The following is a 72,089-nucleotide window of genomic DNA, read 5'->3' on the forward strand; positions in this document are numbered from 1 at the left end:
CTCCTATTCTTAGGGGTAGATGTCGTCAATCTAAATCTGGACGATAGTCCGGGGTATAATCGGGATCATCGTCTGTATCATCTGCTAAGCTGTCTTCACTGTCTGCAGGTGGTACAACGGCCAGATCCCGACATATTCTTCTCACTCGTTTCATCTAAGAGAAGAACAATTTATATTAGCTTTAAAATTGATGAAAATAGTTCATAAAATAGTGTAAATTACATTTATTGAAAATTAAGTGATTGCTCCTTTACAGCCTGTAGTGCCATACTTGGCAAGAACTCCACATGGCAGTTTTATATTTTAGTGTCAGCTGGCCCATTGGTGGCACAAACACATTTTCACTCATAAAACAGTTATAATACAGTAATATGATTACTTAAACATATTATATTATAGGTTATGAAAAAAATTTTATGGTTTGAATTCTTATGGATATAACTTACCTTTTTACATAGGTTAAAAAAACACAGGAATCTTGATAGCTTGAAAAATTGCAGGGTAACTGAGATGACAACACTCACTGAACTGAAGTAGTTAAAAGATTTGCCACCAGAGTGCTCAAGCCTTATGTGAAATGTGCCACAGATGGGCCAGTGGGTTCTAATGTATGAAATCATTTAACATGTATGAGTTAAAAAATAATAAGTGGTATGTGCCATAAATGGCACACTGGTCGTTAAGAGGTTAACTAGAATTAGATAACCTGTCTGATCACTTCAACTACCAAAAGCACACTGAAATACAAAATAATCCCAACTGTCAAAATAGGTTTTAGGAAACTATCATTAGTGATGCCAACTAACAACAAGTCAAGGGACATAATTACCATACTTTAGTAAAGATGTAAACTTTAGAAAAAGGCTTCAGACATCTTAGGCACAGTGTATCTTCATCTTGATCATCGTCGTCTTCACCGTAATTGTCATTTTGCTTTGGCTTCTTCTTGCGTTTTGACTTAAGTTGCTCTGTTGGCTTAACCATTGCTTTCTTCTTTTTGAAAAAGAGCTTTTTTAGCCTGCGATTTAATTTTTCTTCCCAAGGCTTTCGCCTTGTTTTCTTTTGCACGTTGTTACTTTTCCTCGAGGGCTTTTTTATAGGTGTGTCTGTTATTATGGCAGAAACTCTTTTCCTTTTCCCAGCTGCGACACTTCTTCTAGGCGCCGCCTTTTCTAAAGGTCTGACCTCTTCTGGAGTTGGAAATGGTGTTACATTTGTTGATGCCTGCAAAATTTCCTCTGATGATAACCCTTCTGTGGATGTTAAAGGAATAGCCAGAACATTTTGAGATGTGATTGGCGTAGCGTTTATGTCAGCTCGAGTTGATGGACTGCTTTCAGTGTTTGGGTCTGACCTATCCGAAGTGTAGGAAGGCATAAAATCACTTTCAGTAAAAAAATTGCTGTTAAAAGGATTGATCCCTGTGACCTTAAATCCACTGATTATGTTCTTGGGAGTAGCAGCATTTGGAAGTACTGTTCTTACTATAGCCGGTACTGTCGTAAATAGTCATAGGCCGTTTATTATTGGTAACCCAAGCATCACATGCTGAGTTCACAAACTTCTTAAGAGGGTCATAAACACTTCTGTCTAAAGGCTGTAGCTTATGGCTGCAATGCGCCGGAAAATATAGAAAAGTGATGTCATTATCTTTACAATAATCAAGAATTTCACAGTCCAGATGTGAACTGTGGTTATCGATCAAAACCAAGCAAGGGCGTTCTTTTGAGCAGCGAACGTGTAGGACAAAATATTTCATATATTTTGTAAAATTTGTCTCCGTAATCCATCCCGAAAGATGATCTGCTCCATCATACCCAATCGGGCAGTCACGGATAAAATGAGGCTTGAAGTTTACCCTCGGGAAGATGAAGAATGGAGGTACGCTATTACCCAATGCACTAACTGCTATAGCCATCGTCACAAGTGACCCTCTCTCAGCCGATGTCACTCGACCTATAGAACAAAAAATAAATATTCTATGAAAAACTTGACATTTAGGCATAACATTTATTTCAAATTTTACTTCCTTTTTGCACAAAAATCACACACTTATTCTGCAGTTTTTCTTTCGTTCATAAAATGTATCTCCTTTTCTTTTATGTAACTCTAGATCACGTTGAACTTCACACAATTTTTTATTAAGGTCAGCAACGTTAGGGCAATCACTTTTCATTAGTTCTTTTTTTACTATCTCTATCTCGGCATTTAACCCATCACAACGACTACAAGTATCCGAACGGGGATAACCAAAAGAAAAATTGTAGTTTGTCTCAAAAATCTTGCGATAAGTATCATAAGAGGCTGGGAAATTCGGATACTTTTCCTTGTACATTTCATGAAGCTTAGTAATGTTTAATTCATCAGGCAAATAGATCTTGTCAATCTTTTTGAGAGAATAATGAGCCTTTCTCCCCCTCAGAGACTGAATGTGTTCATGGATCTTATTGGTAACTTCCTCCAACAAGGTGTGAGGCCTATTCAAGTGTTTACCTCGTTTATCTGGTAATACTTTCCCGAATTCGGTCAGTTGTCGCTGTATCGTCTGTAAGCGCCTTCGAGTGATACCATGCATAGCAAGAAACCCTTTGTAGCACACAGGAACCTCGATCATTTCATTATCACGTGTCACACGTATTTTATAACGATATGCGTAAGAGTGAATTTTACTGTTTTTTGCGTCTGGCCTGTTTCTTCTTTGCTTCACTAAATTGCAAGAAATTAAACCGCTTAAATGAATGTTTTGGTTATCTCGATTTTCTAGGCCATTAAAGTGCAATATAATCTTCTTACGTTCGTCTTCAGTTGTATTACTAAAGCAACAAAATACCTTACAATTACAGTTTTCACCTGTTTCATGGGCATGGTTCCTTTTTTTCTTTTTTTTTGCAGCATCGCTCACTCTTTCTAGACTCTGCCTTGTTTTAGCTTTTGTTTTGTCCGGAACAGCACCTTCTTCATCCATTATGAGTTAACTATAAACAACTCAGCACACCACTCAGTTTTAAACTGGCACTCACACGCACATTAAACAACTGCCTCCCACAATGAAAACCAAGCAAAAATACAGCTAAACACACTATAATGGCAAGCACCGGCTACTGGAGTTTCCTGTCACAACAGGATCGTCTGCAGAACAATAAACAGCTGATAGAGGATGCGGAGTGGGGAGCAGTGAGGTGACGTTCATCGTTACTAGCGCCTGAGGCGACCACGTTTATCATTATTCCCGCTTGCATGGATATTTCAACTGCTAATATCTTTGCACCCTCACTGTTTTTAGCGCCAAAGTCTCGTTAACAACATTCTATTGCCTTTAACCTAAAACTTCCCGTGTCTAACTCAAAATGTAAAAAAACTGCACCTTCATCGGTCTTCCCCCCGACTCCTCATATACACTAGTGATTAGTGATATATGTATTTCTAGTTTATGTATTATAGTTTTAATAATTTACATAGTTAGACTTAAGAACTATGTCTAAATGTGATTTGTTCTTATCTCTAATTTAATTTACATGTCTGATTTTGGATCACTTAAGTTGAATTAATCCAAAATTGTACTGTAATTATAAGTTTAAGTTCTTTTAACATTTTTATCTGGTGGTAATTTTTTTTGTACCTGTACTTCTGTTTTGATTTGATTTTAGATTATGTTTTTTTCGGCCAACACTTGTTTTCGTGGCACCGGTACCAAACATACACGATGTTAAAAGTTCATCCGTCTGGTTTTTTGTGTACCTGTAAATTGAGAAATAGTTTGCACTTTGGATCTTACTTCCTCAATTTTCTTATTTAATAAATATTGTAAATGTTCTTTATCCTGTACAGTAAGTTGTGGGCGGACCTCTAATTCTGGCACTGAAGATGTTTGACGACTGTTGTGTGTTAGGTTTTGTGTAGAAGCTACAATATTAGTAGGCCTATTATTTTAGTTTTTATATTAAGGTGTCTATATGTATTATTTTTATTTATATTGTGAGAGTGAGCTCTATGTAGGCCAACTGAGTTGGATGAAATATTCATTATACTAAGGTTACTTTTACTACCTTGGCTATTTTGGTCTGGATAGTATTCATCGCTTAGAGTTGAAAACCTGTTGTTTGTTTCTAGGTTCTTATATGAGGAAAGTTCCGGGAAGTTTGAATCATATGTGCCATCTCTGGTAGCTTCTGAATAAGAATAGTAATTTAGATTGCGACCTTTATTTTTTTATAGGACATAGGGAAATATTTACTGGCTGTAAAATAATCTCCCTTCATGTTACTCATCCTGTCCTTTATATTTCTTTGGCGGGTATATTCTGGGCATGTTCTAGAGTTACTATTATGTGTTCCTGAACAATGAATACATTTTGCTGGCATATTACATTCATCCGAGTGATAGGCTTCCCCACAGGTTCTGCATAACCTATTGTTGTTACAATGGGTACTTGCAACATGGCCATATGCAAAGCATCGAAAGCATTGTTTTACAGGTATTATAAATGTATCTACTTTGATTCTAACATAATTTAATTTAACATATTCAGGTAGACTATCTGAATCGAATGTTAGTTTTACGAATTGTGTGGATGTGAGTTCATTATTCACTCGTCTTTTAATTCTTTGGGCTTGAATTATTCTACATGGGTTTTCAGTATCTGAGAGAATTTCTTCATCAGATACCTCACGTTCTACAAAAATTACACCTACAGAGTAAATTCTTACAGAGGGTACAAATACATTATACTGTGAAAGATATTGGGAATCGACTAGATTATTTGCTGCCTCGTATGTTTTACATTTAACTGATAGATTTTTACCAGCCCGATCAATATATTCAATGTCCGAGTAATGTGTCTTAATTATTTTACCTATACAAAATGGGTTTAATTTACGTTTCTGTTTGTCGCTTTATTATAATTTCAAAGGGACCTTTGTTATCATGTTTGTAGTACCTTTTAATAAACATTCTTTTTGTATCATGTGTATTTTGATATTCCTTGCTATTCTCATTAGGTTGTATGTGATCTGTATCTCGTTTTCGTTTATTTTCATTTATTTCAGTATAAGTGTTCATTACTATAATTATGCTCTAAAATGGTTTCTACGGCTTTTTGAGTTTCTATTTCATAATCAGCCACAAGGGCATCAACGGCCAGACCCTCCGACATATCGGGCCCGGCCTGAACAGGTTTGTGTTGAAGACTATTTACTGGGTATTTGTGTTATAAAATGAAATAAAATGATACTGAAAAGAAACTAAAATTATTTTGCTACTTTAGGGTAGAAACAGAGTCGGGAAGATTTTTACATCTTATCTTACCTTACCCAGACAAATAGTGTACATAAAACACAAATAGTATAATACAAAGTTTTATCACAGGAACATTGCAACCACAATGTAACGCTACTCGAACCGGAATGTATTGCCAGCCATATTGGTTCTGGAGAGGGAGGGGAACAGTGCTGCCAACCTGCTGTTTGATTTCTAGTACTATCTAGCGGCAATTGTATGAAATAACTCGACTGGGCCATCCTGCCCCTATGGCCAACGTGCCCCGGTCTCCCCTATCAGTTATATTCCACAATGACTTTTGGTTTATTTTTTATTCTTTCAAAACCAAATTTTGTGCGCCTGGTCTGGACATCTATGGCTTGTGAATTGGACGAGACAAGTATTACTGGTCGTGACTGTGATGATTTTTCACGATAACCTAAAGTCAAAACCTAGTCACTTGTATAGTATTTCTTTTCTCCAACAGCAAAATTTTCTTTTGACATCATTGGGTAAGTTCTTCCGGTTTCTTCTTATGGTACCAGTGAGGAAGGTTTGTTTTCTGTACAGGTCTTGTATAAGTCCAAAGCTGGTGTAAAAGTTGCCAACCAATAAATGGAAGCCTTTATCCTAATAGTTTCCATTTGCATAAGTTTCATGACAACATTGTACCGATTATAACAGTAGAGTAACTAGTGGGGGGCATATTTTGTAATTTGTTTACTGCAATTACCCTTGGAAAACAGGCTCCGTGTCACAATGTACAAAATTGATTAATTTTGTATTCGCTCACCATCCGTACTCTCGAATCACGTGACCGCGGCGCGTGGCTTGAGAGAGACCGGGGGTGACGTCTTGGTTTTATCAGTTAAATCAAAGTTTAGTACATACGTAACCTGTTTGTCGGGTTTCTGCTTGCTCGGTAAGGAAGTAGACTGTGACTAGCGACCAGTTGAGAGTTAATCTACGAACCGAAGACTTGTGCCCTATACGACTACACTCACATATCTTGACTGTACTGAAGCTTACCGAGTAAGTAAACTGCTGCATATCCTAATTAATTTGTACGTTGAGTCTCACCCTTTTGAATTTTCTAGGTGCCCCGGTTATTTGATGTGAACTAGCTTAAAAATGTAATAGTTTGCCCTTTTATAAAAATCTGCTCTATATCGCGTAATATTGTCGTAGCTATTTGGCAATCTGATGTTGTCTGTCATAGGTACTTTCAAGAAACCTTTTGTTGTAGGAGTATAAAGTTAAAATATACTCAATAAAGTAAAGTGAAAACGAATCGATATATGGTAATATATAAATATATCGAAGCACCAAACAAGTAAGTGAGGAGAGTAGAAATTTATTAGAAGTATCTAAATTTGAGTGAAAGGATATATATTTTAGTTTATTTGAATTTAATAATTTTTTTTTTAAAGATCTTTTAATTCCATTTTTATTTTGAGCATTAAAAAACTTGGAAGTGTTTTTATTATGATAAAAACCTCTTATTTCCAGAAGAAGTTTCGTTTTCTTTCTTTTAGCCAGTAAAAGTCCACCACGTAATTCATTTTATACCGACCTTTCGGTATAACATAGTAGCCTAAGCCGTACTTTTTAATTTCTTCTCGATCATCAGAAAATGAAGCCCCTTTATAACATGTAAACCCCAAACAATCATTTTTAATGGAGTCACAAATTACCCACAGTTTGACACCCCATTTGTGATGGTGTTTGTTTGGTAGGTACTGTAGTAATCTAGTGTAGTTTTTTGTCCCAACCAAACTTTCATCAATTGATAATTGTTTGTTTGGTAGGTACTGTAGTAATCTAGTGTAGTTTTTTGTCCCAACCAAACTTTCATCAATTGATAATTGTTTGTTAGGAATATAGTGATGCCGTGAAACATTGTTGGCATGAGTTATAGCTGGTTGGAATTTTGCTGTGGGGTCATAATCAGGATCAGTGTTTTTCGCCAATTTACTGTTGTCTGTCAAATGAAAAAACATATGAATGCATTCAAACCGGTTCCTACTAAACATTTGACCAAACCAGGGTGTATTTTGGGTCATATCAGTACTCCAGTAAGATTTCAGTGTTGGTTTGTTGATCAGTCCTATGTTTAGAAAAAATTCAATAAATGGCTTGGTTTCACCAACATTAACATTCGTACAGTTTCTTATTTTATTGGTAACACTTATTTCATTGTCATTTGTGTACTGCTGGGCATATCTGTTTTTTTCTTTCATGATAGTTTGCAAAAAGGCTGTGGTAAAGAATAAGCAAAAATAATCAATAGGCCTAGCATTTGGAGGCGGACAATGTTTGGGACCTGGGAGTTCACTGAAAGAAAATAGGTGACTGGGTGGAGAATCTGAGTTTTCATATATTTCTTTCCAAACTAAGTCATTATTATCATTGCCATCACCAAAATCGGACATTTCAGCCTCTGGGTTTATTAGAACAGGCATTGTTACAACTCTAGGCCTACCTCGGCCTCGTCCTCTAACCTTATCTACCATAGGCCTACCTTTGGATTTTCGTCTAGGTGGCTCGTTATCGTCTCTTTCCGATGACGATGAACTAAAAATTCTTGATGGTGAAAACCTTCTACCTTGTGAAGTGGAGGGTTGATCGGGAATGACATCACGATCGGCATCACTATCATGAACAAACTCGTCACTTTCACTACTCACGACAAAGTCAGAAGAATCTGTCAAATTTTCTAGTCTTTCACTTAGATCGGCATCACTACGTAATGCGTCTTCAATAATATCCTCGTTCAAATGTATATTATTCATTTTGAAGCACGATAATCGTCTAAACACAATGAACAAAACGTAAACAAACTCGGCAGGCTGCGTCACTCAGCTGGCGATCGCGTGTTGATCGCGGCCGATAGCTAGCGCTACCAACTGCGCAATTCATCATTCTCCACTACTCTGTGGATTGAACTTTAGCTAAATTTAAAGGCGATTGTGAATGTAGAATAGATGTGGAGTCAATATTTGGTTGAATCAAAGTTATTAATTATTTTCTTATACCCATAAAACCAAACTACTGATAAATCGTTAGTTGGTCTTTTTAGCCTAAAAACGGACTTCCTTGTTCAGAAGATGGTTAACTATTTCTTTTTCCTTCTCTTCAGTAAATATGGGCCGAAAGTGACCAAGAACCTTTTTTGTGTTTACTGCATGAACATTTTTCTCGAGTGCACGCCGTTTTAAAGTATTTTGAGGTACTTGGAACCTTTAAGCTGCGGTTTTCCAATGCAACCCGTCCTTCTTCACCGCATCAATGGCCTTTTGCATAGCTTCAGAGTTCCAAGACTGCTGAGCTGTGTTCCTTTTATACTTGGATGCCATACTGTTCGTCTTCTGCAAAAAAACCACGGAATTAGAATAACTGTAGAAATCTCAGAAATCATGTTTTATGCAACATACATTGCGGGCAAAGTGGCTACGACTGTGGCCACTTTGCCCTCTAGCACGCCATTTTCTAAATATAATATTTTACATACAACCCGTTGTCGTATCTACCGTTGAGACATATGAATTCAAAGCTAGAAACATGTTATTTTGCACGATTGATGTGCAATTTACTTCACCTAGGCCTATAATAAACTTAAGCGAAACATTTGTTGATGCACTTACCTAACTTCAGAGGGTCGAAAAGTGGAAATTTGCGATATCTCGGTGAGTTTGCATCTGAGTGGCACCAAACTACAACACAATAACAACGGCTGCCGGGCGAGTAGTTGAGACTATTGCCGCGAGGCTACAGCAATATACAGAACTTCACTTCAAGTGGCAACTTGGCCCGCTGTGGCTACTATGCCCACCCTTTCCCTACTTGAGATGTTAATACAAGATTTAAAAAGTGAATTAGAAAGAAATATTGTAAAGCTAAAAAAAGATTTTGATGCTGGAGCGAAAAAAACATTTTAACAATTTAATATCTCATATCGAAAAGCTGATAAGATAAGTGACGCAATCAAAGTAGAGGAAAATTTCTTAAATTCTGCCAATAAAAAAGAATTTGTTAAAGAGTTGTTAAAGAACAAATTTTGTAACCTCTAAAATTATCATAAAACATGGATATTGTTGATAGAAATAGTCAAAATTTTAAAAATGCCTTAAATTTTCAAGGAAGAAGAATTAGCAGTGTTAGTAAAGGAATTTATCTGTTTGATATTATTGTAACAGAGCAATTAAATGATATTATTAATACATTTGATGAATCAAACAAAAATTATGAGAATCAACAGGAAAATGTTAAAGATTTTACAAAATAAATATGTGAAAGCTAGAATTGAAAGTTCTATAGAAAATTGTAATGAGATTAGTGAAATATTAACAAAGTGTGAGGAAAAACATTATGCATATAAAAATGTTTTGATGATCGTATTCAATTCAATAAAAAAAGTATTGGCAAATTAATGACTGAAATATATGAATCAAAGGGTAATATCTATTTAAACAAGATATTAATAAAACTTTTGAAAATAGGGTAAGTGTGCCTTATTTGGGGAGGTTTTTTTTTAAATCGCAAGTCAAAAAAATAAAGACACATTCGTTTCTATAATGGTTTGTTTTACACATTGGATTATTACCCATCAGTCTTTCCTCATCCAAATCAAATATAATTATATTTAAGTGGCTACAGTAAAAAAACGAAAAGTATACAATTTCCCTAAATTGGGCGCACATGTTCCTAATTTGGGGAGGTATTATTTTACCATATAAATAAATGGAAATGTAGGGAATTTTAAAGGAAAAATAACAAAATGTATGTTATATATTTAATGTAAACTTTAGTGTTATTTGGTACAAACAAAAATAGTTTTTTGTCTATTATCTTATGCAAAAGAACTAATTTTGTAATAATTAAGCAAATCATACCACTAATTAAACTACGGTTCAAAAATGTAAAATGAATTGAAAATATTTTGACAAATTTTGAGATTTATACAAGAACAAAAAAATAAGTAGTCTATTAAAAACTTGACATTTAGGCATAACATTTATTTCAAATTTTACTTCCTTTTTGCACAAAAATCACACACGAACACTGCGTTTCCTATGTTAGCACAGTTAAAATGTGACCACCGTGAACACGCTTTGCAGCGGATCGAATCTTCTCCGTTTCTGTCCTCTGAAAACAAACCAGTGCAGTATAAACATTCTGCATCGCCCTCTTCGTAATCATCATCCGCAGAATCGTCAGCAAAAACAATCTGCTCCTCTTCGTTAGATTCGCTTGAAGAATCCCACAGCTTGCGAAAAACTTTCTTCTTCATAGGCCTATCTCCCTTAGGTCTAATAGCACTTTTTCACCGGTTCCCTTGTGAATTTTTTATTGTCTTCTAACGTTATCACACTTACTTCTTCACTTTTCTGATTGGATGTTTCTTCTTGTCATTTTATCTTTGTTTCATTCTTCGCTAATCCAAATTTTTTCTGATTTTTAGTTTCTGTTTGGATTCTTTTTCCAACTTCTTCCTGTTCTTGTTTTCAACACATTTTGTATGTCGAGTGCTGGTTATTATTTCTGCTACCTGACTGCGAGAATGTTTTTTTAGGTCTTGCTCACTCATTTTTGGAATTGGAGAAATGTCTGACGCCCTGACCATTGCGATAGGCGAATGTTCACTTTGCATATTTACATATTCCCTTTGTATTGTAATACACTTGTAGAACTATTGCTGCATGAAGGCAAAAGTGGATCAATCGAGTGGACTTCAATAGATCTATTAAGATCCTGATTCGGAACTTGATTGGTGGTGTTTGTACTTGCCGATTCAAGTGCGCCTACAAAATGCGGAAAGTCTTGTTCTCCAAAAATGTGCTTGTTCATTGGGTAAAGACCGCTGTTTTTGAAACTATTAGCAGCATTCTGAGCAGTCGCAGCTTTTAAATATGCGTTACCAAAAAGTTCCCCTACTTGATAAATAGTTACCACCCTTCCAACATTTCCCGTAAGTCAGGTTTCAATTTCTTTGGCATAGAATGTTTTTAGGGGTTTCATGAAAGCAACGTCTAGTGGTTGCATTCTATGAGAGCTATGTGCGGGAAGGCTCACAATTGTGACGTTTTGTTCTATGGCTGCAGTGATGACATCCAGGTTTCTGGTGTGATTAGTGTGACCATCAAGCACCAGTAAAACTGGATCGCCTGCAGTCGGTTTCACGTGGCTGATAAAATGTTACATCCAACGTGTGAATATTTCAGATTGAATCCACCCTGAAGGATGACAATCGTACACTGACCCAGGTGGAGTTCCATTCATAAGCGCAAGCTTCATATTTTTTCTTGGGAAAATAGTTAAAGGTGGGATGTAGTGTCCTGTTGGACTCATACATGTCACAACCGTTATGAGTGCGCCTCTCTCAGCAGATTGAAGGGAAGCTACTCGTCTTTTCCCTTTTAATGCAACTACTTTCGTATGTTTGCTTTGCACTATAGTTATACCCGTCTCGTCACAATTATTATACAAGCGAGCCGGATTGTTATTGATTTTTTCAAAACTAAGCTCAAACAAGTCAAAGAATCGTTTAACATCATTCGGGTTAAAACCCTTTGCTCTTGCCAAGGAAACTTCTTGCGGTTGCCTAAAGGTACGTTTCCATTAACACAAGTTGTTGAAACATGTTACGCAACTTGTGGCACATAAAATTTGACCGGCTAAATTCCCTGAAACATCTGCAACATTTTGTAAGCGTAGAGTTCAACAGTACAGCGTTGAGAATTAAAGATACAGTATAGTGTTTTCTAAGTTCTTAACTACTAATTTCGCGAGTGAAATGAGCAATGCTTCTACCTCAGCTTTCGTAGTCATGGCAGGCGCTTACTTCCAACTTATAAAAAGAAAGCGTAAACGTCCAAGATGGTGGATTCGAAGCTTTTTAGCAAATAGAGAAACGGAAGGAGCATATAACTCTTTGATGAGAGACTTACGTATGCAAAGCGGTTTTTATAATTTTTTGAGAATGAAAGCTTCTGATTTTGAAAATTTACTTAATCTTGTTGCACCGAAAATCATGAAAAGTTTTAAATATCGAAAACCTATTACTCCTGGAGAAATGTTAGCTACAACCCTCCGGTTTTTAGCTACAGGTGATAGCTACAGTTCCCTGATGTACCTACACAGGATATCCAAATCAGCCATTTCAAGATTTATACCTGAAGTTTGTAAATCCATTGTTTCGGCTTTAAGGGATTGTAAGACATACGTAATTATTAGTAATATAAAATTCATAGAATCAATGTACAGATAGTTGCTGGAAAGGAAGTCTCGTATTGCAATTCGAGACAAACATCCTCCGGATGTAAGTGGATACGCACATCCGCCTAGACGCCGATGGTGAACAAACAGGAAATACTTGCTTAAGCAGCGGAAATGCTTATTTGTAAAAACCGTGCGACAATGTAAGGGACAGCCATGCTGATATGAAAAATTGTTACTCACCAATTATGATGGAGAGATTTGGCAGAGGCGTGGTCAATGAGCTGGCGGGAGAAGAACATCAAAACTGAAGAACAAGGAGGAGAGGTGGAAGTGGAGGCCGGGAATTCGAAAAGTGAAGTTCGGGAGTTTTTGTGTTCGTGTGCGGAAAAATATCTCTAGGCGTAATAAGTGTGATGTGAAATAAAATGTAAGTAATTTTAAGAACTTAGTATATTTTAGGGTTCATTAATAATTTTCAATTCCATATCTATTTAAATGTTCACAATTTCGAAAATGTAAATTCATGTAAATGTTTAGCTATTTTAAAGAAAGTTTCTCATGTTAGTCCATGAACTCATTATTATTGCAACACTACAAAATTACTGGTAAATGTTATAATGAATTAAATTTAAAATAAATTGTAATGAATAATTTAATATCAAACATGTTTTCAAAGTATTAAGGTATTAAGGTTTGTGCTTAATATGTCGATTGACGCAATCAATTAATCAATTTAATGAAATGTTGTCACAAATAAATGTGTTGGTTCATTTGAGGGTATTTGTACTGCCAATCTAACCTATTATTAAATCCTCTCACAGCAACCCTTGCTCAAAAAATGTCACAACCTTAATCTTAAACTAAACCAACCCTACAAAACCTTACATGGTGGAGGCGCTAAACTCGGTTGGCATTCAAATTCCTCACATGGGCAAGCACATAGTTTCATAGGCTAGGTATAAATTAGAACTAAATAATATTCATAAGAAAGTATTTAACGAAAATAGCCTACTTCAGTGCCAAACAACTCATTTACCTGAAAGATAAATTAAATTTCCAATAACTCAAAAATATTTTCAAACCCGTAATTAGAGTAACGCCAAGTAAACTAACGAGGTACGTCAATGGACATGTATAATTACATAGAAACCATACTACATGAAGATTTAATACCATTAGACACATATAGGACTTCCAAAAGTGACATAATAAAAATATTAAATGAAAATGGAATACTATCTAGAGACACAGACACTGTAGCAGACCTCAGACCTATCCTAGCGGCACTTAAGAACTTAACACGTATAAGCGCAAGTCACCCTAATATTAAAACCATATTTAATAATTTAACTACACGAAAAACTCACCTAAGTGAAGAGGACAGGGAAAACTATAAGGATCTAGCTACAATCGAGGATTTTCTAGTGCAGAGAACAAATTTATACGACATAGTACATAACCCTGAGGCGGACATCAAGACACAAGCACCCCCAACCTTAGCACAACATTACGAGCCACTCACACTACCTGACAGAACGAACACAGTAACCATGGGGGAAAACATACCGTTAATATCTGCTGGGACTTACACAGGTCTCCAGAGCGAAAATCCACAAGATTTTTTAGACAAATTCCTAGTGGCAGCAACTTCAAACAGATGGACAGACAACACTAAAGTTAATTTATTCCCAGCGCATTTATCAGGCACAGCACTAACTTGGTTCAAACACTACAGGCAAAAACAACGAGGGGAAGCCATACAATGGGATCAACTTGCTAAAAGTTTCATAGAGGCTTTCACTCCATTAGCACAAACCCAGAGTCTACAAATGATTTTAGAACACAAAATACAGGGAGAGAACGAGCCAACACTAAACTATTTTTTAGATATATTAACAACATGCCGAAGATATGACCCTACAATACAGGACAAGCAAATTATACATTTTATCATACAGGGACTAAAACCAGAAATCTGTGAACGAGTTATAGGACTGAAAAACGACACCTTAAGTGATCTAGAGACTAATTTAAAAATTACAGAACAGCTAGTTCTAACACAAATGAAAAACAAAGAAAGATACAATAGGGTTGCAGCAAACAGACCCTATAGTACACCCTTATATGAACAAAACATCATCCATAAACTACAAGCAGAAGTTAACACCCTAACCAATTTAGTAGCTACCCTAACTACAAACCAAATTTCAAATCATAACCACAGGTACGAAAGGTCTCCATCCCCGTATGAAAACTCAAAATATAAGCCAAGATATGATAGAACACCTAGTCCTCACCAGAATAGACATATGGAAAGCCCAAACTACCCCAAACAAACCCAAAGGCCACCTATGATTAAACACGTTACTTTCAGTGATAGGAGAAGACAAAACCATTCCCAAATACAACCTGCTAGACAAAATAGGTATTGCACTATTTGCCGTAAAGACAACCATAATACTGAACAATGTTGGTTCAAGCAACGTTCATTAACTTCTCAACCCCAAAGTAACCGCTTAGCACCTAAAACCAACAATACACAAGAGCTGTTCTGCAGGTACTGCAAGCGAACAAACCACAATATCGAATCATGTTACAAGTCTAATTATTATAAACAGAATCAACAAAAAAACGGGAAATAGGGGGAGGTTATACTAACCCTTACCGAACTTCCCCCTTATCAAAAGCGAAAACAAATAACACTATAGATTTTAACCAAAGGAATCGACAAACTTACAAATGTATAAAGTCTATGACATTTACTCAAACTAACCCCAAAGTAATACCACTATCAACCCCTGGAAAGACCAGTTCAGAAGTGATATTTAAAGCCATAGATTATAATCAAGAATTCCCACCCTTAAAGAAGATGGAAGAAATTGAACAACCTATTATGCAAAAGCCTATACACACCATAAAACTTCAATCTGTCTTCAATCCAACACCAACCCTAAGCGAACCAAACCCCTCGGGGACAACAAATATAAATAAACCCAGTTTTACAAGAAACCTTGCAGTCTCAGAAAATTTCACAGGACAGATCAAACCTAGCGTATTAAAGGTAGTAGCGCACGTAAAACAGGACCCAGATTGTAGTATGGGGGAGGTAAACACACATACTGGATTGGAAGAAACCATTGAGATAGACACTATACAGATTTTAAATCACATAGAGCAACAGAAGAAACAGAATATGATAGATTGTACTAACTTGCAAGAAATAACGCAAGACAGGATACACAGACCGAGGAAAAATAAAACATTATTATTAGAGGATATTTATGAACTCATATTTAATTGCGAAAATAAAACCAAGAAGAAGATACCTGTCCTAACAATAGACGTAGCCTTGACCACAAACCCTCGACATCCAGTACCCTGCATTATAGATACAGGATGTAACATAAACATTATTAGAGCAGACCTAGTTTGTGAAACAAAATTAAATACTAGCAACATACCCTCGTTGATATCGGCTAACGGTATACCATTAACAGTTTTGGGTTCAACAAAGATCGCCATAAAAATTGGCAAAGTAATACTTGAAGACACGTTTTATGTGACACCTGATCTAAACAGCCCTATATTGGTAGGAAACATATTCCTATTTCAGAACTGCGTGGAGTTAAACTATAAAAATAAAACAATAAAAATTACCAAATATCAGATTGAACATATAATACCTATGAATGAACAGTGGCAGTTAGACATCAAGAATTTTAAAAACACACAGGAATTAGAAGTACAGCAAGTAACAGAGGTAACAGCCCCACAAGACATAATTATAGCACCACATCAGCACATTAGGATTAGATCTTTAAAAGGTATAGAGTCTCGAACAGCCATCGAAACAGATAGGAATCTAAGAATAAAAAAGAAATGTCATGCATATCTTACAGAAGGGGAAGATGGTACAGATACAATTGTAAATATTTATAACGCATCGAATTTCCCAAAAAGGATACCCGCACATACTACGATAGGACATATACATTACCCAACTCTCGAAGCACAGCCTACCCTGGAACACCATACCACTACAACTGACACAGGAAAAAGAATATTGACAGATAAGGACGGCATAGTATTTGATATCTCACCACATTTAACCCTCCAAGAACACAAACAAGTCCTTGACGTTTTACAAAAATACAGACACATATTTACAACAAAGGTAATAGATTTAACTCCTGCAAACATACCTCCTGTTCAACTCGAATTAAAACCAAATACGAAACCTGTAAACTCACCACCGTATAGGCAGAGTAAAACAGAAAGGGAAAAATTAAACAAATTATTGGACGATTTAGTACAAGCAAAAATATTAGAGGAATGTCAGGATTACACAGAATATGCAAGCCCAGTATTTTTAGTGAAAAATAAAGATGGAAGCGACAGAATGGTAGCTGATCTCAGGAAGGTTAATGCACAGTTGAAAACAGATGCCCACCCCATTCCTTCAGTAAACCTGGTTTTAAGCTCTTTGAACAAAGCGCACACATTTACAAAATTAGACCTTAAAAATGCATTTTATTCCATGGAGGTTAGGAAAGAAGATAGGCACATCCTAGCCATAAAAACACCTGATAGACTTCTACAGTTTTGCCGACTGCCGATGGGACTTTCAACTTCAACCACATTATTTAGTAAAGCCTTGAATGCGATATTAAACCGTCACCTTTATAATAAAGTCATCTGTTACGTGGATGACCTAATTTGTTATGGTGACTCATTTGAAAATGACTTACATAATCTAGAAACTATATTAGAAGAACTAGAAAAAGCTAATTTGAAACTAAATACAAAAAAGTGTAAATTTCTCTACAAAAGGGTAAACATTTTAGGACACGAGGTATCTGGAGAAGGCATTTTACCCCAAAAACAGTCAGTAGAAGCTATCACCGAATTTAAAAGACCTACTTGTGTAAGGCAAGTGAGACAATTTTTAGGATGCTCAGGATTCTTCCGCAGATTCATCCAAAATTATGCCAAAATAGCACAACCCCTTACTGAGATAATAAAAGATTCAAATAAAAACATGGCATTTAAATGGACGGATCTATGTGAACAGGCTTTTATAAAAATCAAACAAATTTTGACAAACCCACCATTACTATCACATTGGAAGGACAACAGGGAAGCACACATTTATGTAGATAGCAGTTTGATTGGATGCGGAGCAGCGTTAGTACAGTTAGATGAAGAAAATAATAGAATGTACCCAATTTATTACATGTCAAAAAAATATTCAAATACCCAAATGCGTTACAGTAATGCTGAACGTGAAATGCTAGCACTAACCTATGCTGTGAACTACTTCAGAGAATTCACGCTTGGTAGATAAACAACAGTTTATACGGACTGTGCCGCATTACAGTTTTATAAAAATTTTAAGCACACTTCCACTAGATTAAACAGATTAGCACTGTCATTAACAGACTACGACATTGTAGTAAAACATAAACGTGGCGCTACAAACGTGTTAGCAGACGCCTTAAGCAGAAATCCTTTAGAACAACCTTTGGATGAAGAATTTACGGACGTGTGTTTAACTGTCAATACTTTAATACAGACAAATCTACCCCTACTACAAGCTCAAGACAGTTATTTGAAACAAATACGCCTTGCGATGACCTCACCTGAGGCGGTAAATAAAAAAATCAGACGGGCTTCAAGACATTACGAAGAAATAGATGGATTGTTATATTTCAAAACTTTTAACGGACGAGAAACTAGAAACTTATTGGCTATACCCCAAAAACAAACACAAGAAATATTAAAAATATTCCATGACAACCCCTACACGGGTGGACACTTATCACATTACAAAACAGCTTCAAAAATAAAATTACGATATCACTGGCCGAATATGTACCGTGATATCCTCCAATATACAAAAACTTGTGAAGAATGTCAACTACGTAGGCCAAAAACGAACAAAAATTACGGCCTACTACAACCTATTGCACCCTCCATAAAACCCTTTGACAGAATAACAATAGACTTTGTAGGTAATATTACACAAAGTAATGGTTACAAATATATCCTAGTTGCAACCGATGCCTGCACTAGAATGGCATTTGCAACCCCTTGTAGAAATGCAGATGCGAACACGGTAGCGCAAAAAATTATTAAATCTATTCTGCACATTTGGACTTCCTAGAATTATTAATCATGACAGAGGAACACACTTTATGAATTCTGTAATTTCACAGTTACTAAATGCACTCGGGATTGAACAAAGGCCAGGCGCTGCTTATATGTCACAAGTACAAGGTGCGGTTGAAAAATACAACCACACGCTAATAAAGGCAATATCTCATTACGTTGTGGAAAAACCCCAAACTTGGTCAAAATATGTACAAATAGTTACATTTGCCTACAACACGTCTGTAAACATTTCAACAGGCTACACACCGCACTACCTCATGTTTGGTTACGAAGCTAACTTACCGTCTGATTGTATATATTTACAGGTTAATCCCGAAAAAATGGTGTTGGAAAGTATAGAAATTGAAAGCATGAAAGCAACGTCTAGTGGTTGCATTCTATGAGAGCTATGTGCGGGAAGGCTCACAATTGTGACGTTTTGTTCTATGGCTGCAGTGATGACATCCAGGTTTCTGGTGTGATTAGTGTGACCATCAAGCACCAGTAAAACTGGATCGCCTGCAGTCGGTTTCACGTGGCTGATAAAATGTTACATCCAACGTGTGAATATTTCAGATTGAATCCACCCTGAAGGATGACAATCGTACACTGACCCAGGTGGAGTTCCATTCATAAGCGCAAGCTTCATATTTTTTCTTGGGAAAATAGTTAAAGGTGGGATGTAGTGTCCTGTTGGACTCATACATGTCACAACCGTTATGAGTGCGCCTCTCTCAGCAGATTGAAGGGAAGCTACTCGTCTTTTCCCTTTTAATGCAACTACTTTCGTATGTTTGCTTTGCACTATAGTTATACCCGTCTCGTCACAATTATTATACAAGCGAGCCGGATTGTTATTGATTTTTTCAAAACTAAGCTCAAACAAGTCAAAGAATCGTTTAACATCATTCGGGTTAAAACCCTTTGCTCTTGCCAAGGAAACTTCTTGCGGTTGCCTAAAGGTACGTTTCCATTAACACAAGTTGTTGAAACATGTTACGCAACTTGTGGCACATAAAATTTGACCGGCTAAATTCCCTGAAACATCTGCAACATTTTGTAAGCGTAGAGTTCAACAGTACAGCGTTGAGAATTAAAGATACAGTATAGTGTTTTCTAAGTTCTTAACTACTAATTTCGCGAGTGAAATGAGCAATGCTTCTACCTCAGCTTTCGTAGTCATGGCAGGCGCTTACTTCCAACTTATAAAAAGAAAGCGTAAACGTCCAAGATGGTGGATTCGAAGCTTTTTAGCAAATAGAGAAACGGAAGGAGCATATAACTCTTTGATGAGAGACTTACGTATGCAAAGCGGTTTTTATAATTTTTTGAGAATGAAAGCTTCTGATTTTGAAAATTTACTTAATCTTGTTGCACCGAAAATCATGAAAAGTTTTAAATATCGAAAACCTATTACTCCTGGAGAAATGTTAGCTACAACCCTCCGGTTTTTAGCTACAGGTGATAGCTACAGTTCCCTGATGTACCTACACAGGATATCCAAATCAGCCATTTCAAGATTTATACCTGAAGTTTGTAAATCCATTGTTTCGGCTTTAAGGGATTGTAAGACATACGTAATTATTAGTAATATAAAATTCATAGAATCAATGTACAGATAGTTGCTGGAAAGGAAGTCTCGTATTGCAATTCGAGACAAACATCCTCCGGATGTAAGTGGATACGCACATCCGCCTAGACGCCGATGGTGAACAAACAGGAAATACTTGCTTAAGCAGCGGAAATGCTTATTTGTAAAAACCGTGCGACAATGTAAGGGACAGCCATGCTGATATGAAAAATTGTTACTCACCAATTATGATGGAGAGATTTGGCAGAGGCGTGGTCAATGAGCTGGCGGGAGAAGAACATCAAAACTGAAGAACAAGGAGGAGAGGTGGAAGTGGAGGCCGGGAATTCGAAAAGTGAAGTTCGGGAGTTTTTGTGTTCGTGTGCGGAAAAATATCTCTAGGCGTAATAAGTGTGATGTGAAATAAAATGTAAGTAATTTTAAGAACTTAGTATATTTTAGGGTTCATTAATAATTTTCAATTCCATATCTATTTAAATGTTCACAATTTCGAAAATGTAAATTCATGTAAATGTTTAGCTATTTTAAAGAAAGTTTCTCATGTTAGTCCATGAACTCATTATTATTGCAACACTACAAAATTACTGGTAAATGTTATAATGAATTAAATTTAAAATAAATTGTAATGAATAATTTAATATCAAACATGTTTTCAAAGTATTAAGGTATTAAGGTTTGTGCTTAATATGTCGATTGACGCAATCAATTAATCAATTTAATGAAATGTTGTCACAAATAAATGTGTTGGTTCATTTGAGGGTATTTGTACTGCCAATCTAACCTATTATTAAATCCTCTCACAGCAACCCTTGCTCAAAAAATGTCACAACCTTAATCTTAAACTAAACCAACCCTACAAAACCTTACAGGATTGTATCAAGGTAAGAATAATTGGCAGACAAAATTACCCATTTAACACGTAACTTTTTAGCTATAGTAGTAAAGTACATTCGTAATAAAGAAATAGTATGTATTTAAAAAATGAGTGTAATAATATTATTGCACATAGAGAAAACATAGTAAATAAAGATCGTTTGAGAGCATTTTTACTAAAAAAACTATATCAGTACGACAGCACATGTTACTTCCTCTGATAACGACTAATTGGAATCGGAATACGATTTTACATTGCCAGAACTTAAAACATTATTAGTCTATATATATACATGAAATTATATTTATGTGTAACAAAATTTAAGTATGTGTAACATTACATAAGAAAGTATTCTTTAGTACATTTTAAGACACTTTTAACGTTAACTTGTTTAATGTAAATCGAGTACTGTAAAGTCGTGTTCTTGATCTAGCGAGGGTGATTGGTTGGGATTTGTTTGAGGAGAATTGTATGATCCCTGGGGACTGCACTGTTGAGAGCTGGATGGCGAATTTCTGGCATAAGGGGGGTTATACATATGAGGAGGAGGATGTTGGATGGGGTGCACGTGGTTGCTGAATCCATGATTAATTATTGGAGGAAAAGGACCTGCTAATACTCCACATTCAGCTTGGTATAAAATGTTCGAAATGCTGTCACGAACCCAAGCCTTTACTTTCTTGTCCTCAATTTTTTTCAGAGACTCGCCTACATAATCACCAAAACAGGTGTCACTGTCCCTATTTTTATTTATAGATGATGTAAATACATATGCGTGATTGAACTTTTGTTCCAGTTTTGAATATTTGGAAGCTTTCACAGGACGTGCGCTTTCGCGTTTCCTACTGCTTGGTTCTGGTTTCTGAGATACATTTGAGGATTTTTCTGGTACTCCTGCTGAAGATTCTAACACTATAATAGTCGCTGAATTATCTGCTTCCCTATCATTAATGGTGTCTTCTACAGGTGGTTCGTCAAGGACATCCAATTGGAATTTTTGACTTGAATTTCTTATGTTCCAAAGAACTGTCTCTTGCTTTTACAATTCAATTAACTTTGCCACTTTGCACTTTGTGAAGGAAACAGGATTTTTCCGGACATTTGCCATCGTTCAGTGAAACAAGAAAACAGTAACACTACGTTTCGAGATCTGCAATCTGATCTCTTCTTCAGGTAAAGAACTAACCTAATACATAATTACAAACTAGGTTAAAATAAACAAATCTTACTAAAGCGTTGTGGCACGCCTAAGTCAGGAATCACAACCTACATGTTGTTTGTCAACTTCACTAACTCTAAAGACATGCACTTAACACAAAACTATACCAAACACTAATCATTAAAACTAAACTACGGAATACAGGTCACAATACGTCTTCACTCGTCCACTAACCACCTACGACTGACCAGAGGGACTAGCCAATGGTAATCGTGACTGCTGGCTAAAACAAGATGGTGGAAATACAAGGGAAGGGGGACAGGAATGGGCCCTTTCGTTATTATTGGTTCATGCGAGATGAACTTCTTAAAATCATATTGTGACTCCGCATTGGTTTATTACAAATATCCGATCCGTTTGATACTTTTGGTTTTCTCTTTAGTTCATTTTTTAGAATTTATTTATTTATTTATTTATTTATTTATTTCAACGGTTCCACCATTTTTACAAAAGTAATTCAACAAATCAAGTACTTAGCAATCAAGATGACAAATCATAATCAATATACACAGTCTTATGTAAGCTCTAACTTGAACAACATAGGCAATAACAGAGTGATATACTATAAATATAAATAACAAAAACAACAATAAATAACAAGGAATAATAACAATACAGTAACAGCAACGATAAATAAATAGTTGACCAATGCTATAACATTAATAAAATTTAGAAACTCAACAATATACTATCAATAATTAATACAATCGTAGCTGTTAGTTACTGTAAGTGGATCTGTTTAAGCATGTGTTAGGTGTTTACATTTAATAATTTGTTTTTCAGGGTGTATTTTGAATCGTGAAAAAAGTCGACGTGCGCTGCCTCGCTACCCAGTTTTAGAAGTCTGCATATTCCATGGTTTGATGCATAATATGTGGGCCTAAATCTTCTGCAGAAAAGTGTCTTAGAGCGGGTACCTCTTGGTATAGAGAAGTCTATATCCGACACTAGATGAGGGCAGTCGAGGAAGCCGTTCACCAGCCTGTACAGGAATAAAATATCAATATATTTTCTTCTTTCCTGGAGAGGTTGCAGTCCATATAGCATCTCAATCTCAGCGACGGGGGTTGCAAGATAATTATATCCCAGTTTGACTCCAAGAAGTCTTAAGCAACGCACCTGTACTCTGTTCAGCAGCACAATGTGGCCTGCTTGATATGGAGACCAAACAACGGAACAGTACTCCAACAAAGGACGCACAAGAGTCTTATAGAGGATAGCCAATGTAGAGGGGGATCTGAAGTCTTTGCAAGTTCGGGCAATAAACCCAAGCATAGAAGAGGCCTTATTTGTAACATGCATTATGTGTTCGTAAGGGCTTAGGGAGGGTGTCATAATAACTCCGAGGTCCCTGACTCTGTCTACTATCTTAAGAGGGGATCCATTTAGAGAATAGTCAAAGGGCCTGGCTGTGTTGCTCCGAGTGTAGCTGATGACAAGACACTTGGCTATATTAAGCTCCATAGCATTTACTCTGCACCAGTTACTTATCCTGTCAAGGGAATGTTGGAGTTCCTCTTGGTCATGAGGAGATGTAACCCTGCTGAAAACCTTAATATCATCAGCAAACAGAAGAAACTTCGATGATATTGCACTAGAAATATCATTGATAAACAGGTTAAAAAGCAGTGGGCCCAGATGAGATCCCTGTGGTACACCTGAGGGGACAGAGAATGGCAAGGACGTACCTCCATCGTACTTGACTATAAGAGTACGTTCCCGCAAATAGCTACTCATCCAACGAAGCAGAGGTCCCCAAATGCCATAGCCTTCAAGCTTTGATATAAGTAGACTGTGATTAATCTTATCAAATGCTTTGCTAAAATCTAGATATATGCAATCTACCTGTGAGGAATTTGCAAAAGCTGACATTATATATTCCTGAAACATCAGTAGATTGGTTGTGGTAGAGCGGCCCTTCAAGAAGCCATGTTGCTCCAAACAGATGCGACTCTTGAGTTGAGAATATATATTGTTCAAGATGATACTTTCAAACACCTTAGCGAGAGCAGACTGTATCACAATGGGTCTATAGTCTCTTATGTTCCCTCTATCTCCAGACTTAAATATTGGGATTACATAGCTCTGCTTCAAGTTTGATGGAAAGACTCCAGAAGCAAGTAGAGGCCTGAAGAGAATTGTTAAATGAACTGCAAGTATTGGAGCACACTGTTTTAGAACTCGTGGTGGTATATCATCCGGCCCAGCACTCTTTCTGGCATCCAGTGATTCGAGGGTCTGTTGGACATCCAAGGTTGTTATTGAACAGCTGGATAATGTTTGGTTCCAACCATAATCAAATCTAGGAATAGGAACTGTAGTATCACTAAATACTGAAGAAAAATACCGAGCAAACAAATCACACTTGCTAGTAGGATCAGTAGCTTCCTTTTTGTCTAAAGTCATGTGTGTCGGAACGTTAGGAGAACTTTTAAGGCTACCAACATGAGACCAAAAGGACTTAATATCTCTAGGAATACTATTTTCAACCTTACCGATGTATTCTGAATAGCACGCGTGGGTGAGGTCTCTGCACTCCCTTCTAGTTCTCCGAAAATTATCATAATCAATGTGCGCCCTTGTATGCTTGTAGACTTTATGTAACTGTTTCTTCCTGATAACCAGCAGTTTCAATTTTTTAGAGAACCAGGAGGGGAATCTAGCTCCACCAACTCTTTTGAGTGGAGTATTGACCCTAACTAAAGAGGCCAGGTAGTCGCTGAAGTTTGTGAAAGCCCGCTCAGGATCCGCCAACTCACTTGATGCAGGGTAGCTTAGAACCTGCAGCCCATTGAAAACAGCATCGACATCACACCTTCGAAAGTTAAGCACTCGTTTCTGGCTTTCAGTCGTGGAAGGCTGCAACACTTCAAATTCAAAAGACAAAGCAGGATGGTGTCTATCTTCCTCCAACAGTACATCAGGCGCATGCACAACTTCAGATGTCTCAATTGAAGAGAGTATCAGATCAAGACATACATCTCGGTAGTTGGTTATATAATTTAACTGTCTCAGGCTATATGCACCAATAAGTTCAAGCAGACAACGGGAAGAGTTTGACACAGAAGTAATGTCGGGCCGCGTCCATTTTGTGTCAGGCTGATTAAAGTCTCCCATTATTATGACATCTGCAGGTTCACCCAGGGAATTATAGACCTCATCCATAGCATCTCTAAAATCCGAATACTTAATGGTTGGCTGATTAGGAGGTATATAGACATTTCCCAGAAGTACTGAGGAGGTGGGAAACTTACACAAGATAAATATACATTCAATGTCATTGACATTGGTGGGAATCCTGGTGCAAGAAATACAATTTCGTACGGCTATGAGAACTCCACCACCACCCGACTTGTCACTAGTAAGTGATGACCTATCACACCTGAAGATATGGAACCCCGTAAGATTAAGCTCAGCATCGTGTATATCAGGTGATAGATTGGTTTCGACCAGCGATATAATATCATAGGGTGAAGTATTTATTCCTTGCGTTAATGAGTTCATTTTACTCCTCAGACCGTTGACATTTTGAAAATAACAGGAAATAAACAATGGGGAACCGTTGTGCCTTACTAGTTTTTTAAATTCTTAACAATTTGTGGGACATTATTTATGTACTTTATAGTCAGGTTTTGTTCGCCGCGGGATTTCCTCTCCTCAAGCTCAGCTATCACAGATTTCAGATACTTTTGTTCCTGTGGAGTGCGATCCCTAGCAATTTTAACAGCTGAGAAAATCTGGTCAACCTTTGCCGCAGCTTCAGATGAGAAGTTAGTCAACACAAGGCGAGCATCATGCTCACTCTTCAAGATTACTTTGAGGGGTCTATGTTTATCATTTGTCTTTTTGCCAATGCGGTAAGTTTTAACCCCCTCGCTGCTGAAAGTAGAGTGTGAAGACTTGAGTAGCTCAGTGACGATCTCAAGGTCATGGGTAATTCTAAACTTGACATCAGGGCTATTAGATTCAGGAAGACCATATATCATCACATTTGATGCACGGCGGGCGCGCTCATTTACCTCAGCAACGACACATTCAATATCGTTAGTGTTAGTCCTGGGAATATCTTTGATTGATTTCTCAAGAAAAACAATTTTTTCCTCATTATCCGAGACACGTTTATCAAGTGAGGCAAGATTTTTATTTAGACTATCAACTTGCTCAATTATTTGATCGATCTTAGCTGGCAAAGGTGTAAGTGTATCAATTTTGCCTGCCAAGCTCGTGATCTTTTCATTCAACAGTGATAGTTGGCGTAGTAGAATGTTTAGAGGCTGTTTAGAACCATTGATGCAATCATCACGCCCACAGGACCACTTCTGATTATCATTTTTAGCTAATTTATTGTACTCAGTTTGAGATATACCTGCGCAAGACGCATGAAACCATCTATTGCAAGGTCCATCACATTGTATACCTTTGTCAGCATCAGTCACAAGGATAACGCAAACTGGGCATACCTCTGGGCAAGACATGTTGTTGTGATGGAGTGTATGGTAAAGTGTAATGTACAGATCAAATGCTGTATGTAATACAACAATAAACAAGTAAGATAAAGACAACAGGATAATACTTAAAAATTTAACTAGGATATTTACAGATATATGTATATATTACAGATACATTACAACACTACAGACATAGAACATAAATAACATAATTAGTATAATAAGTCACGATATAGGACAGTTTATATAGTGCAGGAGTCAATCCAACGCAAAGCCTTATTCCTCCCTGTAGACTCAACAGGTCGAAGTATCCTCTATGTCTTTGGTTGAGGTTGAGACTCTATGGTGACAGCAGACAGCATAGACAATCGGACAGTAGGAATGATGGACATGGAGCAATGAAAAGATCGCTGGATAAGGCCTATCTTGGCTCAAATGTTCAGAGGTTAGTGAAGACAGAATAGGTGAAATCCCCTTTTAAAATCCCAAGATTATTTACATTTATCAGACACAGAGACTTACAGTCATTAGCAGATAATAATTAATACAGTTTATAGGCAAAATAATCACTGTTCTAGCACGAAACATGAGAAACAACTTGGTAGCGATTTAAACGTATTCTTCACAGTTCCGCCATTTCATAATAATATATGCCATTTCATAATTGGCAACCAAAGCGGCCTAATCTCGACTGATGGTTGACTGATTGGTTGGTCTGCCAATTTAATGTATGTTGCCTCAATTAATTTCCTTTTGAAGAAATGTGGTTCCCGATGTATTATGTGGGCTTCATCCCAATTAATATGATGGTCTTCGGACCAACAATGGTGTGCAATTTTTTACTTTTCTGTGAAACCCTTTCTCGTGTTTTCTTTGTGTTCTTTTATCCTTACGTTTAGTGGTCTTTTTGTCTCGCCTATGTATTCCCTATTGCAGCTACATTTTATACTGTAAACACAGTTTTTGGAATCCTGTGTGCCATTTTTTTGTTTTGTTTTTACGAGACTTTGTCTAAGAGTGTTGTGTGTGTTTAAACGCGGTTCTAATGTTGTACTTTCTACCTACTCTTCTAATTTTCTCCGATAATCCCGGCACATAAGGGATTAACATAAACGCAAATTTATCAAAATTCTGTTTTTCTGACTCAGGAATGATTCTTCTGGTTCGTTTGCACTTATTAATTACTAGTTGAGGGTATCCATTTCTTCTGAGATCCGATTCAATTTTCTTAAATTCTTCTTTTAGTCCATCTTTATCTGAGCACAAGCTCTTTGCCCTATTATTTGCACTTTGGGCACTCCATCGCAATAAATATTATAATTAATTATTCTATTTATAATTACAATATAATAGATTCTACTGTAAGTAAAAAAATGTAAAGGTCTACGACTTGAACAAGGAGCACGTGTCGGTTAACGTTGAGGTTAGGTTGACAGCGAGTAAACAGTACTGCGCATGCGCAAGTCCCGGCACATTGTTGCAGCCTATTTCCAATAGTTCGTGATACAAGTTGCGCAACATGTTTTGTTTCACGGTGGCCTGAAACAATTTTGTCCCCGGCACATGTTGCAGACTGCTTCCATTTAAACAAGTTTCGGAGGCACATGTTGCGATACAAATTTGTTTAAATGGAAACAGGGCTTTACGGACAACTGTGGATTTCTTTTGAAAAAATTCTTTAACCACTTCCATCCAGCTTGTTCATTCTTCTTTGAAAACGAAGTATTAATGTTGTTTCTTACGGCTAGTTGGTATGCCATTGACATAACATCCTTAACGCTAGAATCGTCCATAGAATCGTCCCTCTATAATTTTACAATATTCGACAAGATCTGTCTCTAGTACTTCAGAAAGGGCTTGTTGTCTTCCAATAGGCTTGACTTTTTGTTTGTGTTAAAGACTGCGTTGGACTCTGGGAGACAGCGAACCGCCCGAGTCGTCGTGAGGAGGTTGTGTTGTGTCGCCTCCGGCTAGGCCACACGCTTCTCATACATGGCTTCCTCATGAGTAGAGATGATCCTCGGGTCTGCGACACATGTGACACTGTCATTACAGTTGAACATATGCTTGTTGACTGCCCTCGCTACTCGGTACATAGGCGCAACTCGAATCTGCCGGCTTCGTTGAATGATAATCTCTTCGACGACGAGACGGCAACTCAAAGACTTCTATGTTTTCTGAATACAACGTCGTTGATTAACAAAATATAGTATTGTGTTAAGTTTATCTATTCCGATTATCGATTGTTGTTAGTATTTATTAATTTTATGATTTAATTTTTATTTATCATTATCATGACAGCCGCCAAATTAGCCCCTTTACAGCCAACTTTGTTGGAGTCAAATTTGTTAAGTTTTTACAGTTTATTTAATTAATGTTATGTACCTTGTCCTTATTTATGTTCTATATCTTTATAGCCTCTATATGGGTAAAGACCTCCCTACAGTCTTTCCCTTGTTACATGTATTTTTATCTAGTTCTAAGGTTATTTTAAATTATTTACTCACTTACTTGCCTTGATTCCTGATAGAATGTAATCTATGTTTGCCTAATTGACACCACCAAATACGAGCAGGTGCCAACTTTCTCTTGAGGTCGATGATAACCGTTTTTTCGGCCCTAAAAAAAATTAAATGAATGAACGAAAAAAAGACATTTCAGGAATACATGGAGAGAGAAGGCAAGAAAGTATCGTCATGAATGGAAACACAAGGAAGAAATGACTCAGCGTCTGGAGGAAAATACTCCCCCTAACTCACCATCCCTTCTAAATAATTCTCCAATAGTAGAAGAGGACCATGACAGAAGCAGAATCAAAAGGGGTAAGAAAATGGCAAGAAGAAATCGAAACAAACTGAAAAACAGAATGAAAGATTTTGAGGAAAAAACCAAAGACTGAAAACTAGACTAGAAAAATTTAAAAACCAATTAAGCAGACTTCAGAAAAGTGGAGAAAATAATTTAAATTAAACCCCAAGAAAGACCGTCAAGAAACTTATTAATGAAGATAGAGATGGCAGTACCACATTCAGAAAACTACTATTTGCTGAAGCTGTAAGTAAGCAAATCAAAGAAAACTATAAGAAACAAAGTTCACCTCGAGTTAAAAGAGCAATGACTCAGGCTTTAGCCGGAAAAATTGTAAAAACATATCGATTAGTCAACGAGCTGAAGAAACTAACTTAAAAAAAATGTTTGATAGGCCTAGTGGTTATCATGAAAAACTTAAAATTATTTCAAAAAAGAACTATGCTTCACCAAAAGCTAGGAAAACTGTTCAGTCGTTTTTAGAGACAGATAAAGCAAATCGTCTATGTTCTGGAAAAAAAGAGACAATTACAAAAAAAAAGTAAAAAAGCAAATGCGCTTCTTGAACGATAGCCTTCATAACTTATATGAAGAATTCAAGAATGTGTACCCTCAGCACAAAAGTTTGAGTTACCAAACATTCTTCCGCTTTCGTCCCTTCTGGATTTTACACCCAAAAGCATCTGACAGGGAAACATGCTTATGCAAAGTGCATGAAAATATGCTAATTTTGGTGAGAAAATTGCACAACCTCAGTATATTAAATGAGAGTCGTACAACAGGTGTTCTCAAAAATATTTGCTGTGACCCTAAAAATCAACTTTGTTTGAGTAGAAACTGTAAACATTGTATGTTGAAACAGATTCATGTTAATGAATTTACAGATGAGCCTGTGCTATTTCAGAAATGGATACGAAAATTAGTACCTGTGCAGATTAAAGGAGTGATAAAGATGTGTCCGAAAACTGTGTAAACTGAGATTGAAAGCACTAAGAAAAAGCTTGTAGAAACTTTTTTTAATGATCTTGAAGTGTTTTAAACCATGTCTGTAACATAGTACATCAGCATGAGGAAGTGTCAAAAATTAAGAAAAACCTTGCAAAAAGTGATGTTCTAATACACATGGATTACTCTGAAAATTATGTTTGTAAATATAACAGAGAAATCCAATCAGCTCATTTTGGAGGCTCAAAACCCCGAAGTTTCAATACATACTGTTGTTGTATATTTTAATAAAGAAACCAAAGAAAATCCCAGTTCATACGGAACTTTCAGTGAATGCACTAGGCATGATGCAGCTGCAATTACTGCACATTTACTGTCTCTAAAAGAGGAAATTATGTCTTTGATTCTCAATTTGAAGAAAGTTCATTTCCTTAGTGACGGGCCAAGCACACAATATAAAAATAAAAAAATGTTTCAATTAATGGGTGTATATTTATCCTCACAATTTGAAGCTGACGAAATGCATTGGGATTTTAGTGAAAGTTCTCATGGGAAAGGTGCTCCAGACGGAGTTCGAGAGTACTTAAAAGAACAGCTGACAACTTAGTCGCTCATCAAGTTGATATCGCAGATTGTGATACTCTTGTACAAGTTCTTCAAGAACACTGTAAGAGTGTAAAAATTAAATTAGTTTCTGAAGCTTCAGTTAATGAAACTGACAAGTACATACCTGAGAACATTGTACCATTCAAAGGAACAATGAAAATACATGAAGTGGTTTTCATAAAAGGTACACCAACCCTTGAGTTTAGACGTATCACGTGTACTGATTGTGGAGCAGAAACTTGTAACCACTTCCATTTGGGTTCATTTCAGCTTGCAGACTCCAACAGTATCCTTTTTAATACTGTTATATTTACTTTTGCACTTATATTAAATTTAATACGATATTGGTAAGTTGAATTATTTTTAAGTACTTCTCAAAGTTACCTTATGAGATTTAGAAAGAGGGATCAATGAATTTAAAGTTCTATAGTCTTAACATTTCTAAAACTCTATAACAATTTTATAAGGGAATTTACATAAATATTTGTATGTTTTACACTTTTCTATATTGTTTTGTGGCTCTTTAGTTTTAATAAAAATGTGTTCCTTAACCATATTACTTCAGGTAAACGAACAGTTTCCAAAACGTTGTTTTACAAGGATGTGTATACTGACAGTGAACAAGAAGATGCACCAAACCAAGAAGAAAAGGAGACCAAGTTAAATCCAAACATATCCATGAAACCTAAAATTAATGACTATGTAGTTGTGTGTTTTCCCGGAAAGAAATTTGTTAGGCATTATGTTGGGTTGATTATAGCAGAAGAAGGGATTGGAGAATATACAGTTAAATATTTAAGAAAATCAACTGGGATGAATAAATTTATTTTTCCAAGTATTGAGGATATATCTGTGGTTGATGTTTCTGACATTACAAAAGTTCTTCAGCAACCTGTTTTGGACTCAAGGAATCGCTACGTTTTTTATTGCAAGGACGTGGAAGTTTTACTAGACCAAGTAAGTTAGATGCTAGAGTTTTTCATTCACCAAACATTTGATTGACTAACATTTCATTAAATGTCATTTATATGAGGAAGCACTTAAAATATTATTCAAATACCTACTAAAATAACAAATAATGATGTAACATAGGTAGTTTAAAATATATGTATGTTCCGTTCTTTCTCAAGGTAATAAAAATACATTCTTATTGGATCCTACATTTTCTCAATAAGCTCACAGATAAAATTAATTCCCCTCCGTTGACATTCCCGTCCCCTCCGTGGACACCTTCAACATAAAAATAACTTTAAAAATATATACACATATTTAAAAACTTTACCTTTGGTTTGTAAGTGTTACTATTATGCAATGACAGAGAGTTTAAAAATATACTAATTTTCACACTTTGATATATTCACAAAAGACATTTAGAAATAAATGTAGTTTACAAAAAACATTATTAATCATTTCAATGTAGTTTTTTAATTACCGATTAACATAAAAATATTAGTAAAGAATTCATTTTTCTCAAATGTATATTATATTTTATTTCATATTACCCCTCAGGTAATATGAAATTGTTTTAAATAAATCTAAAATATACAAAAGTTTGCTTATACATCTGAATTATATATTACAAAAAAATATTTGGGTAAAAGAAGTTTATTGGTACTTTTGAATGATATATCTATAAAAACTACAAAATCTGAAAAAAATATTGTATAACACTATTATGTATACCATTGTGACATTTTGGAATCTATTAGATAAACAAATATTTTTTTCTAAGAGAAAAATATGATATTTATTGAAGTTTACATTGTATAAGATATTTTTCCATGGCAACTAACTTTTTTCATAATTTTACAAAAGAATTGGTCATTTGAGAAACCCTTTAAGTCAAAAAAACCTACTTTTGGTAAATGTAAAAAATCACTCTCAGATTGGTAATTTTGCACCAAATAATAAAAAAACCACAATCTAATTATAGAATTCACTATTAGAATTGTGAATTTACAAATTTTACCTGTTATAAGTATTTAAGTTCATAGAAATATTAAAAATAATTTTTTGACTTATGGGCTTTTAAAAGAAAATGGAGCAAAAACAATGACTTATAGGGTTTTAAAGGAAAATAGAGACACTTGATTTTGATATGGAGGAAAATAAAGTCAGTTAAACAGCTAAAAATGTTTATTATAATTTTACATTAGTAAATCTAACATATAATTATGTTTCATGTTAATATATAAAACAAAGTTCTGGAGTTTTAAGCAATATTTTCTCAATCTATCTCAACATCTCCTTTATTGACAGTTTTCCATGAGAATATTTTGTCGTAGAACATCTTTATTTGTTCATCGTCAGGTAAATAAGGCTTTAATTTTTCAAGGTCATCCATTTTTTTCTTGTTTATTGGTACACAATCCTCTTGATAAGCTTTTTGTGTAGGCAGGTTCAACCTATTACGGTTTGTGTTTTTTATATCAAAAGTGTGTTCAGTTACACCATCAATGAAGTCTTTTGCTTTTACTATACCAGGATTTTCATGTGAATGGGAAAACTGCATGAAATTTGAGATTTTAAAAGAAACCTTTTTTTCTTTGGGCACATCTTTGCCTCGTGTTTCCTGAGAAATTACATTCTTTTTAAAAAATGCAGGCCACCAATCCTTGAAATTTAAAATGTCTTCTGACTCAGGTAGGACCACATAGAACTCATTTTTTAATGAGGCACTTAGGAACATTTCAGCATATTCCTTAACAGTGTACACTCTGTCGCACCTTCTCACTTTTCTTTTAATAACTGAAAAGTCCCTATCGCAGGGCAGAAAAGAATGCCCTCTAATAGGAAAATACTGCTCTACTGTCTTAAACTTTCCTGTGGAGGCCAAGGCATTTGCCAATCTGAGAACTGAGTGGTTTTTATTTTGGCCTCCACATCCGTCAGAAAAAATATGTAAGTGTTCAATCCCTTCTATTAAATGATTTTGAATGTAGCTCAACAGAAATGAACAGACTTCATTTGGGCCTTTACCACCAATTCCCTCATGATACATAAAAAATACTACACTGTTGTCTTTAAGATTATGGACACAGAAAACACTAACAGTGAGTTGTCTGAGATAAAATGTTTCTTGGACTGGGATAGTTGGTAGCTGTAAATTTTGCATATAATCAATACATATGCCACCAATATTTTCATTAGTAGCAGCCTGTTCCTGAACTTCGTTGATTTTATAGTAAAACTTTTTAGCCCTGCGCTTATGGACTATTTTTTCAGCTACATGGACTCTTTTAGCTATATCATTCAAGAATTTACTTTTAATTTTTATCTCAAGAGCCTCACAAGTACAGCAAGTGTCGACCTGTGGACGACCAAAATGCAGAGTAAAATTTTCTTTAAATATTTTAAGATAAAATTTGTACCCAATATCAATATCTGGATTCGCCTGTTTAAACAGTTTATACATCTCAAGAACATTAAGTTTTTCATTCAAGTAGCTATAATCAGTTGTACCATAGTGTGTTATTTTCACAGGAAAGGAAGCGATATGTTCTTTAACTCTATTGACAAAATTAGTTGGTTTTGCATTGCCCGGGACACTTTTGCCTCTCATATCCTGAGGATTTTTACCCTCTGTTAGTAGTTTTGTCAATCTCCTGATGCGGTCACTACTTATTCCATGTATATTAGAGAATGCAAGTTTGCATACCTGCTGCTTCCCAGATGGTGTTGATACTTCGTAAATGAATGTATTTCCTCTATCTGGCTTACGTGATATTTCACTTGATTTCCTCCGCCGTTTCTGTTTAACTTCAGTTGCTGCAATCAAAGATTGTAGATAGTTGTCTTGCTCATTTTTAGACCCCAAACTTCTAAAGGTCTCAAATATCCGTTTCCGTTCTTCATCTGCCACTTTTGTGAAGCACTTCCGCCGACACCTGAAAAAAACAACAAATTATTTCTGGGAATATATCTATTTATTTAAAGTTTTTAAAGAGTTTCTTCAATGTTATAGATTATATTGCATCAATTAGGCCATGTTGCAATTGTTTGTGTGAGTGTGTTTAAAATATTTTTCTTCACTTTAACACATCAAATTTATTGGTTTCATATAAGGATAGAAACTTAGTCTATACCAAAGTGTATTGTGAAAAGGATTTTTTAAAGAAAGTTTTAGTTTATTAGTGTTACTCCAACAGTAATAGGTATGCGTATGGTGCGTTCATGTATGTGTGTGTGTGTGTGTGTGTGTGTGTGTGTGTGTGTGTGTGTGTGTGTGTGTGTGTGTGTGTGTATATTATATATTAAATTGTGTTTACAGGATAAGAGCTAAAAAAGTAGGCTATCACAAACACAATGATAGAAATTATTGCTATAGCACTATGACAGCTAAGGTAGAAAAACTGACGTAGTCCATAATAGGACAGTAGTAAATAATAAATGTTTTTACTTCTATCTTTTATAATCTACTATTATATGACATTTAAGAGATATGCACATAAAATATGTACAAATATGTAAGCTTAGTACTTGAACGAACATAATAAAAGTGAAAAATACTTACTTGCAATCTTCTCCTGGAGTTATTTCTGGTACTTCTTTTCCAGTCCAACTTATGTATGAGCTTCCTGAAACTCTGGCTTTTTTAATTATTTCGGCCTTGTACTCGGATTTATTGAGAACACCCTTTTTCCTTTTACGTTTCTGAATCTCTAAATTAACATCTAGCTCATTCATTCTGATAATGATTTTAAAATGTTTCAATTTCGATATTAGACGAACAAAGAAAATAGGCTACTCTTTAATATCCCACCATAACCTCAAACCTGGGCTGGAATTGTTAGTGCAATGTAAACAGCTGATCACTGATCAAGGTGTCAGCTGTTGCTGCTGTTCACTTGAGAAACACTATAAGTCACTGACTTATGGTGTTTCTCAAGTGAACTAAAACTTTGTGGCATTATAAAGTTGGTAAAAAAAGTCTGACTTATGTTGTTTCTCAGAGGAACTGTGTATTTATATCTGTTGATTGCAAAAATATAAAAAACTAAATTTAGCTAAAAATTGACTTATGGGGTTTCTCAAATGACCAATTCATTAAAAAGTCAAAATTGTGAAATAAATGCCTAACTGTTTTAGGTAACAATTTCCTTTCATCAAAAAATTATTTATATTGATAGCACATTCATTGAAAAATGTTAGAAAAATGCACAACAATATATTTTTATCATATATTTTTTGTTACAAAATAAAACAAGCCATGGTCATAGAAATAACGCTAATATCTTTAGAAAAAGTAAAAAATGTATTGTATAAAATACATGAATATGCTTTTATAATTAATACCTTTGCATAAATTTAAATCAAACACAAACTGAACAGATGGACAGTACTACTCCGAGTCAGGCGGAGAACGAGCTTTCCGGCGCCGAGATCTTTGGTGTGGCTTTGAACGTTTGTAGTGATGTGGTAGCCGGCTTTCGTTTGTCCAGTGGGAGGCGAAAGGTCTTCTTCTCTTGGGTTCGTGGCGAGGAAGGTTGTATAAACTTTTCGAAATAAAACAACGGAGTCGAACATTATTTGTGATTTATTAAAATTAGCACACCATTGGATTAGGTTAATAACAAATTAAGTTTGATTAATTCAAATTGAAAATTTAGAATTTGGCTTCCGAAAAGTTAAAATGGAGAGAGAGAGTAACGGGGGAAGAGGGGAGAGGGAGCCTAATTTAACGTCTGCCGCGTTCCGCACACATTAGCCGACCCCCGAGCATAGCTTCAACATCGCCTGATCCTCTCGTTGCCAAGGCTCCAGACCAATCAGAGCGCGTTTCGTCTTAGGATGGTACTCCGGAATGTGCTGCCGCCTAGGCGATTCATTTAGTAATTAACAAAGTACATTGTGCTTTTGGACTTGCTCGAGGCCGTGCGTTCAACACAACCATTGCTGATTTCAGCGCATTCCGCACACGTGGCTGCGACAACAACGGTGTTGTCGCACTTCATGTACCCTTAAAAGAAAACCAATATAACAGAGTAATTATTCCAGGCATCATAATTTGGAACGCTACTCCATCATTCTTGGATAAGCCTCATGAGAATTCACTTGGGGCCGGGTATCCCCAATTTTAAAAGTCACCCGTACTGGTCCCTTGTAAAGGATACTGCAAAATTTGAAATGCAATAATTATAAACTTGTAACACATCTCAAAAACCGAAAACGCATTCAATGACACTTGATTTCCTGAAATTTTGTCTTTTGTAACACTTAATGGAGCTGCTTACAAGGCTTACAGAGGAGCTGTGTCCGTTGGACCCTTATGAGAGAAAAGAGAAAAAGAAATTGTGCTCTGGCCAATGCAATCATAAAAGGGTAGCCGTTACATGGGAAAGGCAGTGGGGGGGGGGGGCGAACATTATGGTAACTTGACAACTTTTTTCTATTGATATTCATCAGAATTCAACTTCAGATCTAATAAGATTGCCTCGACTTAACCTAACCTAACTAATACTACAGCGTATAGTTGGCCTCCCCCCAATCACTTGGCTTTTTTCTGTGGTAGAAATATTGATTGACTACCCTACGTCTAACCATCAACCCCATTTCAACTTACATGTGACACATAAATTCCTTGACTAACAGTTACATTCCCAGTGAATAAATAAAATAGGAATAAACACAAGGGTTGATACCCTGCCCTACCATCTTCATACAATTAAGCAGACCTGGTAAATACATCTTTTCTGTCTTGCTAATGGAGTCCGGAAAGTCCCTTAACAAGAAACTCTCAACGGCGTTATTACTGGAATTCATTTCAATTCGCTTCATTTCAAATTTAGGAAAGTTATTCCAGCTGTTTCAAGGTATCCACAGTCCATTTGGGGAGTTGGAAGGAAGGGATATTTGGGTTTGGGGGTGCCGGCTATACCTTCGCATGGATACCAGTCTGACTCGAGCATTCTTGATCCCTCTTAGGATACGCTATTTACTTTAATAGAATGCTCAAAGAATTATAGTAAACTCTGCCATTACCAGTCTACGTTAACATACATATACAAGTTACAACCAGTGATACCAGAATACAAAAAGGATCAACGAACGTATTATGGGATCCCCAATCACTCTTCCACCATGTTCCTACGACTAAGAGTCCAGAAGCACTCGTTCAGTCTTGACACAGATTCATCTCTGATTTTCCACAGTAGCGCCCCGCATATTGAGACGCAGTCTGAGCAGCGCAGCGCAGCACAGGGCGGGGCAGTTTTTGTAAAGCACGTGTTCGCTAGAGAGCGCGCATATTGTGGCGCAGGGCAAGGCAGGGCAGTGTAGTCCCGCACGTCGACTGTCCGCACTTGTGGTCGAGACACAGAAACTGCTTCACATTGTTGACCTGCGCCGTCTTACGCCACTGTTTTGCAATGGAATGTCAAGAGGAAAAGTTAATTGAAATGGTGCGTGTTTATCCAGTTTTGTATGATACCAGTGATGGAAAATATATGAAGACTAAATACAAGCAAGAAATCTGGGGGAAAATCGCAAAAGAACTCAACATTGCAGATGGTAAGGGACTTGTTATTAGTTAACCCTAACAAAATCTATGTATCTTATTATTTTCAGGTTATCTACACCGAATTTCTGTTTTACTGTATATATCACATAAATAACTTTTCTGTACTACAGTGATATTATTAATATTTTGGGATAGGGATAAATACATTTACATAAATATTATTTAGAAATAAATACACGATTCTTGTAAAATGTTGTAAAAATTAGTTATTTTGAGATATAAAATGTCAGGAACAGAAATTATTTTACTACATTAAATTTTTTACCACAAAAATTTAGTTTTATTGTAAACATTTGTATGAAAGAATTATAATTCTGTGTACAAAAAAGGCTTTATATAAAATAAAAACTAAAACAATGGAGGATAGGCCTACTTTGTGTAGGATGTCAATTTTTTAAATGAGCCATATAACATGCCAATGACTTATATTTCTAACAGTATGGACAATCAGAAGATACAACCTCCAGTGGGTTAACTCCAGTCGTAGACCAACTACAAACATGAATGTAATATTGTCCTTCAGAGACTCGTTCATCCTGCCACTCCACACTTCCTACTGAGTTAAAGTATGCAGTGTACTTCTGTCTTACTGCAAAAGCTGCTTGTACACTTCTTGCTCGATTCCTTGATACTGGAACCAGTTGCTCTTTTGGTAATTGTCCAGTTGAAACATCTTCACTATCCACATTTACTGCAGCATTTCTGCGCAGATAATTATGTAGCAAACAAGCTGCTTTTACGACACTGACAACGCTAGAAACTTTAATCTCGAATGGTTTTTGGAATACGCGGAATCGCGATGCTAGAATTCCAAAAGCACACTCAACAGTTTGTCTGGCCCGTGAAAGCCTGTAGTTGAACACCTTATTTTCATGGTTGTCCGTAACTTGCTTCTTTGGGTAGGGTCTCATCAAGTTGCACATTAGCGGGAAGGCCTCATCCCCTACAAACACGTATGGCATACTATGTTGAAAGGAGGGAAGTTCAGAAGGGGAGGGCAGTTTAAGACTTCCTCTTACCATTTTTCTTTCCAATTCGCAACTTGAAAAAATATTACCGTCACTGAATCTCCCCATGGATCCTACATCGATGAAAGTGAATTTTGATGTAGCGTCAACAGCTGCCATTAGGACGATGGAGAAAGTGTGTTTGTAATTGTAGTATGATGATCCAGATTTGTTTGGTTTCTTTATAACAATGTGCTTCCCATCAATCGCCCCCACACAGTGAGGAAAATTCCATCTTGAATTAAAATCAGACGCAATCGACAGCCACGTCTCTGATGTAGGTTGTGGCAAATAATCCGGCTGCATAGTTGTCCATATTGCGACGGAGACCTCATTCACAATGTTAGCTACTGTTCTATCTCCCATCCGGTAACTGTAGCCGATGCTTTTGTAGCTGTCACCAGAAGCCAGATACCTACAACAAAAAAATATATATGCTACTTTCATGCAATAGATAACTTAATAGTTGCAGTAGATAGTTCTGGTTTAGCCTAGCGGAACAAACGTATGCAACAAAATTGTTTTTGGTAAATGGTCATTTTCCAGTGTGGAATCCCCTTACCTGTTTATCGTTATAAATAAAATAAGTATTAAGTTTTCTCTCTCTTTTTCAGTTGAAGAGGTAAAATCTATGTGGAAGAAATTAAGGAACAACCATAGAGATGCTCTACGCCGGCAAAAGCGTATGATGAAAAGTGGTGCAGCAGCAACAGATATTAAACCATGGAGGTTTCAAGCTCAAATGGAATTTTTGTTGCAATACATGGTTAATGAAAATCGAGAAACAAGTTTTACCAATGATGACCCCAACTCTGAACCACAACTACGAGGACAACCAGAAACACAGCAGGCAGAAGAGAACCAGGACGTCGAAAATAACATTACCGGGATAGTTGATGAAGAGTCTCAGCCAGACACAGCCGACGTTGAAAGAGTTAACTCAGTTGATTTGTCTGTAAAGGAACCTACAGATAATCTATCGCCACCACCATCAAGACCACAAAAGAAATTTAAAAAACATGAAGTTGACACCGTAATAGTAAAAGCTATTGAACAGCGTGAGCAGAGGGCAACAGAGCGGGCTAAAGAAAGAAAAAAACTGGATGAAAAAATAGCTCCTTCAGATGATTTACATCTATTTTTCATGTCGATGTATGAGCTAACAAAAAAAATGCCTCCTTCATCCCAGCATATTGTGAGAAGAAATGTCTTTCTGTCAGTAACCGACGAGGAAGCACGTTTGCTGAACATTCAACAACCTACCCATTCCCCACAACAGCCCCGGCATCAAGTTCATCAGCCTATGTATGAGGATCGTCAGTTAACGTATGACAACTGGTCACGTTCTCCAAACGTCTTGTCTCCGGAAACTTCTACCTCTTCTTCAGCTCTAGGACATCGTTCAACGTCGACCTCGCCTTACGCCCCTGAAAACCCCAGTTTGCCAACGTCTTCACTGGTCTCTTTTATCAATACCATTAACACCTAATGTTTTTAGATTATTACAGTAAGGCAATATGATTTTTCCATTTTTTCATTGTACTTACACGTTTTCATATTGGTGTTATACTTATAAATAAAAACTTACCTTAGAAATACTGCTAGTTTTTCTTCACTCCCAATTGGTTTTTGAGCATTACATCCCTCGGAAGAAATAAGAGGTTGGACCAGGCTGTGAACTTCTTGGAATTCCGCTTTGTTGAGACGAAAATAGTTCGTAAACCTTTCACTACACAACTCTTTTGTCAGAACAAATTCACCATGAGAACTTCTTTTTTTCAGGTAGTCACTGTTTCTACGCTTGTTCTTTCTTGTTCTCTGATGAAGTAGTAATAATAAATCTAGGTCGGCATCAGAATCTGAGTCAGAACTCAAATCCAAATATTTTGACAACATGCTCATCATACAAGGTTTTAAACAAGGTAATAAACTAGGTAAACAAGGTAACTGTTATTGTTATGTTAAACCATTATAATAAAACAAAACTATATCAACAAACACACAAGACACTGAACTGCTGTATGATAACTGCTTCCCAATATGCGAGGTAAACTGTGCGACGCAATTTTTCGCCGCTGCTGCCCTGTGCTGTGCTGCGCTGCCCGGGCCGTGCCACGTGTGGCAATATGCGCCCTGGTTAATGCACACACGAAAATCCCGATGAAGTCGAAAGTTTACATCTCAACTAATTTCACACTTACTTAAAGTGTCCAGGGCACAATTTTCCACTCCTCGTCCGATTACCGTACGATCAGTTTGACGTTAGTTGTGGTTTGTGGGGTTGACATACTCCCACTCTGGTCTCGATCAAACTCGCGTTGATCAGCATCTGGTCTAAGAACAGTGCGTACAGTCTCCTCGAGGGTCTGGAGAGGCGACTCAGTCTGGGCGGCCTGCGGATGCTGTGCGCTATCTCCCAGGGCGGCACGGAGCAGGTCGGCACCCTCCACCTACAGAATAACTGCAATTAAGACCACAAGAGACGTGCCACCAAACGTTGCATACTTGATAACCATGCGTCTGTGATAGTGGGACCAAAGCAATTGAACAGTACCCTCTAGGGAGTATTCTTTAACACTTAGGGTGCTTAGCTGATCATCTAGTCCCTGCAAGACTATACCGACTTGGATTGTAGAATTGAATATTCCAGAAATTAAATTATTTAAATTATCAATGAGACATCCAAGACGATATAAAATATTTTTTGATTAGTAAGCTTCAAGTGAATATTCAGTATAATTTATTACTAAATTGTTAACTATTAAATATTATCTGGTTTGTCTAAAATAAAAATCAGAGTTCTAAATCAAAATAATGGATTTATTTTACACTGGCAAATTAATAAGTTCAAAGTTTCAGAATTTTCATCACTATTTTCCACAAAGAATTGACAAACCGTTTAGTAATTTTAAAAGATCCTTTGGCAAGAAATAAAATAATAAAGTTTCCAAATAAAAATCAGATACCACTTAGGAATAACTAAAATAAAAATGTTCACTTCTAAGTTCACTCAAAATTCAAAATAAAAAATCAAACTTCTCTTTCCATTAGTTGTACTTAACTTTCAAGTCTTTGCAATTCAGATACAACTCTCTCAAACAATAATAATGTTCAATTAATTTCCAATTAATAATTGACAATAAAACTGTTCCAATTAAATATTAATAAATTTCCGAATTTCAATTAAAGTTATTAACAAAGTTCAATTTTAATTCACTTTTCTTGCAAGTTTGAACCAAATGTAACTTGTATGATTCTATTGTGTTCTATTGTTCATCGAGAATCAGTTATTCAGATTACTCTGTAGTTTCTATGAATTTAATTTTATCCTCAAAATCCCTCGCGTAAATATTTAGAAACAAGGCGCACTGTAATCAACTTAATTCACGAAAATTGCCAAAAGAAGGGCGAAAATTATTAGTTGGCGCTCATATACTTCCCCTTCCACCAATCCTGATGGACATCCGCGGTGTTCTCTCATTGGTCCAGCTGTATCAAAATAGGAGAACAATACTGCCCTGCTAAGCACAGAGGTAACTGACATTTTTTGCGAAATTGAGTTAGTAATGTTTTGTAAATCTACACAATATTTGGAATGTAATACTAAGGTATTTTAGCCATAATTAAATGAAAACATATTTAAAACTGCCTATTTTAAATGTAAGTACACTTTTCAGAGGAAATACTAAGCAAAATGGTGTGTAACTGACATTTACTAAGTTATTTGTGGGGTATGTGATGCAGATACGGCTTTTAGGCTTAGTCATTTTCACTTACGGCTAAACTCACTTAGGAATCAACACTTACCACTGTTTTGCTTAGTTTTTGCCATTACTCTTTGTATTTACTACCATAACAAACCAGGAGCAGAATGCAACTGCGCACAGCTGGTTGTTAATTCAGTTGATTTTTTAGTTGTCTTAGGCTCTCGTGTTTAGATCATTTGGTTAGTAAACAAGTGATGTGGTGTTTGAAGTTATATTTTGTTGTTTTGTTGTGATACATTCTCTTTTGTTCCGATGATGCCTTCAACAGGTGACCTTATGGTGAAATTGGTACAAAATGCCTGTAATAGTAATAATTCTAATGTAACTTTGCCCCATAGCCCTAAAGCTAAACCTACAAAAACTTCAGTACTATCAGACTGTATTAGTAATGGTAGGCCTACTTTAAATGAAACTTTGAAGACTACTGCAACTGAACCACTTGTAAATGGTTCAAATTTATGTTTACCTATCTATGAAAATGTACCGATATTATTAGTTCAAAACAATGAACACTGTATATATAACCTAGAAGGTGATGGAACCTTACTACAGTTGGTCTACGAAGACATAGGTTTAAATTCTCTTGAGGCAGATTTAAACAGTGATGTTCAATGTGATAATGTTCTGTTCAATAACAACATAATAGGCTTAGATTGCGAGACTAATCCTAGTCTGACAACCAGTAAAGAACTAGACCATATGGACGTAGATGAAGCCAAAGTAGGCCTAACACAGAACAGTAACAGTAATCAATCTGAAACCAGAGAAAGGCTTATTGAATCTAATGAAGAAGTGGTAATTTTTGAAGCAGGCCAAACTCAAAACATCGAACAAACTGGTAGTCTAAGGAAAAAAAAAATTCTTGTACGCACCCGCTGAGAGAAAAAATTGAAGAAAGGTTTAGTTAAGGGGACTTGGACAAAAAAAAATTATTTTTAACATATATTTTTTTATTTTTTTTTATTGTAGTTTGACATTTTCTGAATACAATGATATTAATATTATCACTCACAAAAATTTCTAAATGCTTCAAATAAATTTTTGAATTTGCCTCTGCAACGCCATTGACGGCTGTATCCAGTGTTGAGCTTTCTTATAGTGCTGATTTTACTGATTTATTATTTACTTACTCTTAGGTTTTGTTTCTCTATGACCTTAGCAGTTTTGACAGATGTCTGCTTGTTTTGTTATTGTAAATTGTTTGTAACCTAGCAAATTTGTTGTTCTGACAATATTTTGTTATTATTGGAAGTTGACTCAGTGTTTATAGACTTTTATTTCAAAGTGATCTTTGATAATATAATGACTAGACCTAAAGGAATCTTTAAAAAACGTACCAATAAAGGTAATAGGTTTTATAAAAGGTTACCTTCAGTTTCACCAGATGAAGACTCAACAGTTAGGCCTCGGCCTACTACTCCAAAAGTTGTAGTGCCACCCAGTTCTTCTGAGAAGAAATTAGGTAGTAGTGATGACCAAGGAAAGTCGAGTGAAGAAAAGAAGGAGAGCTCTTGGAGAGGAAGAGGAGAATGATGAACATTATGTTCCTGGAGGGTTTTAGAGCTCAAGTATTGTGAAAAAACATACTTTTTATCTAATTTTTTTGGTTTTTTGCGTTTTCCCGAAAATTTTGATTTTTCACACAAATGACCCGTTTTCTCTGAAAGTACTAAAGATAACAAGCTGAAATTTTTACAGGATGTTTAGTACTTATCTATGATGCTACTGATCTACAAAGAAACAATTATAACAAGTATTGACTTATTAGGCCTCATTTTACTGAAAAATAGTCTATATTTCAGGGTTATTTTGAACTCGCTAGATAAAAAAAATCATAACTTGGCCAAACAGAGTTATAAGTTCATAAAAATAGATCAGTAGCTTTGTATAGGACCACATAGTAAGTGATAAAAATATCAGGTTGGTATCTTTATTACTTTCTAAGATAATGGGACACAAAAGTACCTAATTTAACATGGGTTTATATGGAGCGTTCAAGTCCCCTTAAGAGTAATCATTCTATCAAAGATGCTTGCTCAGAAAAATGTAAGCTAAAGTGTATTGAAAATATACCTAAAGAAAGGCGAATTGAAATAAATGACCAATTTTGGGACATTGAACCTCATGAACAAAAGTGCTTCGTTATGGGATATATAGAAAAAACAGAAGTTAACCGCAAAACAACAATTGGGGAATCCCGACGTAGTGGTACAAACCATTATTTTCTTAAAAACATTGAAGGCCATTCAATCCGGGTTTGTAAAACATTTTTTCTGACAACCCTGGGTTACACCAAAAATAACGACAAGATCTTGCAAACAGTCTGTCGTAGTAGTATAAGTAAGAGTATTACTCCGAAAACAGATAAAAGAAAAGGACGGATTGCTCACAACAGAGCTGATCATTCAGTTATAAGAACTCATATAGAATCCTTCGAGCCTACCATAGCTCACTACAACAATTTAATATAACTCTTGTTTCTTTTGATGTGGCGTAGAGCCAGCGGGAGCGGTTTTCTAATTAGAACGGGGGACTATGTGCCAGATATCAACTTTCTACTACACAACGTTATGTGTTCTTTCATTAATAAGTCTACTACACAGTTGGGTTGTTTGTAACCGCTTAATAAGACGTCTGACAACGGGCACACGGTGAGTTTACTAAATTTACATTCCTTTGCAAAGATGTCTGGTGAATAAACCGAATGTCTGCCTGTCTTTACTAATTACAAGCTTTTGATCTGCCACTTCTCATTTCACCCACTTTGTGAGCGAAGGGTCGTAAACGGGATAAACTATCACATTAAAAATTTCAAACAACTGATTATCATTTTTCAGGGAGAGCTCAATCAATACCCTCAATTGAGAATTCGTCACATATGACTGGATTGTGTCAAATTTGAAGAAATTATAGGTTCTCTAATTTTACATCTAAAAACAATTTTACTGGGGGGTTGTATTACGTTTTCTACGGAAGTCAGGATCTTCAGAAACTGATGGGGAGGCAACAGGCTACTAGTCATTTTCACCTGGCCATCTTCTGGACAGCTTGATTAATAGCATCTTTAACTTCCGAAAGGACTGAGTTCAACTTCAAGTATTGAAAAAGGGTTCTCAGCTGGTTACCATAAATAAGTTCTCTGATATAATTACGGGCCATAGTTATATCCATCACCTTGTGACGTGGAAGAGATAATTATGTTTATTGCTCTGAAATGGCTTTAATTTTCCTATTGCATATTGTCTAAAACGGTTATTTGGTCTTTTACTGATACGGAAAAGGTCATCACTTAGATTTTCTATTTCATTTATCCTGCTATTGGTTAATTCCAAATCATTGTTCGTTGCAGTTCCAAACATAAATTTTAGTACCTGGCCTCCCATATCGATTAAGCCTCGTTTTCGCCGAGTATTAGATACTAAGGTAATCAAGTCACTGGTTTGACTGACATAGTCTGCTACCAGCTGCTGCAAACCTACATACTCGTACCTGAATCCTGCTTCCAATCCTCGTACCAGAGAGTGCATGCTTACATTCCTCGCTAAGAGGTCCTGAAAGAACTCATCATACTGACAGTTTACCTTGAATAGCAGTATACTTAGGTTCTGGTTTTCCTCTTCTACATCCGTCAAGTTGTACTGCATTACTATGGTCCAATGGCTGTCGGTGAGGAGCACATCTCCCTCCTTTTCGAAGACGACACCTCGGTGAAAACCCCAGGCGACTCCATGCGTAAATAACATGCCAATTTTGCCTATAACAGAGGCAATGGTATTTTATACAGCAAAAATAAATTTGAAACCTCGCCTAATCCCGGGCTACGTAGCGACTAAACTACCGCTTATCTATCAAAGTAGATTTTTAGGAGTATAACAAAATCTCCCCACCTTTCGGGTACGCGCGTATTTCTCTTTGGGCGTTGCAACCTATCGGTGAGTCCGGGGACTGCTGCTGGGTTCCTCGGAACACCTGCTCGATCTTCTACCTTATCACTGTCATCTTCCACCCTATCACTCGCATCTTGGGCCCAGGGCCACGTGGATACACTGCCTGTTGGGTAGGCACGGGAGCTCTCCTCATACAGGGCTTGATTCTGTTTACATTGACAGTCATCCCTTTTTTACGGATTTTCAACACCACGTTCAACGGGGACAGTACTTTAACTATTTTTTACGGCCCGTTCCTCAATTTAGACAACTTCTTAACCCGGTGACGAGCTATACTAGGACGTGTATAAAGACCATCTGCCCTTCTTCGTATTTCACTTCTCGAGTCTTCTTATTGTATTCCTTCTCGAAACGCCCGCGAGCTTCTATTTTCCGTTTCGCAGCTATTTTAAACGTCTCTCTGAGCTTACTTCGCAGGGTTTCTACATGATCATTGTAAAGATCATCGCTTTCGGTGATGGTCAGATTAGCCGCCATGGGCATTTCCATCTTCCGGCCACAAACCATTTCAAATGGAGAAAACCCTGTCGACTCATGACTCTGGGAGTTGTACGCCATCGTGACGTAGGGAAGGTACTCGTCCCAATCGGTCTGATATCGATTCACAAAATGGCTCAGCATGCGCGCAATAGTCGAATGCACTCTCTCTAAACGGCCGTTCGACTGAGGGTGGAATCCTGTAGTTTGTATCTTACGAACATGTAAGAACTTACAGAGCTGACTAATTAGGTCAGAGGTAAAGTTCGCACCCTGGTCGGTAATAAGAGCCTTTGGTATGCCAAACTTTGTTATTACACGCTGTACGAGTGCTCGCGCGACACTTTCTGCCGTTTGATCGGGCAACGGGATGAATTCGCAATACCGTGAGAAATGCTCCATTACACTTAAAATGTAAACGTGACGAGACTCACTGAGAGGTAGTGGTCCCACTAGGTCAGCTGCAATCACTTCAAAGGGTTCTCGGGGTTCGATGAAGACTTCCCTTAGGGGCGCTCTAGCTTGTCCATAATTAGTCTGCTAACTACAACTACGACACGTCCTAACGTAGTCTAGCACGTCTTTGTCCATCTTTTTCCACCAAAAGTTATGCCGTACCCGTTCCATTGTTTTTGCTACTCCTGCGTGTCCGGCGGTAGGCAAGTCATGATTTAACCGAATAACTTCCGGTACTAGAGATGCCGGTACTACAATCTTTTGCTCACCCGAACTCAGACGATACAAGATTTTCTCGGGACTCATACGAAAACTCAGCCTGTCTCGCCGTCGCGTCCTTAGTACATCAAGGTCGGCAATGGGGAGCACATCCTTTCTCATCGCGTGTACCGCTCAGCTGAGCCCATCTCCGTTGCTGTGCATTTTCCCGGCTTTGTGTTCCACGGTGAAATCTAACTCAGCTAGCTTTAACGACCACCTCATCAGTCTACTGCTAGGATCTTTAAGGAAAAGCATCCACTTTAAGGCAGCATGATTGGTAATGACCTTAAAAGGGCGGCCTAATAGGTAGCACTTGCAATACTTGGTACTCCAGACCAAGCTAAGCAATTCACGCTCATTGGTCGAGTAATTCTTTTCAGCCGGGTACAACGTCCTAAAACAGTAGGCTGTTCTTCTCCATCTATCTCTTACGATAAGACGGCTCCCAAGGCAAACATACTCGTATCTGTGACCAATACGAAAGGTTTACTAAAGTCCGGGTACACTAGCACGGGTGCCGAGATTAATTTTTGTTTCAACTGATCGAAGGTCTCCTGACATTCGGATGCCCATACAAATTCGCGTCCCTGTTTTGTCAATTCAAAAAGTGGTTGACCTATCGTGGCGTAGCCATCGATATAACGGCGATAATAACCAAACAGGCCGAGGAATGACGTTACGTATATATATATATGGATATTAACAGAGAACACTTACCATTAGTGTGTTGGCGGATATAGTTGAGCAGCAGCAACAAAAAAGTGGTGGAGCCTGGTATGTGAGTGGGGATATTTTGCCTTGAAAAGGAATTCTGTCAGGTACCCAACAAAATGGTCAGTTCGGACACCATACCGAGGGATGTTGGCCCTGACTTCCCTCCAGTGTCTCTCAATGGTGTTCGTATGTCCACGGGTGTCAGGGTATGGTTTATTGAATAGTTCATTGATAGGTGCCTAAATTCCTCGTCACAGAGACAGTTGTAGGCCCTCCAACAGTCACTAACAAAATTGTGGTACCTGGCAGAACCCATTGTTTAATTATGTCGAGCAGAGTGTCCCTATCGCGTTGTTCAAAAGGAACAAGGAAGGACTCTACTCTGCCTTTCTATTCCCCCTAAAACCCACTGACCCTGAATTCTTCTGCCGCGATTGTACTTTCTCCTTCCAAATTTAGCCTCATCAATTTCAACGACTGTCAAAGGACCGCCAATTTTCTTCGACGTAGTGAAATGTGATGAAAGTACACTTCGCGGAAAGTACAATTTGTAGAAACTCCAAACTCCAAGGAAATATAACGTTGTCTCGGAGGCTTTAGGTGCAGCAACGTGGTCACTAAACCAAAATATGTATCTAAATCTAATCGTGTTCTTTAAAAAATGAACCTGCCCGAAACGATTTTTTAAAATTGCAACATTTAAAACTTTTCTACTTTTTCTAATTTTCCTATCGCAACGAAACAACAAAGTCTCCCGGTTTAGAAACAACACGCGACCGCACGACGAACAAATACACTCATTATTAAAAATTCCATGTTTAATTAACCCGTGAGGGGTCCCCTTGTTAGATGCCATCTAACAAAATAGTAGCTCTGAAGAAATTTTTTTTATTTTCTAATTTAGCCTCCTGAATCTTAGCAAGTGCCTCATAGGCTATATAACACGTGTTTTCACTGTGGTTGTGATATGATTCATGCGTAAGCAGTGGAGGGGGGAGGGGTGGAAGCGCGCGCCGCATACTCTGTTAGTTGCCATCTCGACACGGGACCATTCACGTTGGCGCATTAGTTAGGCGACATCTATACACGGGACTGATCGCGTTAGCGTTTTGTATGCTTAGTTCGCGTTTCTTATGAACAAAGTTTTTAGTCTTTTAGTGTTATTTGAGTGTCTAAGTGAAACATTTTAGCGTAGAATTAATTTCAAGTGTCACTAAGTGTGGTGTTATGCAGTTTAGCATTGGAAAACTTCAAGATGTCTAAGATTCAAGATCATCTTATTCTTAGTTGGATTGAAGAGGATGAAGAGACTTTTCCTAATCTTGGTAGTGATAGTGAACAAGATGCTCCTTCAGAGCATTCACTCCACGATTCGAACACTGAACAGTCTGGTGAAAGTGACGGGGATCTAGAGGATGCAAATGTAAGCTTTACAAATCTGGATGCTCCATCAACGTCTGCTATGGACATAGCGGTGCACGAACCTGTAGCTCAGCCAGTAAGGGAGCCTGGACCTATCCAAGTGCAGAGTAGGAGACAACATCCCGGTCCAGTGTATGTAGGTAAGGATACTTTCACAAAATGGTACATTCATAAATCTGATGCTAGAAGAACGAAAACTTCTCAACAGAATATTATAAAAAAATTGCCAGGTGTAAAAGGCGCTGCTAAGAACAGTAGAACTATCTTTGATTCATGGAAACTTTTCTTCCCAGATCAAATGATTCAGAACATTGTCAACTTTACCAATGACGAGTTGGATGATATCTCCTCAAACTATGCTCGTGACAAACAAGATTGTCCTAATACTAATGTTGATGAATTGCTATCATTTTTTGGGGTTCTTTATATGTTAGGAGTAAAAAAAGGAAACCACCTAAACACTAGTGAAATGTGGGTCAATGATGGAACTGCCCCTGACTTTTTCAAAGCAGTCATGTCTCAAAAAAGATTCCATCAGCTTGTAAGAGCAATCAGATTTGATGACAATAGAACCAGGGAGGAACGTAAAAAAATTGACAACTTGGCTGCATTTAGGGATGTATTCGAAACTTTTGTCAGTTTGTGTAAGGAACACTACACTCCAGGAGAGTACGTTACTATTGATGAGATGCTGGAGGTATTTCGGGGAAGATGTAAGTTCAGACAATACCTGAGCAATAAACCAGACAAGTATGGTATAAAAATGTATGCAATGTCGGACGCTCGAACATTCTATGTGTTGAACATGGAAATTTATCCGGGCAAACAGCCCCCGGGCCCTTATGCGTATGACAACTCAGCAAGTAGCGTGGTTTTGAGACTAATGGAACCTATCGACAGAACAGGAAGGAACATTACGATGGATAATTACTATACCTCTGTTCCCCTTGCCAATGAGTTGTTCATGCATCATAGAACCACTATAGTAGGGACTATAAAAAAAAATAAGCGAGAGATCCCAGATTCATTTAAAGATGTCAACGGTAGACCAGTAGGCAGCAGCATGTTTGCTTTTGGCTGTGACCCGAATAGAGCCACATTAGTCTCTTATGTCCCGAAAAAAGGGAAAAATGTTTTGATGTTGTCGACATTTCATGATGATGACTCTATTGATCCCGATTCTGAGGCTAACAAACCAGAGGTCATTACTTTTTATAACATGACCAAAGGTGGGATCGATGTTGTAGACAGAAAGAAAAAGGACTACTCTGTAAAACGTATTAGTAACAGGTGGCCTTTGACGATTTTTTGTGGACTCCTGAATCTGGCAACTATAAATGGTCAGATTATCTACAACCTGAATACAAAAGACACCATGCAGAGGAGGACTTTCATAACGAGCCTTGCGAGGGACCTAGTAAAGCCGCATATTCTACATAGAGCTTCTATTCAGACCCTCTCACTCCCGTTGAGGACCAGCATCAGGGCTGTCGCCGGTGTAGAACTTCCTGAGCCAAACCCCCCACCAGGTAGGGATTGATCTTTTATACCAGTAACTAAAACTGTATACATTTAATATTTTACCGATAAAAAACACCTTGGTCTTACAAAAAACTCTAATACTTCTTGATTGTGAACACAATAAATTCTTTGATCCGATCCTACATATAAAAATATATATATATATATATATATATATATATATATATATATATATATATATATATATATGTATATATATCTGTTTGTATTTTTTTCAGTTGTCGAGGGACGAAAACCAAGGTGTCACTACTGCCCTGTCAGGAAAAACAGGTTTACTCCATACAAATGCTCAGCTTGTGAAAGATCCGTATGCAAGGAGCACACTGCCAAAACAAGCTATTGGTGCCACAACTGTGCAGCAGAAGGGAACTAGATCTAAGTTTTTGTTTCTTGTATTAGTTTCCACTTCACATGCATTATTTTTACATTATCAATTTAATTTAGAATGTCTTAAGCAATAAAAAACATTTCCTTAGTAACTGAAAAAAAATATTTCAACCTTCTGCATGTGTAAGTAAATGGGGATAAATTAATAAAATTAAAAAAATCCAATAGTTAGTAATTATTTTTGTTATTAATTTTTTTTAATTGCCTGACACTTGTAAAATACAAATTAACTTATCAGGAAACAGGTACAAATTGCATTATAAGTGCAAGTTAAGATTTAAAAGCAATAGAGAGCAAATAGCAATAAAAAACGCAATGTTAGATGGCAGCTATACAGGTGACCTACTACGTAAGTGGAATATACGGGACTCCTCACGGGTTAAAAAGGAAATAATTTCGTTTCGGTTAAAACGTAAACTCTTTACGTGCCCTACTAAACACTCCTACACACACAATACACTAGGGTTGGTCGAACTAGTGGATGGTTGATTCATAATTGTAATGTACTCACTCAATCCAACCTACTGAACAGGATATCTTGTGAAGCACTGACTCATGCCCCGGAGAACTCAGATAACAGATACGCTATCAGGCTTCTATCAGTCCCGGCTGCAGATAATATTCAAGTAAACAAATTATCCAGACACAGCACGCAAACTGAACATTAAAACATTAAAAACTTAACTACTTATGAATATACCCCCTAAAATCATGGCATTTGTCATTTGCACCCCCTAATATTATATATTATAAATCCGTGATTTGCCGCCTCGGCCTTTAATCTTATAATATCCGACTTGACAAATGTTGTACTGGTGATTTCATCATACGATTCGGCAGTCATGTAGATAACATCCTTTATGTTAATTTGCTTCAGAGCCGAGACGAGATCCACACCGTCAGTGTCCATTTTTCCTAAAATCTCAGACAGAAGTTTGCACCGATATCGCCTTTTCATACATTCGATTATACCCCGGTCCATGGGTTGGATAAGACTTGTGACATTGGCAGGTAGAAAAAGCAATTTTATTCCGGGAGCATCTTCACTCATGGGGATGGGTTCCAACGTTATCAAGCACCAAAATAGCTTGTTCTGGTAACTTATGAGGCGGCCTTTAATCTTATAATATCCGACTTGACAAATGTTGTACTGGTGATTTCATCATACGATTCGGCAGTCATGTAGATAACATCCTTTATGTTAATTTGCTTCAGAGCCGAGACGAGATCCACACCATCAGTGTCCATTTTTTCCTAAAATCTTAGACAGAAGTTTGCACCGATATCGCCTTTTCATACATTCGATTATACCCCGGTCCATAGGTTGGATAAGACTTGTGACATTGGCAGGTAGAAAAAGCAATTTTATTCCGGGAGCATCTTCACTCATGGGGATGGGTTCCAACGTTATCAAGCACTAAAATAGCTTGTTCTGGTAACTTATGCTCCTTTAAGAATTGCTTGACTTTAGGAATGAATTCGTTTACGAACCAGTCAATAAAGGTGCATGAGTCCATCCACGCTGACTTCTGGGCACGATAAACCACAGTTTTGTAAAAAAAAAAACGCATTGATACTTCTCTAAAACAATGAGTTTGGTCCCTTGTCATCTTTACTGGTTATGGAACTTGTAGAAGCAGTTTTTGTCTTTATTGAGGCACAAGGTAAGATTACACTTGGAACAATTCACATGACTTCTGCTCTCACAGTCAGGTAACTTGCATCTTAGTCTGTTGTTGTTCCAGATTGGCCAATGCCCTGTTTGGTCTTTTCTCACTTCTTTGGGTGGAAGAGCAGAAACATGAGGCTTCTTAGATTTGGTTAGGAGAGCGATAACCAGCTCTGTGCTTGGTCTTCCTCGCTTTGGAGTAATATTTGACCCTAACCTTCACATTGTAATAGCGACAGATTCTCTAAATTCTGCAAGAGCCATTATATTGATATCAGCCCTGTCCCTACACACTTTTTGATATAACAACCAGCTATTGCACATTGTTACATCCAAATAATTGTAGAACAGTCTACCATTTTCTAGTTTTCATTCTAATTTTGTATATTCCAATAATAGAGTTAATTTTGTCTACTTCCCATGTGTTGGTTGTAGGTTTTTACAACTTGAGGGCAGTTTACCTTCTGAGTAACTTTTTTTTCCTTGCAAAACCTTTCAACTTGCTCTTGTTTACCAATACCTACAAAGGAGGACGGTAAAGTTACACGGGTTTATTGGGCCGTAGCCCAGCAGCCCCACCACCACCCCTCTCCGCGAGGCCGAAGGCCTATTTCTAGAGGCGCTGCTTTCTACGCGAACCCGTTTTTTCTCTTCCTTTACTCCCAGTTCTCCTTTTTTTTCCTCCTACTACGTGTCCCCTCCCCCAGAGACCCTTGTATGTCTGGGATCATCGGAATTTTCTTCTTTAATTTTGTATCTTACTCTTATATCATTCTTATTCTCTCGGTAAAGTTACAGACTTATTGTCTTTCTAGACAACACAAGACACTTCAACCTCATCTACTTGAACACAATTTTCAGCTGAGAATATTTCTAACCAGCGCCAGTACGGAAACCAATCCAACATTCCCACCAACTACCGTAGGGAATCCATAATCATCCGAATTTTAACTGTTTCCTAACCAGCGCCAGTACGGAAACCGATCCAACATTCCTACCGACAACCGTAGGGAATCCATAACTGTACGAAATTTAACTGGTTCCTAACCAGCGCCAGTACGGAAACCAAATCAACATTCCAACCGACGCACAGTGGTGTATTTGACAAAAACCTGGCCAAAACGTTACATTCTGTGTTATTTTATAATTCAATCGTTATTTACTTTTATTAATATTCGAAACCATTGTAGTAAATAAAATATGCAATTTCGCGAAGCTAAACTGACGTTTTAAGATATTGTATGCCAAAAAAATATTGTGCAAATTTTTTATATAACATAAATAATTTATTATTGTTTTAGATTTTAAATAATTTGATAATATTGAAGGGAGTGTTATTTTAATTTACAAAATAATAAAACAATAATGTAATACGCTATATAACTTACCGTTAGTCTTCCATGTAAATAGAATCCTTCGATTCAGATGATGCTTCTCCTTCTCTCAATTCTGCAGTCTGTGCATCTTCTGTACAGGTAGCATTTTCCACGCAAGGTTGCAAAAGCTGCAAAGTTTCTTTTGAAAATGGCTTAGTTTTCTTTCTGTGTACTTGTCTTGAGGAGCTTATTTAAGGGGTCACTGGTGAGTAAAAGTCTGTTTAATATATCTCGGTTACACACTTCTCTGTTGAATTTTCTTGCATACTTTTGGCTGTATAGTCTAAAATGTTTGTTTCTAGCTTCAGCTGCTTCTTCCGACAGCTGTCCAATAGGCAATAATGCATTTCTATTAACAGCTGATCTATGAATCAGTGTTTTATGTACCGTGGGTGTCATGGGGTATCCATAGTCTGTTTAATATATCTCGGTTACACACTTCTCTGTTGGATTTTCTTGCATACTGTATAGTCTAAAATGTTCGTTTCTAGCTTCAGCTGCTTCTTCCGACAGCTGTCCAATAGGCAATAATGCATTTCTATTAACAGCTGATCTATGAATCAGTGTTTTATGTACCGTGGGTGTCATGGGGTACCATCCATACAAATCCACATAAAACTTTGCTGTTTTAGAAGCATATTTCTTAAACAAGGTACAATTTATTTCATGTGCACTGGAAATTGTTTCTAAAATTATATTAAGCCTCCTGGCTAGGACTGACCCTGAGGAGTTCGCTTGGGTGTACACGGCAGTTCGTCACACCAACGAATGTTACAATGATCTACCTGTGATATATCGGAACGCATCACGTTTCCTGAAACCGGGTTCACGATTACTCGTGGAAGTTGGTAAGCCTGTCCCTTGCTCAGCAATTACTCCAGTCCTCTACCTGCTCGACGGCGTCTGGATGAAGATAGGAGGAGAGTCCTACATAGCTCCATCTCCCGTGCAACTGTCACCCAATCCTGCTGACGTATGGAAGTACGGAGACATAAAGACCATGCGCAACATCGGATTCTTGAGCAAGAAACAACTAGAAGAGTTCAGGGATGCTATTGTAGGCCCCGTGGAGAGGAAAGCTGTGTCTGGGATCTTCATCTCAAGGGTAACATCGCATGGACGGACATCGTCTCAAGGCCTTAACTTCAATGATGGTTTTCATGCCGACCAGTTAGTGGATGAACTCTCCTCTTCTGTCATCTCGAGGTTATACGGGTATTGGGATTTTGTTGCGAAAAACCTAGGAGCTATACTGGGCTTCTCCATATTCCAGTTCATTATTAGAACTGTCATCAACGCCTTTTTGCTCTTCAAAGAGTACGGTCTGTAATCGGTTCTGGTTGCTGCCTGCTCATCTTCTATAGCCAAGCATATCTTATATGGTAAACATCTTTGGAGATGTCAGAAGCCTGCATCCCATGAGAACACTCCTGATGCGGGAGAGGGGTTACGACTAGATCTTATGGAGATGCAAGATAAGAAAACAGGAGTAAACGAAGAAGAAGAACACGGCCCATCTGGAGGGATATACCCACGAGTATCACTAGACGCCGATAGAAGTAGTTTCCGCAGGATCTCTCCTTGTTTGTAATCATCTTTAATTAGTGTTAAGTATAAATAGTGTAGTATATTTCAACGTTGGATTCTATAAAAAATCTATATTTTTGGCCAAAGATGTTACTGAGTACGACACACGATGCCACTCATGTAATTTGAGAAACCCCGGTAAAAGGTATACAACCCCAATGGGACTTTTTGATAACGTAAATGTTCCCATGGATATGGTGAGCATGGATATTAGCAGTAACTAAAAATGGTAATCGCTATCTTTTATCTTTTATTTACCATGCCACGAGATGGGTTGAAGCAGTACCTATTCCTGATCAGACAGCCGATATAATAGCTAAGGCATTTCTCACTAGCATTATAACCCGGTTAGGAGTACCAAAATATTTGTTAACTGATTGTGGTACCAACTTTCTTTCAAAACTATTTAAATCAGTATGTAAACTCATGAAAATGTCTAAAATCCAGACCACCGTAATGCATCCAATGAGTAATAGACTTTGTGAAAGACAGCATAGCACTATTGCAGCTATGGTGTCCCATTTTTTAAGTAAAGATAGTCGAAACTGGGATAGCTATATTCCGTATGTGCTGATGGCACTTAAGAATGCTACGCATCCTGTAACAAAGAAATCGCCATTCTACCTCATGCACGGAAGAGAAATGAGACTTCCGTTAGACGATGATTATAAGTTGTCTGGGGAATAGTGCACGAATTGGCAGACAACATTAAGGAGGCAAACGAGGTAGCTGCAAAATTAACTGAAGAGGCTAGACTAAAAAATAAGGAGTATTATGATCAAGGTACTAAGCTTAGAGAATATGAGATAGGTACTGTAGTTTTGTATATGTATATCACCCAGACATTAAGAAAGGGGCTAAATCAAAATTCAAGTGCTACTGGTCAGGACCTCATGAAGTGGTGGATAAGTTAAATGAATTGGTCTATAAAATTAACATAAATGGTAGATTAGCTAACTTGCACGTAAATAGGTTAAAGCCTTGGAACAAGCCAGAATAACATTGTAAGGGAAGAGGTCCAAACAATCAGTGAAAGTCGTGGTTTAGATAACAGTGAATTAGTTGAAGACTACGGCATTCTAATGGGTAAACTAAATTGGGTAGACGGTCCAATATTAGTGGAAGATAATTTTGTGGAAGATGTAGTACACGAAATAGAACCGGTTGAGTTCGACCCAGATGAAATTTTCTGGGAAGAGACCCCAGATGATCCTCGTGATAAGGATTACCGATTTTACAACCTTATGTAAACCCCGACGAGGGACTCGCCTTGCGGACAAGGTCGAAATGCCGAGAGAATGTTGAATAATAATAAAAAAATCGTTCCTTGCTCTCTACTTATGCTTCTTTTGAGCTAGTTTAATTTTCTAACTAAAAAATATATATATTATATATATATATATATATATACCCATACATATATAGTGAGATTAGATATGTTCACTAGTTAAAAAAGAAAAAAAATGGATATAATTCATTATGATGTAAGTTGCTTGTATTGAACCAATTAGATATAAACCACTAAACATTGCTTGAGTAAATTAGATATATTAAATTTATTATTCTGTGTTACGCAATTTTAAATAAAATTTGAACATGGCATCGCACGGTTAATGACACACATTACACTGGAATCCTCAACAACACTGCTGCACCTGCTCACCTGCGCCAGTCGAAACTTCCCGAGTGCCTGAGAGTCTCCTTCTAATAAATTACCACTGAACTATTGGAATACAGTGAAATAGCTTGTCATCGCTTCAATCGTCTCCAAAACAATGGATATATTCGTCAGCATACTCCCAACACCCACTGAGCAAACCACCACCAAAAACATGACCATGAAACACCTGGAATCCGATCAACTGGACGATTTTCAAGTCCATATGGTCTACTACATCATACTAGGGATCGTGATACTAACATCCTTACTGTCCCTGCTGCTCTCCATAGTCACTATATGAGACTTCTACTTTCGTCTGACTTCACGATACCACAATTCAGAATCCCATTATGCTCTACCGACGAATCCAGTACACCAAGCAAACATCATTGAGCTACCCCATCTGGAAGGGCGCTACGAGGACATGAACGAGGCTCCAGCGCCACCGCCACAACAAACTACCTGGTGCTGATCAAGTCATCTGCAAGTGTGAGCAGAGCAAGTCCAGTGAAAGTCAAGTGAAAGTGCGGAAGGCAAAAGTGAAAAGACGGTTGTGATATAAAATGCCTAATTTGTTCACCTAATATAAGATATTTTCCTAGACGTGTATATTAAACTATTTATAGGTTAAGTATGTCAAAATTAGCAACATGAGCAAGCCTCTAAATTTAAGTAATATTATATCAAGAAGATTAAAGAGTTTATTTCCCAATCTAATGAGTTAAAAGTCCAACTTAAACATGTTTAGCGATCTTTAGGTTTATCACTGACAATAAGGGATTGGTAAGAATGGTAGTAGTACAGGGTGGTTATAAATTATTGTACACATTTTAAGATTGAATAAATAAATAACCAATCAACTTAAAAACATGGGAATTGTTTTATTAAATTGTAAATTTAAAACAGTTTTATATACTGACTGAAAATTAATAATTGTACACATTACAATAATTATAAAAAGAAAGTAAAAAATGTCACTTAAACTGTGGGTGTAAGGTATGATTCTTCTTAATGACTTGTGTTGTGACATAGTCAGCTGGTCAACAATGGATCTTTCCACACCAGCTGTTAATTACAGTTGACTAAACAAACACTCAACTAACCTTAGTATCAAAATGGCTAGTGTGCAAGAAAAAGCAAGGTGTGTTCTTTGGTTTCATGAAAGCAGATCTGTAATAACTGTTCAAAGAAGGTTTCGTTTAGAGTATGGCCGCAATCCTCCGAGTAACAATTCTATAAAACGCTGGTATAGGCAGTTTGAACAGGCGGGAAGTGTCCAACATAGAAAAGGTGCTGGTGACCTCCAGTTTCTGAAGCTATTGTTGATCAAGTAAGAGAATTGTTTACGAGGAGCCCTAGTAAGTCTACTCGGCGTGCAAGTTTGGAATTAGGATTACCTCGATTAACAGTCTTAAAAATTTTGCACAAACACCTTAAGCTCCATCCATACAAAATTCAGTTATTACATGAACTAAAACCTAACGATAAACCTCGACGATACGATTTTGCTGTTAGATTACTTGACCTCGAAGAACAAACAATAAACATTGGAGAAAGCAATTTCTTGAAAAAAGTATTTTTTTCTGATGAAGCAACCTTTCATGTTTCTGGTAAGGTGAATAGACACAATTGTAGGATTTGGGGTACTGAAAATCCTCATAATGTTCGAGAACAAGAAAGAGACAGCCCTAAAATAAACGTTTGGTGTGCATTGGCTATAGATGAAGTGATAGGACCCTTTTTCTTCGCAGAACCGACAGTCACTAAAGAGGTATACCTCGACATGCTTGAACTTTTTGCAATACCGCAAATTGAGCATAGACAACCAAATGTTTACTGGCAGCAAGATGGTGCCCCTCCACACTGGGGTAAGATAGTACGTGACTACCTAAATGACACGTTTCCTGGTCGTTGGATTGGACGGGATGGTCCAATTCCTTGGCCTCCACGTTCCCCAGACATTACACCCTTAGACTTTTTTTGTGGGGCTATGTCAAGGCAGAGTCTTCGCCAAAAAAGTTCAAGATATTGAGGAACTCAAGAATAGAGTTCGAGAGGTTATTGGAAGCATAACTCCAGCAATGCTCAGAAACACATGGTGTGAGGTTGAATTTAGACTACAAACTTTGCGTGCAAACCTCGGAGAGCACGTGGAATTAGTTTAGTTTCCTTGTAAAAGTATGAGTAACAGTAATCTTTTTGTCCTTCATTGGTAATAAAACTGTTTTAAGTTTGCTATTTAATAAAACAATTTCCATGTTTTTAAGTTGATTGGTTATTTATTTATTCAATCTTAAAATGTGTACAATAATTTATAACCACCCTGTATATCGAACAAAAATATACAATTAAAGTTACACCTTGACAATATCGACAATAACGTGGAGACTTCCAAAGACACCACACAAATAATAATATTGATAGTATTCCTACCAGTTACAACTCCTCAGCGTTTCCACTGTCTGCACTGTCCGAGGATGGTGGTTCGTAGGTATAGAGATGGACCTCCACATTCAAAGATGCCGAATCTATACAGACAATATGCACCCACTCCGGATAAATGGATGGCGGAACCGGTGCATAAGCATCAAAAGAAAACTCCATCTACATGTTTACGTCCTAGTCGCGCCGAGACCGAACTAAAATAAGAATAAATAAAAATATAGCGTAAGGCAGGCTACCCGTACAGTATGTATAGCGGCCAAACCAAACGAGGTAGATTATTCGTAACAACTTAAACCCCCCTATTTCGACTCCAAAGAATTTTGAGAAATGATTTTGAAATCTCTAAAACTCCCCAAAAGGGTAGTTTTTGGTGGGTAGGGGTGGTTTTGTAAAATTTTCAAATGTAAAGGTATGTTGAGTTATACCTCATTTTAAAGTTATTTCTTCACTGATTATTTTGATGCAAAAAGTTTGAACCTATCTTACCGCTTATGTACAGGGTACACCAAAACGTTAAAAAATCAGGGGTTTGTGGGTAAATTTATTGGATCTACTTGCACAAATGTAGAGAGACGATATTTTTATTCAAAACTAATGATGAGACGGCTTATCGAAAAATATCATCAAATGCCAACCTACCCCAAAATTTACACATTTTAAAAATACATTGAATTTTGAAATACTTAACAGCCCCAATTTAAAAAAATCAAGTAGCAACCTAGATTGTGTTGTACATAATTAGAAAGGTCTTTAAAAATAAATGTTTTCTATATTTAAAGTTTGTCTCTATCTCCAATGGTTTCAAAACTGTAGTACAAAAATAGATTTTTTAATAATTTTACTCAATGTATTTATTATAAAAGTCAGTGCAGTGTGCAAGTAAAAAAAAGTTCCAACAGTAATCTCGTCTCTTATGTTTATGATTGAAAAAAATACTTTACCCAATTTTTAAAAGAGTCTTTTAAAATTTAAAAAGGTATTGGAGCACTGTAAACTACAATGTCTTACGATAAATGCTGAGTTCTCTCATGAAACAGGAAAATTACCCAGTTATTAAATTATTACATTTTGAATTATAAAAAGTTTTACACTTAAATTACACAAAATGTATAGGAGAAAACCTGTTGTTATTTAATCATTGATGTGAGTGCCATGGAAGGAAGAAGTATCCTGTCATTATTAAAAAATATAAACACTTCAAACTGGTTTTGAAAACAAATCTACCATGTTACAGCAGCATCGTGGTAAATTATCAATATGACAATTATCAATTATCAAACTAAAACCAACAATAACCTAGTAACTGACCTCATGAAGAGTTAAAACCGGTGCTTAAAACTGCAACCCACTGTTTTCCAGACAGAGTTCAATCCTTGAGGTGAAGCTATCTACAGCTCTCATTATCTCTTCTCTACTGATCGTGTTTATAGCCTCCCTTATCCGCTGCATCATGTCCTCTCTAGTAGTTGGTCTTGATTTATACACTAGGTATTTTAGTCTACGCCACAAGTAAAAGTCTATACACGTTAAATCAGGAGATCTCGCTGGGTAGTTCACAGAGCCGCCTCTTCCAATCCATCTGTCAGAGTATTGCTCGTTTAGAATTAATCGATAATCTTCGGCGTAGTGTGCTGGTACCCCATTGTGCATAAACCACATACGTTGTAAGACTTCTTCAGGGATTTCGATCAATAAATTAGGCAAGTGACCAATGAGAAATTTGATATAAACTACTCAGTCTAAGCGGTCGTCAAAGAAGAATGGCCCTACAATTTTTTCTCCGATAATACCGCACCAGGTATTTAGGGTCATGTAACGTTTATGTTTTATGGACCTCATTTTCGGAAGTTGGATTGATCACCCAACTAGACATTTCCACTGCGGAAGCTAGCCCGCAAAGTTGGCCGATGCATTCCCTAAAACTTGAGCGTGCAGTATTTGCCTATCAGAGTTATGTAGGCGCTGAGAAATTGCCGTAAGCGCTGTCGCCTAGCCAGAGCCGCCACTTTGAACCTTAGACCGGTGCGCCGGCAAGTTTAATCCCGAGCGGGTGATATGGCATTGTCTCGACAATTAGGCTTGTTGTGGATGAGCTGCCGACCTGTTCACATGGATTGTGGAAGCCCTCTTCACGTCGTGGATTTTCAGCATTTTCTTCAGGGAAAAATTTGCTTAGAGGTAAGGCAGACTGTCATTTTTAAAAGCAGTATTTAAAAGCTTCAAAATTTAAATCATTATTAGACTTTTGCAATCATTAAAATAGGTTCTCTTTATTCATGCTTGGACAATCCTAAGTAAAGCACGTGGCACATAGGAACGATGTTTAATGTATGATTACTTATTTTACAAGTAATTAGGGTTTCGTTTATTGTGTTGTCAATATTTTATGTTGTGTGATAAACTGCCCAATTTGTATTTTATTGGGAAAGAGCTGATTATGAAAATAGTACTGTCTGTTTAATGTGTATAGCGATATAAAATTCACTCATATAAATCTAACTGTAGCTTAAAATGAATACGAGCCAATTATGCAATATTAATTTTGAAGGAAGAAACTTGGAGTAGAATTTAGGGTAGTTAAAATCTGTTTCAGTAATATTTTGTAGGCATAAAATGTCTAAAAGTAAATGTATATTAAAAAAAGTACGTTCTTGTTTGTGAATATAAATGTCTCCTTTGTTTTGTATGTTTAAAGAACGGTGTAATTTGTAAAATGTAAATTTGTCAATTTTGAGACAACGATTGTGGTTTGTACACAATTGTTCGATAACAATGAATATTGCAGTAACCTTATTAAATATTGCCAGTAACTTGATTTTATTTGTGCCACAGAATATGAGTGTTGTTATCAATATATTTATCTTGAAAATATTTACCTTTAGTCGTTGAGAACAGGTTATTAGTTGCTCTACTAGCTAACTGTCCGTATATAATATTTAATTATTGTCCACTATTTACAGAGCCAAATTTATTAATGTTTCATATCTCTGATATATCTCGTAGTAATGATTTTAAATGACAATTAATGATTTTGTTTAGTAAAGTTCTAATGTGTCTAAATAATAACCTTATTTTCGTACTTGTGATTTTGTACAAACTGTCCAATACTAGATTATCATTTATCTTTTACATGTTATTTTGTGAGCTCGTGAGTTATGATGCAGTTAAGTTGCACAAGTATTATTGTATAGAAAAGGATTAAAATGTTTTGAAGTAACTGAAACAATAATATACTGTATATATATCGATATTATGAAGTTTAGAATTTTATGTAAATAAATGTAAACAGTAACAATTTTAAAGATTAAATTCAGGTTTTAATTAAATGAATCCCAATTATTAAAAATATAAATAATATTATAAAATGAAACATATAAAAAAAATGCTTTAGTAAATAGATTTATTAAAATGTTTAATATGAATCTGCAAAATTATTTGTTTTATACCATTGTAGTTTAATTATTTGCCTACCAAAAATACTATGTATTATTGAATATGTAGGGCTTTTTTTACGTTCCGGACATCGTCAAGCGAACGGAACGGTTGGTTGACAGCCACAGCCATCAGCATCACGTCGCATCGCCGCTACCGTGTCGTCACCGCTGACCGGTGGCCGTGGTGAGGGCTTGTTCACATGAGCACGACGTGTCGCGCAACACGCCGCGCGACAGAAAAATGGCTCCGTACACTTTCGGCGGCCGCATGAGCGGCAGAACGGGCGGCCGACAACTAGTGCACTGCCGGTATGGAAGTGGAAGAGGCAACATGTCTCTATATTTTGTACCGTCGGTACAAAGTTCGCAAACAACGACAAAGGCAGTGGTGGGTGCATCCAATTTTAAAAGACAGACTTACTCATGGTGCATTCGTTACACTTTATCGAAGTTTAAGGAAGTACGGGATGAAGTTTTTTAATTACTTTAGAATGAGCATAAAATCTTTTGACGAACTTTTACAAATAATCAAGCATGACATTGAACCCTGTTCAAATGTAGTGAGAGATAGTGTGTCACCAGAAGAAAAACTAGTCATCACATTGAGGTAAGTAGATTTTTATTAGTTACATTATTGAAACTTGTATTTAACTAAATAATAACGAATAAAAACATTAAAAGCGACACAGTTTAATGTCCACCATCGATCCAAGTTTTCTACTAAATGTGATAATGAAATATAAATAGTAACTTTAAGTAAAAAAATATGATGAGCACAAACAATCAAAAGAAATAATAAGTGAATTAGTTATAAAGCTCAGTGAAGTCAGAACTATTTTGTGACTCTGGTGAGAAACAACCTTCTGCAGGTGAAATAGCTGGTCCTTGACTCGAGGTTTGGGTTGCAGCGACTTGCCCGTATGGGTTGTTGTAATAGCGAGGTACAGATGTGTTATATGTTGAGTAGTTTTGGTGAGGCGGAGCGATTATGTGAGGTGCACTATGGTGAGTAGGCTGGTAAAACTCTTGAGATCTTTGAATCACTTCTAACAATTGTATTTTGGTGCGTATACGTCCTTGTTCGGGTATTTTTTTTTAACTCTTTGTACAACGATAAGCAAAACAGCTTGTCTTCGTCATCGTTGGTACTTTCAAGTTGTTGTTTCTCCCAAACAGCAATGCTTTTGGTCAATATGTCCGAGAAGTGTTTATCAACGGGATTTAGTTTTACCTTTTTTCTTTGCGACTCTCCTGAATTAATTGGTCCAGGCGTAACCAAGTCCTCGGTATCTGCTTCCTCTTCCTCGGGCAACTGGGAATCACTACTTAAATCTAAGTTACTTGTTGTTTCTTTGTTACGTACAGTGTTTTCAAGAAAAATCAGCCGTTGAAAATATACATAAGGCGTACCCTTAACTGCTCCTGAGCCAGACTTCGTAGCCTTTTTTTCCTCAACTCTCTTGCAAAGCTATCTCTCAGATTTTTCTACCTTTTTTGAAGTACAATTCCTAAAAATAAGAGCAAGAATTAACAGATTTTTACTATAGTTTGTAAAACAATTAATTTCGTTACAGGTACTTGGCTACTGGATGCTCATTTGCAGAACTGCATTACAACTATAGACTGGGGAAGTCTACTGTATCTCTTGTAGTCCGACAGGTTTGTGCTGCAATTTGGATTAAGCTGAAGACTGTGTGTACACCTGAAATGACAGAAGACATGTGGAAAGCAGTAAGTGACGACTTTATGAAGTATGCAAACTTCCCCAACTGTCTCGGTGCAAGCATATTCGAATTCTGCAACCACAAGATTCAGGTTCTCTTTATTATAATTATAAACACTTTTTTTCTACCATACTGTTAGCAGTTTGTGATGCAAACTACCGTTTCTTATTTGTTGACGTTGCAGCATATGGCAAAAGCAATGACTCTTCAATATTTCAAGACTCAAAGTTCTACAAAAACCTGATAGAAAATAAATTGAGCATTCCTGGACCAAAACCTATTACAAATGTTGATAAAACACCATTACCACACGTTTTTGTTGGTGTTGATGCCTTTGGACTAAGCAAAAACATCTTACGCCTGTACGTTGGAAATGCACTGATTTGGCAGAAGAGAGTTTTCAATTACCGTCTTTCCAGGGCGCGCAGGTACATAGAGTGTACATTTGGTATTTTAGCAAATAAATGGCGCATATTTCATAGACCTTTAAATGTAAATTTAGATCTTGCAGAAAGCATTATATTGGCATGTTGTATGTTACACAACTATGTACGTCAAAGAGACTGGGTTAGATTTGAAGATACTCTGTATGAAGCACCGTTTATCAGATTGAATGATACCAATTTACCAAGGTCTAACATGTATGCAAAACAGGTCAGAGACAAATTTGCTCGGTATTTTGTCGAAGAGGGTAAACTGCCATGGCAGGACAGAATGACATAAGTAAAATAAACAATCGATATCTGAAGTAAACCATAGTTTTAAGTATTTGAATGTACATATCATTTAAGCTCTCATTATTCTGTAAAATATCAACTGGACAGAGATATTCAGATAACAATGCAAAAATAAGTTTTATGTATATGCTTTTGAAGTTTCTTCAATAAGTTAATGACACTTTTATGTTGTATTTGTAATCCTGCAAAGTGAAACAAGACTTTCTACATTTATTTAATACTGTTATTCGTCTTGTACAATCGACATTTAGAATATACTTGTTTCATTGTTATACAATGTATTATCTGATTATGTATCTTTTGAATAAAACAATTTATTTAAACTGTTGCAGTTATATGACGTCCCACATAACGTCATTAGAGGTTTAGCCAAATTATTCTTAAACCCCTCACCGCCCCCCCTCCCAATAGATCTCCGCAACCGACCTCCGCCAAAAATTTATGTTTGAGCTTACATTTTTTTTTTTTATATGTAAGACTATGTTCAAACATGAATTTTTTTGCGAGGGTCGATTGCGCAGATCTAGGGATAGACCTACCTAAAAATGGTTCACTATAACAAAAACTATAGCAATGATTATTCAAACATACAAACACAACAAACGAAGTTTCATTTTTCAAAATAAAATGTTTAAAAAATATTGTTTTTGCTATGAAATAGTGAAAGAATAGATATATAGCTATACCTAAATCTCAAGCTACCTGCTGATGCTTTGTAAGTTACTTGTTTTTAATATTCTTCATTTCTATACCTCTGGCTTTTCTAAACACATTGTATTTGGTATAGTTAATCCAAAGGCTATATAATGAAAAATTTACCAAATTACTGTATTGCTCTAAATATAAAACTAGCACTTACCCAACTGCTTTTTCTCTTCAACTGTGCTTTCAGTTTTAGAAAATATATCTACAACTTCCTCCCACGCAGATCTCTTTAAAACCCTGTTCTTGTAATCTGGACTTTCAAGATCCCACAATTCTCTTTTCAATTTCATCAATAAAACATTCGGTGTCAAATGGGTCTTGTTCCATCTCCATATTCACTCACCAATATCACTCACTGGACTAGGCGTGTGTACGCTCCAATACAAAACAAGCAACTGAAGCAGCGCTAAAGTCGCGCGTTCAGCGGCGCGGTGCCATGTGTATGCTGCCGTAGTTATATGTTGTCTTTTAGTCGCGCGACGTGTCGCGGGGCACAAGTCACGCGACATGTCGCGCTCATGTGAACAAGCCCTGACAATGACCCTCCCCCCCCCGCACCGATAAGTGATAGAATAGTCATTCTTTTCCACTTGGTGAACTTGAATAAATATTATTTTGGATCTGGCTGGCCAGCACGGACTTAGACTGTGATAGTCAAAGTTAAATACAACGATTCTATTTCATATTGGTGCGGTTATGAGACTTCTGGACATTTCAGGGGACATTTCTGTCAATTATGTTAGTTATTAAATGTCTCACTGTTCATTTAAAAATGTTTAATGTTTGTTTTCATGAGTACTCTTTTCAGCGGTGGCCACCTGCTTTGCTGTTTATTGTCATAATTGAATATTGATTATAGCTATTAAGTATTGATTATTGTGATAGATTTTGATTATTGTCCGCCATGGTGATTTCTGATATATTCTGGGGATTTATCATAATCTATTGAAATTAATTGTTGTGAATACTTGTGAATTTGACCTAAGGTCACTGATTAAGAATATTTACTTCCTCTCATTGAGTTTATTAGAAAGTTGAACTGATACTTATCAGGTTGATGAGCTGAATATGTTTCCTGTCCTTTTGGAATTTTGAAATGGGTTCTTAATTTGATCATGTTTAAATAAATCCAAGATTTTCTGATATATATACAGTATTTAATTTTCCTTGATAATTTAGTGATAGTTTTGTGGAATTGGAAAATATAACAAGCACAATTAGATTAAATAAATTGATATATGCCAATTAAATTTAAATAATTTTGCTGTGTAACTTAGAGTCTCCTCAGGACTTGATTACAATTAGTTATCAGCACTTCATACTTAAGGATGGAGTTGTGCCGAGATACACAAACATAGTGGTTTAGTAAAATTTGAGTTTATCAAGGTGAAATAACTTTAGATGCTATTAGTGGATTTCCAGGAAACTAATAGCGTATTATTGGGGTTCATATCATAACTTGTGAACCGAGCATGAATAAATGTTAGGGCTTTGGGTCTGCCTTACTGTGTGCTTTTGGAAGGGTTTCTTCCCCGTCGTTACCCTCAGCAACCTTACCAACGGGGTGGTGCCCATTAAACAAATAATTTTCAACAACAACTCGAAGAACACAGTTAGGTTAGAGCCTTAGCACCTGGGACTTGGAGCTCTGCGCACAAGTATTATCAGAACCTACCCTTCTCCCTGAGTCTGAGTCGGAGCAATGTTGCCTCATGCTTTTGTGGCATGGCAGTCCAGTACCTTTGGTTGTCCACTTCTCGCATCCAGTGTGGGTTTTCAAACGCCCAGTATCTCATATTGTGACGGTTCACTTCTCCATTACTCCTAAACGTAGCCTCGTCACACCAGAGAATGTTACGGTGAGTTTTGATTTTGTTGTAGTTTTTCTCGAGCCCACAAACAAAAGTTCATTCTATGAAGGTAGTCATCTCCATGGAGTTCTTGATGTAATGACAGCCTATATGTGTGCATTTATGATCGTGAGTGATTCTTAAAACAGATCTTTGACTCATACCAGAATCAAGAGCTACTCTTCGTGTAGAATCATGCGGATTCAGCTCAAAGGCTGCCAAAACTTCGGGTGCCCTATCACTTCTCACGGGTCTAGCGAGTTCCTTTTTTGTTGTGGTCAGGTTTAACGTGACCTGTTTCACGAACTCGACTAGCAAGTCTTTGAAAAACGTTCCTGGAGAGATGTTCGCGATCTGGGTAACGTTGGGTATAAAGAAGAGCGGCAGCTGAGTAATTTTGGAAACATTCCCCTAACACCATAAGCATCTGGAATGCCTCCTCATTTGTGAACGGCATTTTAGAACAAACAAAACTTACAGTACGTACTTTACAAAAATTTAAATTAATATCTACCTCATACCACGTGGTTACAAGAACACCTGAACGTGGTTCTTCCAGGAGTAACTTGTGTATTTGGGATTGTTAAAACATGAACACCACGGTTAGATTGCTTTTGAAACATGTTACACTGATAGAAATCCTGATGTGTTTTTTACTACATTATTCAAAAACAAATTAAACTTAAAAGTCCAACTTGGTTTCCATTTGTTTCATTGTGTTTTGATATTAATACAAACTAACTTAGTAAAATTATCAAAACATCTATTTGTACTACAGTTTTGAAACCATTAGAGTTAGAGACAAACTTTAAATGTAGAAAATGTTTATTTTTAAAGACCTTTCTAATTATGTACAACACAACCTAGGTTGCTATTTGATTTTTTTTTAGATTGGGGTTGTTACGAAACACGTACGCGTACGTGAGCGCACGTCACTAGGTTTTACGAAGAATGCCGGCGTGCGCTGGGGGCGCTCGTCCGGTTTATGTTATATTGTAGTTTTAATTATTGACCAAATGCCACTAAACTTTGCATACTGTATCTAGACACTACTACTATTGATACAAAAAATCCTTTTTACTCTATGCTCAACATGTGATGACGTATATCAGCTGTTTTCAACCTCATTTACGTCCAATCATTCAGTGAGCGTCTTTGGTTGCTGTGGTAATACGTTGTTGCTAGGTTATGTTTTAATGGGAATTATTCATGCTTTTTTTTGTTTATTTCAGTTTGCTTATATTATTATTAGTTTTGTGATTATTGTAAATAGATTTGACCATGAGTAAAAGAGCAAGATCGCTTGTAAGCGAAAATACAATTGTAAATAGTATTGTACAAAGTGGTCTCGCTGTTGCTAGTGAAGACGATCTTAGTGATCATTTTGTGGACAATATATCAGAAACTGATAGTGAATTAGGTTTAGGATTTGGTGACGATACGGACAATGATCCTGACTATGAGGCTTCAGGTATGTCATCTTATGAAAGTGATGCAATGTCAGCATTATCAGGTAGGACTGTTCCGTCTAGTAGTAGGTCTAATGTAGATGCAATAATTGATGAAGTAGCAATAAACTCACGCTTTCTCCACGTCGTATCTGACAATGATTCTGATAACGATGGAAATATTGATATTATTCCTGATTGGACTGTATTAAATGAAAATAATGATAATGCTTCTCAGACTTTTGTTTTCAGTGAAGTAACTGGTCCAAAACATTGTCCTCCCCACGATGCCCCTCCAATATCATATTTCAATTTATTTTTTACTGTAGGCCTTCTTACTCAGTTCGTAAATATGACATACAAATATGCCACAGAGTATATAAGATTACACACTCATAACATGTCACTTGAATCTAGGGCCTGTGATTGGAAGAACGTAACTATAGAAGAAATGAAAGCATTTATTGCTACTCTCTTGAATATGGGTATTATAAAAAAACCCACAATCTAATCATACTGGTCCACAACTCGCCATATGAACACAAATGAAGGGTCCACGGGAAAAGGGGGAATGTCAAAAAATATTTTTTTTTTTTTTTTGGAAACTTCTCATTAATCTCGTTTTGTATATTTGGTTTCCATGGAAAGAACGGGAATAGTCAGCAAGATATTGACGTTTGAAAATACGCAGTCCACGGAAAAAAGGGGGACTGTCATTGTGAAACACGGGAAAAAGGGGGAGTGTCAGTTGGCAGCACTGTCTTTATTTTATTATGCTTCACTCAGCTGCAGTCAGTGAAGTTTTAGCTGTGCACTGTTGATTGTTGAGGCTATGTTTAT

At 36.8% G+C, this 72,089-nt stretch overlaps 2 protein-coding genes across 2 annotated transcripts; one reads left to right on the plus strand and one right to left on the minus strand.

The window, feature by feature from the left end:
• Positions 1-33,012: 33,012 nt before the first annotated feature.
• Positions 33,013-36,155, minus strand: LOC124370322. Its single transcript, XM_046828611.1, has 2 exons — positions 35,629-36,155; positions 33,013-35,002 (listed from the first exon to the last, which is right to left on the minus strand). Exons 1-2 carry the CDS (start codon positions 35,799-35,801, stop codon positions 33,343-33,345), a joined length of 1,833 nt encoding a protein of 610 aa, XP_046684567.1. The 5' UTR covers positions 35,802-36,155; the 3' UTR covers positions 33,013-33,342.
• A 14,331-nt stretch (positions 36,156-50,486) lies between these two features.
• LOC124370323 (piggyBac transposable element-derived protein 1-like) lies at positions 50,487-52,690 on the plus strand. The gene is made up of 2 exons (XM_046828612.1): positions 50,487-52,214; positions 52,446-52,690. Exons 1-2 carry the CDS (start codon positions 50,519-50,521, stop codon positions 52,598-52,600), a joined length of 1,851 nt encoding a protein of 616 aa, XP_046684568.1. The 5' UTR covers positions 50,487-50,518; the 3' UTR covers positions 52,601-52,690.
• Positions 52,691-72,089: the final 19,399 nt, after the last annotated feature.

The sequence above is a fragment of the Homalodisca vitripennis genome, unplaced genomic scaffold, assembly GCF_021130785.1.
Source record: "Homalodisca vitripennis isolate AUS2020 unplaced genomic scaffold, UT_GWSS_2.1 ScUCBcl_2;HRSCAF=254, whole genome shotgun sequence".
Classification (NCBI taxonomy): Eukaryota; Metazoa; Arthropoda; class Insecta; order Hemiptera; family Cicadellidae; genus Homalodisca; species Homalodisca vitripennis.

Excerpts from the sequence above, each read along its gene's own strand:
- LOC124370322 (XM_046828611.1), bottom strand. The coding sequence starts at position 35,801 with ATGAATGAGCTAGATGTTAATTTAGAGATTCAGAAACGTAAAAGGAAA. Across the intron at positions 35,003-35,628 it reads ACTCCAGGAGAAGATTGCAA|GTGTCGGCGGAAGTGCTTCA; the intron begins GTAAGTATTTTT and ends TGTTTTTTTCAG.
- LOC124370323 (XM_046828612.1), top strand. The coding sequence starts at position 50,519 with ATGTCTAAGATTCAAGATCATCTTATTCTTAGTTGGATTGAAGAGGAT. Across the intron at positions 52,215-52,445 it reads TGAGCCAAACCCCCCACCAG|TTGTCGAGGGACGAAAACCA; the intron begins GTAGGGATTGAT and ends TATTTTTTTCAG.